The sequence below is a fragment of the Athene noctua genome, chromosome 2 (genome assembly GCF_965140245.1).
Source record: "Athene noctua chromosome 2, bAthNoc1.hap1.1, whole genome shotgun sequence".
NCBI classification, from domain to species: Eukaryota; Metazoa; Chordata; class Aves; order Strigiformes; family Strigidae; genus Athene; species Athene noctua.
In genome coordinates this window covers 107,202,905-107,263,852 of record NC_134038.1, presented here as the reverse complement: position 1 = coordinate 107,263,852, position 60,948 = coordinate 107,202,905, and the positions used below count along the sequence as shown (strand labels likewise).

At 39.9% G+C, this 60,948-nt stretch overlaps 1 protein-coding gene across 1 annotated transcript; it reads left to right on the top strand.

Moving 5' to 3' along the window:
- Nucleotides 1-1,123: 1,123 nt before the first annotated feature.
- GHRHR (growth hormone releasing hormone receptor) lies at nucleotides 1,124-24,337 on the top strand. The gene is given in 13 exon segments (XM_074897933.1): nucleotides 1,124-1,180; nucleotides 7,802-7,907; nucleotides 8,526-8,633; nucleotides 9,872-9,972; nucleotides 13,004-13,101; nucleotides 14,836-14,968; nucleotides 15,872-16,025; nucleotides 17,309-17,369; nucleotides 17,459-17,528; nucleotides 18,903-18,994; nucleotides 19,741-19,870; nucleotides 21,388-21,429; nucleotides 24,158-24,337. Coding segments are annotated over 13 exon segments (1,332 nt in total).
- The last annotated feature ends 36,611 nt before the right edge of the window (nucleotides 24,338-60,948 follow it).

Sequence of the window (60,948 nt, the reverse complement as noted above, 5' to 3'; positions counted from 1 at the left end):
GAGTTGGGAGGCTCCTTTCCAAGGTCTCAGAATTCCCCTACCCAACCCATGTAGAGATCATTTGATATAATTGCAGAAATCTGAGTGGGTAAGATGGACAAAAAGCAGTGTCAGAGCCAAAACCAGGGTTGTAAGATGGACCATTGTGGGAAGATGTGACCTGGGGTTAAGAATAGATTTTGAGGAATGACATGATATGAGTGGAGAACAATATTTGAAAGGTATTTCGTATCTTGTGTCTCTGATTTTACAATGGTAACATCAGCTTAATGCTGATATGAAATTTGAAGTTCTTCAAGATAGTATAAATTGATGGACAAGTTTCATATACACACAGCATATCTGGAGTACAGCTGACCTTACAACATCTAGATATTAGGCATTTAGCTCTGAGTAAGACTGGCTATTTCCAGAGTGAGATTCTTTTGGCCTGTTAGAGCTTAGGATGAGATGCATGAGTTGAGAGTACATATTTCTGTACTTTGACTAGAGAAGTTGACTAGTTCAGATTTAGACACTGAACTTTCAAAAGTCTGAAGCAAAATGAGAAAAATCCCTTGTGAATAGTGCCTTCAAATCAATGTCCAACAGGTATCCAACAGAATTTGTGTTTACATGCCTGTGATTATTTATTGATCCTGTATTTTAAAATATAGTACCATGGTCATTATACTCCATACAAACACATCAATGCACACCTAGACAGAAGCCACACTATGAAATATGTTTTATTAGAATAAACTGATATTAACATTAACTGTTAGGAGGGGCTTTCTCTTATGCCAGCCATACTTAGCAACATTTAGAGCTGTCCATCCTCCTAAAATAATTTTGTGTTACAAAGAAAGAAACAGGGGTCTTGACAGGAGGTACAGGATTCCTATAATCTTGGGATCAATCACTCAATCCAACCATCCCAGTCTTTATAAAGGTGGAAGGCAGGTTAAACACAGCTTAGAGAGTAGTTAATATTTATTTACCATTTCACTGTACTGTTGCGTCACTTCTGTGCAAAAAGATAAATGCTTCAAATCAGCAACTGACAGGAGAAAGGGAAGTCAAAAAGCAGGTGAAAGAGGCTAGGAAAGGCTAAAGAAGTGAAGTCTGAATCTTGCTTTGGAACATGAACTCTAGTGTTTTACACCATAGTGCTCTGCACATCCTGAGTCTGACAGTGCTTGTAAGTAATTGAATGAAAAAAATCTTTTACTTCATTGTTTTTCAATAATTGTTAATTTTCTTCTTGGAGCAGATGGTCAGATACAGCTTTATATTTTTTATGAGTCTCTTTTCTCTTTATTTGCTTTGGATTCCAGTTAAACAAGGCAAGATGCTATGAAAAGTGTGAACAGTGGCAGAAGGGACACACGTTGTAGGATTTATACATCCATGCATTTCACTTCTTTCTTACCACACACTTACTAAAGAGAAAAAAATATAATTGGCAGAAGCCCCCTTTTTTATGCATGTAGGCTTTAAAAGACTGTGACAAAGAAGAAACTGGAGGAGAGGTGTTACATCAGAGCAGCTGAGTTTTGATAGAATTTTCTTAAATTTTAGATTACACAGTCTTATTAAGTTACAATTCCATCTGCCTTGTTGGTAGCATTAACCTTATTTAATATGTGAGCATCTGAAATGCTACAGGTAACAAGATGAACCAGCAAGAATGCTTATGTTAGAATTAGAAATATCCAAATGCATTAAAAAGTCCAGAGGTCTTGCTGATATTTTGCTTTGGACAATGATAAGTAAACTAGCACTCAGGATTACACAGATATCAAGAAAAGTCTGTGAAAAGTGAGGGAAGGATTTTTTTTTTTTGCTTTTGAGAGTGATTACATTTTCAGCATCTTCTTTTTGATCCTTCTGCTATATTCTTTCCTCTTCCCTGGGAATTTCATCTCTGAAGGAGCATTTCGTGAGGGGTGGCAGAACAGCTTGATTTTATGGCTCAAGAGAAATAAAACACTGTGAAATGACTGCAAAAACTTTTTATTGATGTGAAGCTATGGTTTCCTTGGTACCATCTGTGTGACAACTCTGCTTCCCTGTAGTGGGAGCAAATAGGTATGATTGCTCATAAGTAGAGTATCAGGAACTAGTACTAATTAGTTAAAATAGAGGATAGTTATAATAGAGGATAAGTAAACAACCCTTATTTGAGTAGAAAATAGTGGAAAAGCAACCGTCTGTTTTCATTGTTGGTGTAACTTGATAGTATGCTTTCCCTGGAAGTGTTGTACTCAACTTTTGGAGATGTTTTAAATGTTTAAGTGGTTGAGTCTCAGCTTCCATCAACTGAGATTCTTTGCTGTCATTGTTTGTGTGGTGCATACTGTAATGTGAAAAGAATGCAAATATTGATTCGTTCTGATGTATATGAAACAAAGCAGAGGAAAAGCATAAATCAAGCAGCAAATTTAACATGATGTTATGAAAACGTCGACAATAACTACAAAAAGAGAAGTTTACTTTCTTATGTGTGTATTTCATTTCCCTCTTTAGAGCCTCGTCTGGAAGAGGGTTTTCTTTTGTTGGTGGGTTTGGTTTTTTGTTTTTGTTTTGTTGTTGTTGTTGTTGTTGTTGTTTAGTTTTGGTTTTTTTTCTTACCAAATTAACAAGGATGGTCCCTGTAACAAGAGTAAAAATTTGCTTGATTTTCAGTGGTTATGCTAACCCACAGTTTTACTTAATACATTAACTGATGGATATGGCAACTGCAAATTCATACTCTATTTGGAACATATCAGTGTTTATTTAATCTGTAGTTTAGTTTTCCTCATCAGCAGGAAAATTTTTGTATAAAGTTATTCAGGAAGAGAACCTGAAATACTAGCTGTACTACTCTCAAAAAGATTTTTTAATAATTTTTACCCTTCCAAAAAGAATATTGGGGAAATACTTGTTTCTTTATCTTAACTCCAAATTGGGTGCAAATATGACCACAAGAAAAGCATTAATACTTTTTCTAATCTGTATTTATTTTATAAGTGATAATCTGACCGGCAGGGCAAGACCTTGCCAGTCAGAGTCCATCCCACCATCTCCAGTGAAAGACTGGGGGTCATATCAGCCTGTCAGAATCAGAAGCAAAATCAGGCCTGGTGAGGGACCCAGGTTCAGACATAGCCCAGATTAATCTGACAGGAACATGGGGACAAGGATGGGCTGAGGGCAGGCTGAGGCATCAGCAAGGCCCATGACTTGACAGGGCAGCACTGTGTTGGAACTTGCAACCATCATCCTGCAGCATTTTAAGGCAGACATTGAGCTGAAAAGTGGTCCTGGGCCCATAGGGAGAGTAAGGGGAGGCCCAAGGGCAGGCTGATCAGAGCCACTAATGCCCTCAGGACTCTGACAGCTGATCAGTTTGGAGTTAAGCCATTATTCATTTATTTTTCTCATGATAGTGGAAGCATCACAAAGGCGTAGCTGTCTTCCACATGTCAAAGTCCTTTAAAGGTATCTAGTGAGTTTGCTGTCCAATTTACTCTGCCTTAGTGAATTATTATGGATGTTCTGTGAGTGCAAAACTATTAGAAAATCTGGATCCACTAAGAGGCCCTGTGTTTCCCCATCAGTAACAACAAAGAGTAGTTATCATGGGATCAGTTAAAAGGCTGATCCAAAAATGGTACCTTCAGTTTGGCATAGACTTGGGAAGATGCTTTGTGAAATTGCCATCCATCTGTTCTTTTCTCCCTCGATTTTCTCTTCTTTCAAGTTCTGCTAACAGTTACAAAAATTCATCAGGCATCTCTCATTTTTTACCTGAAAGATACACGTGCAGATTCAGAAAGGTTTCACTCTGCATGATTAGGAACCTTCTCCCTAAACAAGCCGTATTGTGACACCAGTTCCCTTGAAAAATGAGAAACAAAAACTTGAAACTTCTCAGGTTTGGCAGTGACTTGAATATAGGTTTGCTGCACTCCATATGAACATTTTAATCAATAGACTCTTAAAAATGTAAGCAATTCAATCGTTGAGAGCACAGTTTTAAAAGGAGACAAGTATGTTCTGCTCAGCTTTGTGAAATAGTTGTAGCAAGGTCTATGGAACAGGCATGTCTACAGATCTCACCTGCTATTATGTTAAGTTGTTCTCAGGGAAGTGGTACTCTATATCTGTCCATCTTCATGGATATAAATGACCATGAAAAGTCCTAGAAACTCTGCTTCATGTTTCCTCTACTACTTACCAGAATTCAGAAAAAGAAACAAGCCGAGTTTGGATTCCTCTTTTGCCTCATCTACCCAGCTCAAGAGGATGCCTGTGGTGGAGGACCCACGTTGACCTACTATAATATTAAATATTTTGTTGAAGACCCTAAAGTAAGATAGCAGTTATCTTGGACTTTCCCTCTAGTCCATTGAGAGGTATCTCTCCTGAGAACAGCTCAACTCCCAGGCAATCTGAATGGTTCTTTAGCAGTGGTATGCAATGAAAAGACGAGAGGCAATGGGTACAACTTGAAATACAGAAAATTACATTTAAACACAAGAAACCACTTTTTACTGTGAGGGTAGCCCAACACTGTAAGAAGCTGCCCAGAGAGCTTTTCCCCATCCTTGTTGATATCCAAAACCCAACTGAATGCAGCCCTGAGCAACCTGCTCTACTTGACCTTGTGTTGAGCAAGGAAGTTGCATTAGATGATCCAAAGATATTCCTGCTAGACTCAACCATTCTGTGATTCTGTGATCTGTGAGCTACAGAGGGAGTTTCTGTAGGGAGGATACTAAAACAAGTGAATTACCAAAGTAGCAAACTAAAATATTTTATGGACCTTCATTTCTTTAAGGATCCTACAAACCAAACACTTATTATCAGCAAGCAAAAGACCTTTGCTGTAATGATCAGTCCACAAGCCTGCATAATGTCAGTGGCTGTAGTAAGTGGTGTTCATGTAACCCGTGCTGAAGCTCAAATTTAGAAAGTCACCATGGATTTAACATTCAGGGGAATCCTAGTGAATTGAGTCGAAACCATAGCTCATTCCATCCAAGAGTAAATGTATAAAATAATTAAATTAATCTATGCACAAAGATGCTAACTTCTCTGTGTTATCCTCATTAAAGGAACCTAAGATGACTAGATCAGATACGGATGTCTCCATAGATGTAGTCACAAAAGGGAGCTGAATCATGTACACAGAAATATATTCTTGTCTTAAAGAATGGCTCATACTTTTATCCCATTATCTGATGTTTCCAGAAGTGAGAAGAAGGGAAGGAGATAGGAAATGAGATTAAACAAGTTTATAGATGTTTTCAGAGTAGTTTGGAACCTGATTCTACACCTTGTTTAGGAATGGTTTTCAAAGCTGTTTGGAAAATATAAAGGTCTGCTAGATGAAGTCAAATTCTCTAGGGGGATGAATATATCTAGAACACAGCCTAGGAGTGGAATCAATCTTTTTTGATTATTTTATCTGAGTTTCTGTCATAACAGATCTTGCTCTCAGTGTTTATCAAACAGTGGTTAGTGCTGACGAATATAAACTGTGAGAGCATCTCTTAAGGTCGGGTCTTCTTGAAGAATAAGGTAATAATTTAAATATCTGGCACTTGATCAACCTCACTTTTTTATTTCAGATGCATGCGGTGTTCTCATGAGTCTGGAGACTTAGAAAGAAAAAAGAAAATAAAGGTTTCCTGGACTGATGAATAAGGCAAACAAGCTTTGTTCTTGCCATGAACGTTTCAATGAGCAAAGAGAGTTTTCACAGGCAAAATCTAGTCATTTTTTTGCCAGGAGAAATAATTTAGGACTGTGCAAATGGGTACATTTCCTGCCTACTGAGGTTTTTCTGGGCACAGTCCACTCAACCAAGAGAATGTTGTAAAATAGTTTTTCAGTAAATGGGTTGACTGTTTTTTCTACTGACTAATAAAGCTACTTTCTACAACAGCTGTCATACATGATGGCTAGTGAGCTTTTCAGCATAGATGACTTTCATTGTCCATGGTGAGTATAAGGGGGAAGAATATATGTAGGCATGAGAAGAGATATCAAGTGAGAAAAGATGTTCAAGACAGATGCCAATTTTCTGTCATCCTGACTAGTATTTCATATCTTCGTGAAGTGAAAGTGAGGGGCTCCCTAGACTACCTGTTTTTACTGATTGAGGCTGACATCACTGAGGCATCCTACCCACCAGATCTTCACCTTCTGGGGCTAAGGCAATGTCTGGCTTCTGCTTCACCCATTCATAGTTACCTTCCTCTCACATACACCAAACTTCATCCAGCCTTGCATATGGGGCCATCCTTTACATTGCTGCCCTAAACTGATCCATGGCACTGCTGTCTGTCAGTTTGGCAGGAAAACCACATCCTTCTAAAAGTGCAATAAATAGGAAGCAGACTACCTTCTTGAAGGACACACATGTGGATACGTGCCATTTTCAACTGTCAAGGTCCAAACCCTAGAAGAGCAAAGGCTGTGCAATTAATCCAGTATTCTCCAGCAACCCAAGAGCCTCAAGTCATTAGCTGATACACAGTTCAAATGTTCTGCAGACCAACATGAGATATGGACATTAACATGGAAGGGAACACCAGTTTATTGGAATGGATATGATCTGTCCTCTGAATGAACTGAAAACCAGCTATTTATTTTTCAAATTCCCTGAATATTAATATTCCCTGGGTGGAACAAAACTGAGCCATATGCCAGCCACCTGTTCATCATGCAAGTCTCATCCTGAGTTTATTTTCTGTTGTGTGTGTCTGTGTCTTTATATGTATATTCACACATACAGAACACTCTTGCATTAGCGGCCAGGGTGTAGAGCTAAGATGAGAGTGTTTCTGATGACAGCTAGCCTTCTGGGACTGGGGACAATGGCTGTGGTTGGACAAGTCTCATATTGTCTTCTTCGTGAAAAATAGATGTGTGTGCTTCTGCACAGTGGGTACAGCCACAGCAGGTGTGTGTAACAGCCTGATGAAGATTTTGTCCTTTGGTGGCCAAGGAATTCTGGATTCTAATTCTTTTGTGGTGTCCATGTAAGTACAAGTCTAAATAAGGAATAAAATAAATAAAATGTTCCTGCCGTTAAAACAGTGGGTGCCAATTTTTTCTTTATACCAGCATACCAAACCAACAAATACTTTGGTGTAGTTTTTTTTCCCAGAGAAAGGATTTTTGCCTCCCACCCTGTGTAAAGAAAGGCAGATGGCAGAAAGGAGAGAACAGATTCATTCCTGTTGGAGTGAAGTGCTCATTCAAAAGACCATTTTGCAGTAATTACATGTGGCTTCAAGATGTTGTTTTTTCAGAGGTTGGCAGGGGCATGTCCATGCTGAGGAGTTGGTGGGTTCTGCAACAATTGTCTGCAGTGCTGGGCCCTTCACTGTTAAGAAAAGGAGCCTGTCCAAGTGCACTCTGTCTCCCTGGTCCCAGATTTAGCAGGGGCTAAAGTTAGGATACAAATGAGTCCTGCACTCAAACCCAGGCCTTAGCAAAGAGGTCATTCATTATGAACATAGCCAGAGAAAACTTACAAACTTTCAAGTACAGAGCTGTAGCTACCATTTTCCAAGCCTAATGATTTGTTCTGATGTAAAGTAGCACAGCTCAACTGCCTTTGACTGAGCTCAGCTGGGGTCATTTGTCAAAAGCATTGTAATTTGTGCAGGGACAATGGCACCCTTTGACCCCTAAACCCTAGGCTAGTGTTCTGTGTCCTTACCACAGCTCTGACAGTTGCAAAAGTGGATCTGGACTTAATGTCTCATGAAATCCTACCCAACCTCTTCTTGGTAATCAGATGAAACTCCTCTCCTTGTAGGTTACTGGGAATGTCCACCCAGAATGTGATTTTATGACAGAGCTGAAGAAAAAGGAGACTGAATGTCTAGAAGACCCAGAAGAGAGTGGAAATGCAACACCAGCAGGTATCCTTGTGTGAGGGATGAAAAAAGTGGGAGAGAAGCAACATCCTACCAGAGTCAGGACACAGCCATGCTGCCGATGTGCATGTTTGAGTGTTTTACTGATTGTCCCATATCCCTATTATCTTGTCAGTTCTTCTTATATCTACTTCTATTCCTTTCAATTCTTTCTTTCAATATTTTTTTTTCACATGCAAATATGAACAGTCAATCGATCTGAGTGAATCCTTGTGTCCTTGTCCTATTCTTTCCACAACTGGATGCTATCATGGCATCATGCTTGCTGTGTGAGAGTGTGTTCCTCTTTAAAAATAGGGTAACCCCTCAACAAATACTGTAATCTGGTCTTAATTCCAGCATCACTCTCCCTCCTGTTTCCACAGTACATTTTCATTTACTTATTATGTCTGAAAACCCACCCCAGTCTAACACAGGGGTCTAACTAAAGCAGATTAAATAGTCCTCTGGAGGTGTTTATTTCTCACTGTAGAATAAAAAATGTGGCCAAACTATTTTTTATAAGATACATATGGGGTGGAGTGTTAAAGTTTAAAAAGGTTTGAGTTTTTACTTTCCTCAAATGTAAGTATACTTAATAATATATTTCACTTTCTGTTTGAGATTGCAAGAGAACTTGGGACAAAATACTGTGCTGGCCAGAGGCAGATGCTGGAGACACTCTTGCCTTACCATGCCCCCAAATCCTCTTTCACTTCATGAAGGAGCCAGGTGATGTACTGTCATGGTTGTACTCCTATTGTTGTGTTGCATGTCTGGCAAAAACATTTCTAAAAATGGGAGGTGAAGACGGAACATTGCAAGGTCCTGCTCTCTAGTTGGGTCAGAGCATTAATGCAAAGATTTCAGTAGAATCTGAAGGAGTTTAGCAGTTCTTCTCATATTTTAAGCATTATCCAGAACTGGAAATAATCCCATTGTCTGTGATGAGGGTCTGAGACAAAGAACACTGAAATCAATAGAGTGATTTCCATTGGTTTCCATAGGCTTTGGGATCAGCTTGTTGTGTGAGTTTTCTACAGAGCTCCTATGGGGGTTATCTAGATCAGAATTTAAGCATGGGTCTTTACGAGATTTATGCTCTGATTAGTATGGAATGAAATGAAAGGCAAAGGAATTAATAATGTGATTGTTATTTAAGACCAAGGCTGAAGATACAAATCAGAATTTGTATCTGCTAACAAAGTAGCATATGTGTTGGGTCAAAAGCAAGCCTGTGCAAATTAATGCCTTTGTGACTGCCTACTCTCTGGGTGAATATGGCTAGGAAAAAAGTGCAAGCCCATAAAGAGAAAGCCATCTTCCAGGAAAGACCTAGATTTGGCAATTCCACAGGAAAAAAAAAAAAAAAAATAATCCAAAACCTGCAAAGCCCAACCTTTGCTTCACCCAACACATGCTAGTTATAAATTAGGAATAAGGAAAATCCCTTTCATCTGTGCATATTCATTTCCTGCCCTGGGATTCTCTTATCCTTCATCTGACTCGTACAACTTTTAATGGAAACATGCTACCCTCATAGAATAAACTGCTTATTCCAGCCTATGATCTGTAAAGAAAGAGTAAACCCCAAGGAAGGAGGGACTGAGAAGGGATACATTAGAGGTGTGAGTGCTGAACGAGGCAGAAGTCTGATGGAGCAGTGCTTCCCAATCTTCTTCAGTGGACTTCCTTGTTCCTCATGTGATTACCTACTTACTCCTTTCTGCTTCTAACTGCCACTTCAGTTCTCTCACTTCTTCCATCATTTGTCTCCAGATAAAGCAAAAAATTTTGTATCTGACTACTTGTATGTACACACACAGTATGTTTTATTAACTCTGTGAGATGCTAATGGAGATAATCCTCTCCTCTTGGTATATCTTTTTTATCAGAAAGAGGTCTTCTCCTGGTTTTTGTTTTCTGTGTGTTTGGCTCTTCATTAGAAAAAGTAAGTGCTTCTGTTTCAGCTGGGATAGTGAGAAGAAACTGCACAAAGAAAGGCTGGTCTGTCCCATTCCCTCCTTACCATATTGCCTGTCCAGTAGAAGATGAGGTTCCACTTGAAGAAGTAAGTTTAATTAAATAAATATATGTGAGTGGTTTGCTGACATTATAGGATTACTTTCTATTCCTGAAAACCTCTGAGAAGGGAAACCCAGCTGAAGCTGAAATTTCTTGCCAAATATGGAATGCAATTCACATTTTACTCTCGTCACTTAGTTTTGAGAATTACTAAGGATATTTTATTATTAAGGTGTAAGAGTGTAATAAAAATAAAGCCAACTGCAAATTCCATAGTCATGCAGTTCTGTTGAACTTGCTCACAGACATAACAGCTAGAGATATACTGCAAGAAGTTCATAAAATATGAATTAAGGCATTTCGATAATAACAGTCAGCAAGATGATTTTGTGGCATCACAGCATCAGTACAGCAAACATGCTCTTATAACACCTATTCCACACTCAGCAATATCTAAGAACAAGAAAGTTTTCTAGTTTCTCATCTTCCCAGCATAAAATACCTAATTCATCAAGGGGGAAAAAAAAAAAAAAAAAGTTACAAAATCTCTGTAACGTTGATCAGAATTTCACATATTTCTTCAGCTAGACTTGCACAGTTGGTGCTATTTAGAGGTTATATGTACAGGGAAAACATAGTGTTTGATCTATAACTATTAAGGATACAAACTTATTCTATAGATGTGCTTAGTTTCCTGTAAACCCTCTTCCAGAGAAAAGAAGCAAGCCAAAATACTACATCATATTTTAATGGAAAATATCACAATCCTGAAAATTATTATGGTTACATAAAGCCTCTTTTGTGATCAAGTTTTGCTGTCTTATTATCTACTGTGGAGAAAATGAGGACTAATTCAGTGGAAAGAATATGAAGAAATCTCCACTAAGTTAAAACTGAGAGAAAGAAGGTAGAAATCACTTTAAGTGATTTAAAAAAAATTTATCTAGTCTAATTGTAGATCTCTGCCCTTCCCCTGTTCAGGCTAAACACTGGACTTTTTTGTTTATTTGTATAAGTCTGGTGAATACTGTCATTTTTTGTCCACTGTAGCAAGAATGAAAATAACATTTGTACTGTAGTGATGAAGCCCATTCAGCTTGCTGTAAAGAATTTATTTTACAGCATCATGGGGAGATTTCTCTTGTCTTCCCATTACTGTTTATACTGACTACTATCATGCTGTTTAACTCAAACTTCCTTTCCAGCATCTAAGCTACAGTACTTGCTGCTCTGCATTAAATACTTACACTGAAATGTAACTCTTTTATTTCTTTCCCTCTTTTATTGATTCCTTACATTTCTGGTGAAAAAAACAATTGAGTCTATGGATTTTTTTAGTAGTGACCTACATTTTGCCTCAAGATAAACTCCTCAGTTGTAGGTTTCTCCACTTAAGATTTTGCTTATTTTCTGTTTTTCATCGCTGATTTGTAAGTGGAGGTTGTCAGCTAAGGTCATCCTAACACAGGTTTTTTTTGTTTCTTATGGAGGGGTGCCTTCCAGACTCACTGGCTTACTGGCTAGCTTTGTAGCTCTACGGGACTTCTCTGAGCTCTGGCTGGAACTGTTCATAGTCAGTTACATGGATAATTGTATACAATTCACAGTTCATCCACCAGACATAAAAGGCCACTATGCATGGTTTCCACATCATTTATCGGTCTCAAAAAATTATTGTACAAGTCTAAACTAACTACTACACAGTAGTGCTTCGGTCAGGATCAGGTGTGAGCTTGTCAAGGAAATCTCTTGGTTATCCCAACTTACAGCATTTACACTGAGGGATGCTCTCAGAAAGCATAATCTGGCTTCCTATGGATGAAACTAACTTGGAAGATAAATGTAGGGTGCACTTAGTGTGCTCTGACCAATAATAAAAGTTAGCCCACAGGGTTAGACTATGGCTAGTCAGAAATGCACACAACATGTTACTTGTTAAGGCAGGTGTAGTGATAGATCCTTTTTCTTGCTAACAGAAGGTGATAAGGTCTCATCTTACAAAGACTTGAATTGTCTTCTGGGGGTGCTTGTTTCCCTTCATTAACTAGAAAAGAATCAACATAAGAAACAGGATTGTGTTAAAAATTAAACAGTACAGTCCTGCAGCCATGCTCTCACACTGCTTGTTTTACTATAGACTCAGCTGCTCATACGTAGGCAGCTAATTTCTAAGCACCTAAAATAAATGAAATAACATCCTACCCAATGTCATGCTTATGATGCCTTAAGTTATATTTAAGGTTCAAAACAAGTGTCTGGCCTTCCCCACAGTGAACTGTAGCAATGTGCTGTATAGCTACGTAGGTTTTAGGATATAAAAACATTTAAATAAATACCCGAGAGACAGACCATGTTAGACTGAAGGGAAAGATTTGCAGCCTAGAGCTTGTTCATTCTATTTTCTGCTTCCATGTGTCTTAGTTGAAGTCAGTTTACCCTCACTCAAAGATCATGTCTGATAGAGATGTCATTTAAATTGAAATGGATTTTGATTGACTTTCTGATTGAGCAATAATTTATTTTGGCAGCAAGAAAAAAAAAAGGGGAAAAAATAACGGAAAAAACTCTACCTACAACAAAATAAAAATGGGAAGGAAGAATAAGTGGCAAATTTGTAAGTAAGAAAGCAGAGCAAAGGAAAGTGGAGAAACATAAGAAAAGGCTGACAGAATTCTGTATTCATCATGCAGCCAGCTGCTAGCAGGACTGTCCTGTTACTGCTGTGGAGAAAACACAGTGTAAAATGCAGTGCTTATAAAAATGCATAAGAGATTTTACGATGCCTTTGTGGAAAACTGGCTTGGCTTTTTATGGTTTTATGAATGAGCTTGAAACTGATCAGTACCTGTTTCTTTATCAGACTGGGCTGTATCCACATAGCTATGGAATGGGTTTTCACAAAAGAAACATGATGAGTGATTTCATATGATTTTTTTCTGTGGGATTAAAAGGGGAAAAAAAGACAGTCAGGGATGTGAACAGATTGGAAACACAAAACAAAGCAAAACTGGCAGAATACATAAACCAGCTGTCATTTGGCTGCAAGTTATGTGACAAATAATTCTTTTCTTTTATAGCAATCCTACTTTTCGACTATAAAGATAATCTACACTGTAGGATACAGTATATCAATCATCTCACTCATTATTGCCATGACAGTTCTTATTGCATTCAGGTATGTAAAGTTATCCTCTAACCTCAGTTCTTTCAACAGTTCTTAGTAGCCTAGACTGTTTAAGGCAATATTAAACATAATAAAGTAGTATCGGTAGAAATATAGAATAATAATAAAAAAAAAAAAAAAATTTTAAAAAAAAAAGGCCATATTGGTATAATAATATTAAGTTTAGGCTAGAAATTAAAAGTGATCAGACCGGGCATAAGAAGAATCAGAACTGGGAAATAAACCCAGTATCTCTATTGGCAAAACTCAGCAATTCATTTTGATCCTAAATAACCAGTAGATAAAATTGCTTGCTTTAAATGGAATGAAGGTAATTTTTTAGAAACTATATGTGTTTGCCTTTTATGGCTTCAGTGAATTTACAAGAAGAATATACACAAAGAACTTGATTCTGAATCAGTGTTCCTATGGCACTGTATATTACTACTGAAATATTTACAATTAAAGACATGTTTTGAAAGTTAGGTGCTGAATTTAGTTATATTTGATGAGATTTCTTTCTTACTAAACTATCCAGCTGTTAGGCATTTTCAGTTATAATTTAGAGTATCTAGAATAAAATGGACTGTCAATTTTCTCATGTAATATAGATTTGATGTTTAGTGCCATGCAGGATTTATTTTATTAATCTTTGTTTATTTCTTGCATTTCTTCAAGACAGAGTTTTATTGTTACGCTGTGAGAATGAGGTTTCTCTGGGGAAAGTTTCCTGACGTCTGTTGGTTCTTAACACATGTCTGGAAGTCAACAGATACGTTTATTGATATCCACTCCGACCTCAGGAAAACAAACCAGTCCAAATAAGGGGAAAGAAAGAAACAATGGAAATAAAGAGACTTAGCAATAGGGAGGAAAAAGTTCTATAACAATGGAGCTGTCATTTGAGTTCAGTAATAAAATTCTGCATGCTCTAAGTGAGCTTTAGGATTAGGTGACACTGAGATTACTGGATCTGGGTGGAATACAGCTTTTACTCTTTGCTTATTAGCTAAAATTTTCATCTCCAAAGGAAAAAATAAAGTTGCAGCTGTATAACTCCTCCAAAACCCTGTATTTAATAACAGTCACAAATTAATCTGAATTAACTGAGAATTTAAAGTAGATTTGAAAATTGATTTAAAGCTCTTATCTGCATTAATTTAATTCATAAGAGTAACTCTGGGAAATCAAGAAAGAATTCTTTAATTCTGGATAAAGCTGTCTACACAAGGGTTTAATGCAGTTTACCTGACCCACAGCATAAGATAAAGAAAATCTTGATAAGTAATCATTACTCTGTTCATTGCAAAAACTGTCTAGTTATTCCAGGATATCTCTGCACGTTTGTTCCTGGGAGCGGTTTAGCCATAGTCAGAACTATATCAGTAAAGATCATTCCTCAAATACAGGTTTCTCTTGGCCCAGAAATAATGGCAACCAATATCACACTTAGATATACTGAACACAAAATATTATAAAACAGAGATTCCTGAATTTTGGCAGACCAGAAACATGACCAAGGCACCACCTAACAATAAAGGAGATTAAGATGTAGACTGTAGGTGAATTGTTTTACATGAGGAAAGTTTCTATCTCTGCCTGAAGAGAGAGCTCAGTGGATTAAAGTGTTCTTTCTATACATGCCTGGAAGTACCTGAGATGAAACAAGGGTTTATTGCATATTTTAATTACTGTCAGCACAAGTCAGTTATTTACCTCAGAAGGACCTCTCTTCTTTCCTTCCAGGAGGCTTCGCTGTCCCAGAAATTATATCCATGTACAGCTCTTTTTTACATTTATCTTAAAAGCTATTGCCATTTTCATTAAGGATGCTGTCCTTTTCCAAGAGGAAGACATTGATCATTGCAACTTCTCTACAGTAAGCACATGAAAAGCAGGATACTGTGGCACTTGATGTTTTTGCATATAAACTATATATGGTTTCAAATTTCATGGCTCATTTTTACTACTTACTTTTTTTTCCTCCTAACCTGGTAATGAAAATTATGTAATTATTTTATTCAGTACGTTTTACCTCCATAAGTGTGTATCTCATGCCCTTCTACATTCTGAATGCATCAATTTGTGATCCTGTAGTACTCTAAATCAGATATGGACTTTGCCATAGAAAAAATAGTATCAGTACACTGTTAATGCTTCTATAATCTGAAGCCTAAAACTGAAGATCTTTGAGTACTCATAACACAACTTTTAAAAGATGTTTCTTCTGGAAATGTTGGATTTAATGTTCTGACTGGAAGTTCTGAATTGTAAACCGCAAGACACTCAAGGTACTAGGCAATCAACTTAGCTTTGATTCAGCTACAGATATTGGTAATATGACAATGGTTTTCAAACACAGGTTTATGGGATGATTCTTCTGCATTCCTCATGGCCACAGAAGAATTTTAAACTGAGCACAAGTAGGAAAGTGGATCCTTGAACATTTGTCCAAGGTCTATGGAGCATTTGACTCTACTTGTATAAAATACACTGAAGGCAAAATATTTGTAGAGAGAAAACACATGCTTGGAGATCAAGCTATATTTCTAACAGAGAGATATAAGAAAAACACAATGGAGATTCCAAGATATTTTGACGGTTAAAGTCTTGCTATTCAGAAAGCTATATTACTTTTGAAACTCTCCTTTTAAACATGTATGTAATTGTGAGATCTTGTTCCTGGTATATCTCAGCCAGAATTACAGGTGCCTACTACATCTGCCAATCAAACACATGTAGTCACAAGTAATGCCTAAACTACGACTTTCCTGTTCCCTAGACTGAATGCAAGATCTCAGTTGTTTTCTGTCACTACTTCATGATGACCAATTTCATGTGGCTGCTAGTAGAGGCTCTTTACCTAAACTGTTTACTGCTCTCATCCCTTTCTCATGGAAGAAGATATTTTTGGTGGCTTGTTCTCTTTGGCTGGGGTAAGTAAAAGTAAAGCTTTTACATAAAATTAATAAAAGGTAAGATTTTAAACAAGGCTTTATCCATCCCGTTAAAAATACTGGATGTGGAATCTAGTCTACCTAACTGAAGTGCCTAACTTGGGCATTGCTTTGATTTTATTTTTAATATGCATACTAGTGAGGAGCAATCAAGTGTTTTAAAAGTACAGCACTAAAGTCCCTACAAATAAGTGTAAAATTCAGTACATTTGGGAACCCACAGAGAGGGAGAATCAGTCCACTTAACCTTCTTCTCCTTATTGAAAACACAGACACCTTTAAGAAGTTATCAAAATCACCAAAGTTAGGTATACCTTGCTCCTGTTTATGCAGAATATAGTCACATAGTCTTCTTCTGAGACTGAGTCCACCTGGAGTCACAGCAGGCATTTTTATAGTCCTGATATTGCTATAGCCCATCTTTTGCATTGGGTGATTGTATGACTAAAGGAGCTCTATCCACTAAATGACAGTGCAGGCATGAGACAGTAATATACTCACTCCTTTTTGTTGTAGTCTTCAACAAATTTAATTGTTCAGACCTTTGAGGTGACTTAGAAATCAGAAATTAAGTGGCCACCCACATAAAGTTTCTTTGCAAAAGAAAAACCAGAGAACTCCTATAGTTGAATGCACTTGCCCAAGGGAAATTTTGGTCAGTTCAGGGAGGCGATCCATGCATAGTACCACTAAAGGTTAAGGTAGGCTGAACAACTGAGCAAACTGAATCACTTTTGGTGTTTTAGGGAGATTTTAAGTGCCTTTTTAGGAAGGTTAGTGTAGACTGTATCATATTCTGTGTTTGTAAAATGCTGATATTACTATTATTTTAAGTTTCGGTAAATGCTATTGCCTGATATTTTGTCATGCAAAAAGCATCCTTATTACATTAACCTAGGTTTAAATGTGTTATCTGCATGCAAATGCCAACTTCAGGTGAGATTGCACAGGTGAATTGTGTTCATGTTGGTAAGAAGTCGCAGGTTTAGGCCTTCGTAACAGAATTACATCATGCACAAAGTAGATTCTGTGCTCATCACGGTGATGCATCATCACCAAACAGTCAATGCCATAACTTGTTTCATTCCATCATGGGTATTAGGTGTTTAAAGCAATTCCTGTTACATAAACAACGGGCCATAAAGAGTAAATCCAGTTCCAAAAATGAGTGATCTGTATCATCATAGCAGAGTTTTAGTGGACACGATTTGGATTAATTGATAAAACTAGACAACCACAGATTTTGTTTAACTGTCTGACAGGTTTTCCAACACTTTTCACCCTTATATGGATATTAGCAAAATTCTACTTTGAAGACACGGCGTAAGTCATTGTTTCCTACTTTATTCTATATTAATTGATTGCAATGATTTCATACATGCCTTTTTCTGAATTTACTGTTATTTTCTCAGATGCTGGGATATTAATCAAGGTTCTCCTTACTGGTGGCTAATTAAAGGACCTATTATAATTTCTGTTGGGGTAGGTACTTATGAATATCCCAACATTTATTAGAAGAAAAAAGACTTTTAAAATCTGGTTATTGTTTGCTGAAATGTTGTTTGAAATAAGGAAAAGGAATGGTATGATTTCTACTGTAAACTTGCCCACATACAATGCAAACTAAAAAGAGTCAGAGAATTGCCACTCCCCTCAAAGCAAACTTTCTTCAAACAAATTAAATCTTTAATAGAATTGTCAGTTTGATTGAAATTAAATGAAGGTGAGTGGCTAAACCTTTCTTATAATATTTGAAAACAAAGCTTTAGCCTAAGAGTCCACAACCAACCATAAATTTTAATACAGACTTTCAAGGGCAGTAGGTTTCCATTCACAGGTGATAACAGCTCTTGAGCTTGACATTTACTGAATAAACTGATGGGCTTTAAATTATCATGTATGATTACTCCCTCATGTAATTAAACCCAAGTGACGTTTGAGAAAGCAGCTAATGGATGACCTTAAGGCCATCTATTAAAAACTTAATTTAATTGGAGGACAGAAGCATACAAATAAGGCATATTTATGCAAACAATGTGAATGAATAATCTCAAGTTGAATTCTGGTCATAGTTTGCCATGTTTCAGTAAAATATTACATTTCCTCTACCTCCATTACTTTTCCCCCTACTAGTGCTCATCTGACATCCACATCTGAAGTCAAGAGATTTAGGGGATTTTAGTGATTACTTTTCCAGTGGAAAGTACTTAAGGCATCCCTGATGGATAAAATGAGATTGGGTTTTCTGGTAAAATGTGGACATTCTTAAGCAAAATTAAACATTCAGTCTCACCTAAAGAAGAGCTGGTGTGTATGGACATAAAAAAGTGCATAGGGAGAAACTCTCTGATTGTGGAAAACTGAGTGGCTTCACAGACTTTGGTAAAGCTGTGCCAAATTGCAATTGTAGAAAATTTGATTTGCAAGTTAGGATTGGCCCTATTTAGCTTTGGAGCTAAGTTAATGTCCCTCACTTCTCTTCAGAGTCAACAAAGAGAAATATGGAATTTTGGTATGTGATTCATCTGACTTATAAGAGATGTCTGCCTTTGGAAGAGATGACTTGTCCCCAGCTCCATCCAGGGCTTTGTTGACTCTACTGGCTGACTCTCTATTGACTACAAAGGGGGAACAGGGTGACCAGCTCAGATGCAGGCATCTCATTGTAGATACCTATATTTAGTCAGAATTCTACTAATAATGTCTAAAGATATTAACCAGAACTTATGCAATAGCCATCTCAAGAGAGATTCAAAATGTTATGAGATACAAAAAAAAAAAAAAAAAAAAAAAGCATTGCAAAGTTTTACATAGAAAGTAACTTTTTTTTTTTTTCCCCCCAAATATTATGAATAGGTCAATTTTGTCCTATTTATCAACATCATCAGAATTTTGCTGAAAAAACTAGACCCTAGACAGATCAACTTCAATAACTCTTCTCAGTACAGGTAATATATGGAATAAAACAAAACAAAACAAAACAATTATTTTCATGATAAAAACTTACAGATTTTTTTCTGAACAGAGAAGCACTTGTCCAGTGCCACAGACAGGCTCAGTTTGGCTGGCATTAAATTTTAGAAATTCTCAACCTTATCCCATTCCCATGGAAACTAGTCAAAGGATGAGACTCACCTCACCTAATACTAGCCATCTAAACATGATGTACTCAGATCAGTTTAGATGTCTACCTTCCAGTTACAATCAGCGGGGAGACTAGGAAACCATTCATAGAATCTACATTAAATGTCTAATTTTGGGCAGGATAAATTACCCTCTACAGATGCCTTTTCCTGTATTTGGACTATAAAGGGAGCCTGCATCTTACTTTCTCTGTATTTTGTTACAAATTAATGTCAAATATTCAGTTACTTTGATGGGACAAAATATGTTCTGCTCCTTTGTGTTTTCTTGAACTGTAATCTCATTCAGGAAAATGGAATGCCAAAACACCATAAGAAAAGCCATGAACATGGTATTGCCAATAAGGCAATAAGCATCAGAAATCTATTTCCAGCTTGTTTCTCATTATGCTTTCTGCCCAGCCCTGTAGTCCCAAGAAATATGAACTTCACATGTAGATATTTAGATTGTCTTTGTAACTTCTGTTCATTACTGTGGCATGTGGCATATGGCATGCATTAGTCTTTACTCAGGGAAATAATATTACCTTACTTCTCATGTCCTGTGCTAGACGTCTCTCAAGGTCAACTCTGCTTCTAATTCCATTATTTGGAACCCATTATATTGTCTTCAACTTTCTTCCGGAATATACCAGCCTGGGGGTTCGGCTTTACTTAGAGCTCTGCATTGGATCTTTTCAGGTAAAATGACTGCAGAAGATTCAGTTCCTTCTGAGTAGATATTCTAATTTAATCTAGTGTGCACATGACAATGAGTATTGCACAAAAATTAATTGGATCCTGAAGCTAGTGTCTCCTCACAGAGTTCATGGTTCTCTGCTGAGTTACAACAGCTGAAGATGTGACCTACGTCCTACCTGGCTGTAGGCTAGACTGTATATTTGAAGATTTTGCAGATACAAGGCCAAGTCTTTCAGATGCATGTGTGAATTGGATGGTGGGTCACAGCCAAGCATGGAAGACCTACTTTGCTACCAGTGGTAATCCATATACCTTCCCTGACTTCACTGGCAAAATCAAGCTGATTTGGGCTGACAAATTATCCAGGGACAATCAAAGCTGTAGGTCCATCCCCCTTGCTAATTCATTGACAAAGAATAAATTGATAGGAAAACATACAGACATTGAATAGTATCTGGTGCACATATCAGCCCCATACTGCCCTGAGGAACACTACATGTGTTTCCCTCCTGGGTAAACAAAATGTTTGGTGTACTTTGGATGCCCCCAAGAGCTCTGAAGTGGCACACAGGGCATGGACATCTTGAGGAGCTTGGTGCTAACCAGAGCAGCTACTGGGGCTGCTCTGACATACCTCCCCAGGTGGCTTTGCTACCTGAGTTATGAGCAACAGACAGCTGCCCTCTGTTTTCCTCCCTTTCCCTGTATCGCACTTCAGTTTACAAGAAGGTTCTGTGGGTAATCCTAACAAACTTCACAAAGGAGCATATTTCCCTCTGAATGATTGCATGGCATCATTTGTCAGGGAGCATCACCAAAAATCCCACAGTTGTGCTGTTTTAGTCCTTATTGAAGATTTAACCCATTATGTCAATCCTGCCCAATAAACCCTGCACATCTTAATTCTGACCCTCTGTACTTGGAGATGGCCTTCATTGAGTTAATTAACAATGTAAGGAACAAGTTAACTGAATAAATGTTTGAGATCTGATCACATAGGTCCATTGATCTCCTAGGATTTTCCTGGGTTTATCTCAGTTCAGAATTTTAACAAAAGTATTCAATACGCCAGAATTTTATTCATCTGACATACTGCAAAGACACAGAAGTTCACTGGAAAGCTGTATGAGCTTCATACATGTATCTCCTTATGAAGTCTGTGTTCCTCTACTGATTTACACTGTGTGAAGAATTAGCTCACAGTGTGTTTGACTATCGAGTGGACCATACTTTTGCAAGTGTAACTTGGCAGAACTTCAATTGCCATAGCTGTTCTTGTGAATTCATGTCACGTTACTGACTTTGGTAAAATGCCACTAACTAGTTGATTATCTGCCTGATCAGCTTTATTGGAGATTCATAAAAAATTTTCCAATTTATAACAGTTCCTCAACCTATAGTGATACTCATTAATTCACATACACAGAACCATCAAGAAGTCGGATAGTGGAAGTGGGTTTTTCAAACTGTGTTAACACAGAACACTTTTTTTGTGTGTGTATGTGTGTGTTTTTCAGGGGTTTATTGTAGCAGTTCTTTACTGTTTCCTGAACCAAGAGGTAAGGAAACTGTATCCTTTACAATATTGCTTTCACTGGCAAATATACAGAGTTAATAATCAGTTTCATATAACAAAGCTTTTAGTTTCATAGGATTGTCTGTTAACATGGGAATCAATGAAGATGAATTTCATGGAAATGAAGCCATCTAGTGGAGAAATTAACTTTTACTCCTTTACTCTTCCATCAACCATTTTTTTATGTTTTCTGAACATTTTTGTACTGCAGAGGGCTTGAAAAACCCATGCTAGGTCCAGACATGAAAGTACAAGTTGCTGCAGTGATGCAAAGAGATTTCCATTTACTGAATGTCTACGATTAAATTAGAAAGAATTTAAATTTATGCTGATTGCTCGACACTGAAATGGTATTTTTTAGTATTTTTACTATACTCATGAAGCTTCACAATATTTTTTCATGTTGATAAATCCATTTTTCCTTTTAGAATATATAAATCAGTATTTTCAGTTGATGGGACAAGAATCATTCCATTTAGTTTAGTAACCAGGTCCATTTATGTAGTCTAGATGATGTGATAAGAATGCATCTTAAATTAATTATACCGGAAACATAAGAGTTTATCCTCCATCTTTCAGAGTGGGTTGAAACCCTGGAATTTCCACCTCTTTTCTGACTACAGGGTAGCTGAGATAGCTATTTTAGAGTATGACTTGTAAGTAAGGATGTCAGTGGGTCTTAACCTCAATGTTGTCTTACACAAAAATAGACATATTCTTTACAGAATCATCTAGGTTGGAAATGACCCTGGAGATCATCTAGTCCAACTGTTCACCTAGAACAGTTCCCACCTACAGCATATCCTTAAGCTCTAAATAGACCCTACTCTTGAACACCTCCAGGGATGGGGACTCCACCACCTCCCTGGGCAGCCCATTTCGACGCTTAACAACCCCTTCTGTAAAGAAATGTTTCCTAATATCCAGTCTAAACCTTCCCTGGCGCAACTTGAGGCCATTCCCTCTTGTCTTATCGCTTGTTACTTGGTCAAAGAGACTCATCCCCAGCTCTCTGCACACTTCTTTCAGGCAGCTGTAGAGGGCGATGAGGTCTCCCCTCAGCCTCCTCTTCTCCAGACTAAACACCCCCAGTTCCCTCAGCAGCTCCTCATAGGACATGTGTTCCAGACCCTGCACCAGCTTTGTAGCCCTTTTCTGGACATGTTCGAGTAACTCTATGTCCTTTTTGTAGTGAGGGGCCCAAAATAGAACACAGTAATCAAGGTGCGGCCTCACCAGCGCCAAGTACAGGGGCAAGATCACTTCCTTGTCCCTGCTGGCCACACTAATCCTGATACAAGCCAGGATGCCATTGGCCTTCTTGGCCACCTGAGCACACTGCTGGCTCATATTCAGCCGGCTGTCAATCAATACCCCCAGGAGTCTGATGGCTTCTACCAGCAGCTTCTAAAAAGGGAGACTCCTGATTCATGTATACCATCCCACAGGGCATACCCTACAGCATCAAAGGTGTGTTTAGGCCATGAGTCCTGTCCCTAATCATCACAGTCATTGAAAGATTCAAATGGCAAAGTACAGTTGTCTGTGCTAGAGATAGCTGACCCACTCTAGACTCCCTGGGCTGCATTGACTAAATCTCCACTTACCAAGTTTAAAGTGTAGGGCTGATTAAGCTTTCAAATGGTATTTAATTGTCTACATGTGCCACAGTCCACACTTTCTTAATTTTGCCAGAAATTTCTGAAATAGTGAAACAAATATCTTCGACTATATTTATGATTCTTAGCCTTTTGGTTGAGTTTATGACTACTCTAATGATGCTTGTGTTCAGTTAACACTTCTGTTCACTAGTTTATTAATCCTAATCTCTTCCAATGGTAGACTATATCTTCACATTCATCTTGACATCCCAGACATACAGACACTTCAATTTAGAAATTTCCTTCTTATTAAACTTCTGGGAATGCACTTTTCTAATAATAATCAGACGTGAAATCTGACTTTACTGGCTGGTCTGGACCCACTGTATGTTTCTGTGAACATGTCAATGCACGGTATACATAGTTATCAACAACAGAAAGCAAATCTCTTCTAATTGCTGATGGCTTTCCCCTCATAATTTTAAAAGCTAAGAAGTATTATTTCTCATACACAAATTAGTGAGTGTTAATTAAGAAGCTTGCTGCAGTTTATACTTTTCTAGAAGCAGATGGAAACAAGTCAACATCTCTTAGCAACTGAAGAAGAGCAAGCAATGTGGAGTGAACGTGTTTAATTGTGTAGACAGTATTGGTGAGACCATAACTGGAATAAATTTTCAAAAGGATACTTAACAAAAAATGGGAGAATATGTTAAAAAAAAGCTTCCATTTTTAACTTACCTTGAAACCAGATAAATTGAAAATGGAAGTGGGACTTTTTTTGTTTAACTGTGTGGCAGCTCTAATAATAATAAACTTTGATTGTTGGGCCCATAGTCATCAAGTAAGAACACAGAACTGGGTGGACTTATATAAAGAATGTCCTTACTTCTTGAAAGGAAGAGTGGGGTTCATTTACTCTTTTCAATATGGGAGGACAGCTCTAAGCTAGTCACACTGGGTTTTTTTATCAATGCAGTGGGGTGGGCATGCTGTGACAGGCCAGATGAAACATTCCTTGGAGGATCCTACTTTTCTCTGTCAGGTAGAAAGGGAGCCCAGGGGAACTAACTTGGGCTGAGGTGTCTAAATTTTACACTTTTCTAGCAGTTATTTCTGTCTTTCCTCTTTCCCCGGGCTACTCCCAAGCAATATTTGACCACAAAATAACATTCTCCTCTCCTTTTGAGGTGCAAACTGAAATTGGCCGGAGGTGGCACGGTAACAGATATGGACTCATGCGAATGTGGAGGAGGACAAGGTGGACTGTGCCTTCTAGTTCCGGAGTAAAAATAACCACATCTGTGTGCTAAAGATGGCTTCAGGATCTGCAATAATCACATATAAAAGCCTGATTAGGAAAAAACAACAACAACAAACAAACCAAAAAACCCAACAAATGTAATGGTTGCTGTTAATACTGAGCAAACTGGAGGAAGATCCATTTCTACGGCAGTTCTCATTGAACATCTGTTTCAGGACAAGCACTGCAGTGACAGATTAAAAACTGACTGGCCTTCTAAACACAGGAAAACCTTCTCATTGATGTACTGTGCATCACACAAAACACAAAAATCAACTTTTCTTGGTTTACTTCTTGTACACTTTCACTGATGAACTATATAGCATTATGTATCTAGGGAGTGGACACCAGTGTTACCTTTCAATGACACCATAGATGACCAACTCTGGAAACAATCCTCATGCAATGGGAGCTGAAGTCTGTCCAGCTTGTTCAAGCTTTGTGCCTTGTTTCCATTCAGCAGACATGCAAATAAGAAGCCAAAAGTCCCATTAAACTGCAACACAATGACTAAAAGTTCCTCTTATATTGTCTTTTTATACTGTCTCTTTAGAAGCAAAAAGATTCAAAGTTCACAATGAAACCCAATATGCTCTCATGTTCTGATGTTATTTCAGTAGCTACAGATTAGAAAATTTCTGATAGCCAAGTAGCAGAAAGCAGAGGTGTGGGCAAGGACAAGGCACCATAAGATAATCATTAAGGAATAACTGCTCTTTACAAGTAAATTAAAAAGAAAAGAAAACTTTTGCACAGAGAGAGAATGAGATCCATGGAAGATGGACTAAGATACTGCTAGGAATACTTCTTAAGTATTTTCTTATTTGTGACTGTTTTTACTCTCCAGTGTTTTAAAAAATTCAAGAGCTTGAAAATAAATTTGCATTCCCAGTGTTTGCACTTGAGGGATTTTGTTTGTTCGGTTGGTGGGTGCCTTGCCTTGACTTGCCTTGCCTTGCCTTGCCTTTGCCTTGCCTTTGCCTTGCCTTGCCTTGCCTTGCCTTGCCTTGCCTTGCCTTGCCTTGCCTTGCCTTGCCTTGCCTTCCCTTCCCTTCCCTTCCCTTCCCTTCCTTTGCCTTCCCTTTCCCTTTCCCTTTCCTTTCCCTTTCCTTTCCTTTCTTTTCTTTCCTTTTCTTTTTCACCAAAGGTTGTTGTAACCTGTAGATGAATGGTTGGATTAATGGGAACATCAGGGCTTGGAAAGGAGTGAAGAAAGCTAAATTGTACCAAACATTGAGGGCTGTTACATTGATATACTTTCTCCCTGCTCTTCTGGAGGTTTCAGTGAGCTACCAAGAAATTATAATAGAGAAAAGTGGACTTGACTGCCTTTTTCCTTTGCTGTATCCAGGTAATTACAGCTAACTTGAAGTGGAATGTCATAGTTTTTATGTAAAAGCTGATTGCCAAGAAGATATCTTCCTCTTTCAATTAAAAAAGAAAAAAAGAAAAGAAATTTTCTCCTTTTTTTTTCTGTCTGTGAAAAATGCATCAATAGCTGAATTCAGATCTGAGGGTTAGAAAAGAGTCTGAGGGAGCAGTGGAAGGAAGGTGTTTATTTCCATTTCTGCAGTGACTCCTTGGAACACATATTACAATGTGGGGCCCAAGATGTTGTTTACATTGATTTCCTTCCTTTATCTAGAAGGATTCAGGGTGAGCTGGATAGAAGCGTGTGTTGAATGGCTGGTGAAAGTAAGAGACTAAGAGAGATGAGTTTACATGGTTTTCAGTGTCATATAATGTCCAGCTAATGTGAAAAAGTGAGCTAATGTGAAAATGTAAGCATGAGTGCTGAGGCAGCTGAATGAGTCTTCTTTCCTGGAGATGGATGTTTTTCAGCCTCCAAAAGATCATGATCTCTATCAGCTAGAACGAAGCCCAGAGTAATAGCTCAACCAAGATGTCTGTTTTCCTATTTCTACCCATACATGCTCAGATAGAAAATTTCCTACAGCTGCTGCATTTCTGTTGTATAAGTAACTGTGAAGTGGCAAATTTACTCTGAAGACCACCATGCTCTGTAACTGGAAGATAAAAGAAGAGACAGTAAAAAAAATAAATAAAATTCTTTCTTCTGCTGAACAGATTAGCCATTGTCTGGCTCAGCTGATTTCTGAGTGGTCAGTGATGTTGTCTTATCTCCATATCTCAAGCAGTGATATAAAGTGTCATACTAAGACTCTTATAAGTCTTGACTGTATCAGCTGGATTTTCTGGCTTGTAATTAAGGCCTACAATTCTGAAATGGTGTTACCATGATGACTCTGACATTAAATGGACATGTTAGTGTGGCAGGTGCACCCACCCAATGAAAATAGGGCTTCGCAGTAGTTGGGGCCTTTAGACAATTAGCCATTATTGATTACAGAACAGATTCAGTCTGGGTATATATGGAGCCCCCTTGGGGGAGCCATTTTGAGCTAGTTCTCCCTGGAGCAGTAGGAGTGGTTGAGGATTCTGCCCTTGGGTTGGGATGTTGCCCAAGGAAGCACCTTGAGGTCACTTCGGATAGGATGCTGCCCTGAACAAGTCCTTGAAGTTGAGAGCCATCACTTATTAGATGAGTGATAGTGTTTTGAATTGTTGTTAAACCTGAGGAAGTTGTTCTGTTCTCCTCTCACAGACATTTGAACCTGTAACTGAATAGTCATGGAGGGGTAGTTAATTGCGTTGACAATAAGTTTTTAATTTTTGGTGGTTGGTTGTTTATTTGAGAGCCTCTGTAACAGTTAGTAACAGATATGAAAGCACATGATTACATGGTCTTCTCAGGACTCTGGTTCTCTGTTTTATAGAAGCCTGCATTAAAGTCTTGGCCCCAAATCCCTCTAAATCAAGAATACTGTCAGACAGTCGAAATAATTTTCACTGGCTTTGTATCATATATAATAGGGACAATTATTTGGCTGTATTAAACTATCTATGACGTCCCTTTTCACCTAATTAGGGCTATCAAATGCTAAGTCTTTCTCCTTTTCTAGTGATCTTAGCTCTTTCTAACATGAACAAAGGCAGGAATCTTCAGAGAACACTTCATTCCTTCCTGAAATAAATGATTACTATAGGGGGAATACTTTCCTGTGTAATAGCTGAAGCTGGAAACAGAAGTGGCTAAAATCAGAAGACATGATTCTAACTATTTAATTAGAATATTAATATCAGTTATAACTAGGCATGGGATGGATATTAAGATTATATTACATTTTTAGCAAATTCAATCTTGAATATAAAGTGTTAAGCAGAATTTTTAATCTTAAGCAATTCAGTTTTTCAGGAAAGGAATTGCATTGAATTTAGATAATTTTGACTAAGCTTAACACTTTTTTAGGAGCATGTGCATAAGATTATGTTTCTGCAAGTTCTTGTCTGTCATATGCAAATCTTGATAAAACAAGTGTGAAAACTGTGAGTAGCAGAAAGTCCTTAACCTTTGAAGAATAAATTTTGCTACGTATGATTTACTTTCACTTGGAGTAGGGCCATAGCAATGGAAAATGGACCTGAAGACAGACAATCATTCCTAGTGTGTGCAAATTGCTACAGGGTTTACACTGCAATGCATAAAGACAGAAGTAAAACAAAGCTTCCAGGAATGAAAGTTGAGCTGATCTCACTGTGAGCTGCAGAAGAAAAAAAAAATCATCTGTTTTGGGTGCAACTGTCAAGTTTCTGCCAGCTTAAGAGCAATTTAAGTCACTTGGATTTGACTTTTATTTTGTATCACAACTAATTGTATGACACTGATTAACTTTTCTCCTTCTAACCTCAAAGACATCTATCAGATTCCTAAAAAAAGGTAGTATTTTTGACAGCATGGCATCACTGAAGACCTCATCTTCCATTTATTTTTTTGAATGGAAATATCTCACTGTAGTTTATTATATTAGACATTCATTACATATTCATTGCACATTCAGGTAGCTTTTTTCTGTTAGGCTCTTGTCATCGGTTTTGTCCACATCTTTTAAACTTTTGTCAGTCAGGCAATCACCCTTTTGTACTGTTTTTTCTGTCCAGTTTAGTTCTTTACATTGCTTACCCACACATTATAACTATTAATAACTTCAATGTCAGTCAATAACAATGTCAGTGTCTCTTCTATTAACAGTATACATTTTATTATATTAACAGTTTCAAATGGTACATCACATAATGACTGTCGGTGAACAATTGTGTTTCTGTCTTTAACATCAAGACAAGATTACTATTATTGTTTTTACATCATGAAATGATTTCAGATTTGAGTAAATCAAGGGCAGCTTTGCAATGTCTTGCTTTATTTGAATTATGATTCAAGATGTAACACAGTAAACACTTGGTACCTCTACCACAGGTTGTCCTACAGTGATAATTGATCTTATTGTAGGACACTGTAGAGAAAATATAAAAATATTAAAAGTGGCCCTCAGTGTTTAGTGAGATTTAGATTGATTATTCTAATAAAATCTCTACTGGTTAAATTTGTTATCTAAATAAATTGGTACCTGAAATCCTTCCATGTATTAAGATCCCAGATCTTCTGTGTTGCCTGTATATCTAGGAAAAGGAAGATGTTCCTGTCTATCTATAATAGATTGGGAACAAGCATGAAACATCTTTTATTTATAATGGTACTGCTCCCTGATGATCAGGGAGGGGTCTGGAGATTGAAACTGAGATCAAGCCCTCATAATCCACATCAGCTTTGATTGCAAGAGAGACAATTACATGTACACAATCACACTCTAGCTTGAACTGTGCTCTTATATTATCAAATTAAGATATTAGTATGGTATCCTTAATGTGAATATCTTGCAATTATCCATAAAGAGCAAAGCTTTTAATCAGATCTTGCAAACTGCAAAATATGTCAGAATGATGGTGAGGTTTTTGGATAGTGAAAATGATTTTATAACATACTTTGAAAATCTTATAGCTAAGGAGTTTAAAAAGACAATTACAGTTTATATTAATATTTCAAAATTTTTATGCCTGCAGAATATCAGTGTTGTTTAGTCACAAATAAAAATACATCATCTTCATATTTCATGACATAATATTAAATGACTGGAAATGTTTATTTCTATTATATTTTGGTTCAAATACTATCAATTTTTAATATATATGAATATTTTACAATATGAGAAAAGAAAGCAGAAAGATTAGTTGTAATTTTATGTATCAATAGGATTTTCTTGTCATTTTGTATGTGATTGAACAAAACTGCTGTAGTAAAGTGGAAAATAAATGCCTCTCTTGAAGCAACAGAAGCACATACAATAAATCCTCAATATTGCAGTGTACACACAAATATCTGCAATAAATCTGCGTTTCTTTATTTCTCCTGTTACTCTCACTTAACTTGATAGACCATTTCATCTGTACCATAGTCAGTCATGTGCAGAGCTGTGTAGATGATGATGACATACCTTGCTCTGACCTTAGTTTATATATTCCTTTCTTCTGGTCAATCCTCTTCCAGATTGGAGGGCTACAGATATCCATTTCCTTTTCCCAAACTCGACTTGAGCTAGCTTGATTTCTCACTATGTTTTACATGTTTAAGTTATTAGAAACATTATTTCTTTCCTATAACAGCTACCTCTTAATTTACATATGGAAAATATTCACGGAGCCAAATTTCACCTTGAAATTTGATAGAGCAGTGTTAGGGAGGTGAGAAGAAGCACCCTGAAGTGAACCTTTTCCCTTTCTCCAATAACAATGGATGAAGCAGAAATGACTAAGCTTTATTCCCCATAATCAGGACAAACAGCTAGAACCACACCATTAAATTAGGAATGGCATTTGCCTCCAGCTGTTGTAGCTAAACCAAGATTAGGAAATACTGAGAGGATGAGGTAGTGCCTCCCCTGCTTCTGCCCAAGCACAAGCCTCATTTTAATAACTCAGATTGATTTCCAGCCATATAAAGTTCCTTGATCCAATGGACTATGTCTGCATTAGTGATGATACCAGCACACAGGAAATTGTAGAAACACCTTTTTTGGTAATAGCATTAATTTCTGATGATTTGAAGTGATTTTAGAAACTAGAGAAGTATCTACACCAAATGCATTAACAGGTTAAGGCTTTTTTCTGTTTCCTTACTGAACAGGTAATAACAATGTGTAAAACAGAACATTGAGTCCAAAATAGCTTGATGGGAAAAAACACACGATATTCTGTTTAAATTGTGTTAAGTGTGATTTTTGTATCCAGTGGGGTCTACAGAAACAAGGTAAAATGTCATAATTTTGCATATTAAAGGAAAACAAACAGTGTCAGTGTGGAGGTGAGAGGTTTTTCCCTTGAAAGGTTCCCTCACACCCTGCACAACACTGAAAGCCTTGCTACACATGCAAAGTGTGTGTGGTTTCAAGACAAAGTTGGAGAAATTAATGGAAAATTTGGAAAATGCCAGAGCCATAAGAAGGTTGGAGTCTAGGAGGTTCTCAGGGAAGTAGAGTATATGCCTACTCTATGCCCGTACTCTTCCCTAGGTGTGAGTTTTGGCCACCACCAGTGATGAGATACAGGCCAGACCTGATGTATGTTCTGATCAGGTAGGAGGATGAACAGACAGTGCTGGTCAGAAAGTTGTAAAGTGGACTTTCAATGAAAACATCTACCACCTTTTCTAGCAGAAAAAGTACAGTTGTGTTACAAAGCACACATGCTAGAAAACAAGCTGGGATGGGAGGAATTAACATACCCTATGATTACTCCACAAACAGCCCAGCTTTTCTTTAGTTGGGAATGAAAACCCTTGTGTGGTTTTCCACTGAGGTGAGAGTGGGGACAAAAACTGTTTCAGAAATAGTGGGGAGGACAATCTCAGTGTTCCTTTGTCCCCTATTTTCTGTGATTATGATGTGGGTCTGTCCTCAGTTTCGTTGGTGTCTGGGCTACTCTATTTTTTTATGACTCTTTCTCAAGTAATGAGGCTATTTAACCTGCAAATTACGGGTTATTTAACCTACAGATTACAGGTTAGCTCTTGTTATTCCCAAATGTATTTTAGTCTAAAGACAGATCACGACTCCACTAGATGGCAGTCGGGACCTTCATAGGTCTCATCCCACTGAAACCAGATTATACTTTTGACAGATGCCCTTGACACATAGTGGTTAAAATGTTCTATTAAATGGATGAATTATTTCACCATCTTTCCAGTGAGGTTCTCAGCATTCAGTACAGCACCAATGGACTCCACTATGTATTCTGCAGCCAGGGTATTGCATCTTTCTTTCCCTTTCTGATGGTTGAGGTTGCTAAAATGAACATATGCACCTGGAGGCCTTTCTGCAGGGTGGTGCCATGTGTTTACACTGGACGTCCCTTAGTAGAACAAGCTCAAGGCACCCTTGAATCCAGCCTGTCAAGCCTTGTATAGGTTGTGAGACTGTAAGTGTGGATTCAGGCATGGACAAAGCTCATTCTCATCCCCAAGATCCTGGACTATCAGGCACGACTGGAGAGCAGTCTGTGAGCTGTTTGCAAGGCCACTGTTGACTGACAGCTAAGTGGAATATGTATCACTTCACTTTTACAGTCACACTGGAGACCACTCGGTGTCATAATGACTTTCCATGGCAGCCTATAGACATCTCCAAGCATGAAGGGAATACATTGCAATCCCTCTGGGGACAGCCAAGACTCCTTGCATTGCTGGTGGGAGCGTCTGGGAGGAGATGGACTTCTGTGGGGCTATCCCCTCCCATTTGGACAGATGACAGAGATGGCAAAGTTGACAATGCAAAGGCTGAATCATTTGGATAAAGTAGTCAGTGCCTTGGAACTAGTATTTGAGTGAAAACAACCCCTGCCAGAAGCAGGGCTCTCTTAGGCTATACCCCATAAACCCACACACATGGATTTGGTGCAAAAGCCTGCACCTCAGGTACAGGCAGCACTATTGCTGTGGTTGTACAGAGCTCAATACAAGCTTTAAAATCCACCTGACATGCCAAGAAAAACAAATGAATTAACAGCTGACATGCGCTTAGTGTCACAGCTGTTTATCTTTTCACAGTTGTAGGAAACTTGTTCACGGGGGTTCACATGGGGGCTCAGTTACTTGGTTGTGACAGCAGTGGATGCATTTGTGAAGCCAACTCTTAAAATCACATAGGACCCCTTTTTCTACCATTATGAAAAAAAAACTTCAATAGTTCCCTATCTTTATTTTGTTTTACTAGTGCATTTATGGTGTTTTAATACTTTTAAATGGATTTTAGAGAGAAAACCTTATAGACTTGTAGTGACCTCTGTGGAGATCAGTTTTGGTAAAAGGGCTGGATCTAAAATGTAGATGTATTCAGATTCTGGTAGGTGGTTGTACAGCTGTAGGGTTCATTAAAAAAAAAAAAAAAAAAGTTTTTGCATGTTTGTGGATAGGTAAAAGAGAAAGAATGAATAAAAAAAAAAATTATGTCTAGGTGAATGTTAATAGAATTATTTTGCACATGCCACCATCACAGATTACAGAGCTGTCACATTTTATGCAAGGGATTAAAAAATAACATTCTAGTTCTGACTGAAAATAGCTTCTACACTTTCCTTCTGATAAAGAAAAGTCTGCAACAATGGTGGTGTTGGAAACATTAATTTATTATTCATTTCATAAACAGGGCTAGATGGAATATTTTGGAAATGTACATGTTTTATTGAAAAATGAACATTTTTATACCGATTTTCCAGTATCTGTAATGTTTCTGAAGAGTTGATGCATTCTTGGGTAAAAGTTCACACCAGCTGTGGAAACCAGCTTGACCCACTCACATGGTTAATGCTGTACACATACTTTAGTATCTTCCTGGAGGAGGGACTATATTAACCCAAAGCATGGGGATTTTGTATTTGTGTTAATGTAAAATTTGCTCTAATATCTTTGAGCAGGAAATGCAGACAACTTCCACCGTTAAAAATCAAAAAACTACTTATGAACCTAAGAAATGTATCATAGGGTTTTCTTTTGGTGACTAGCCTTTTTTTTTTTTTTTTTTTTTTTTTTTCTTTTCTTCCTTCTGAGGATGTGTCTGCCACAGGAACTGCATGTCTTATGGTATTCATAACGGGAGACTGTTATGAAGAAAGCAAGCTTTTACCATTAGAGATACAGTCCCAGTGGGATCATCTGGTCAGGTGCAAAGAGATGGGATTTATCTGACATTATTTTGTCATCTAAAAGGTAGGTGCCTAAATTCATTCCAGTCAACCCAGGCTTTCTCTATAGTCAGAGGAGAGGACTAGATCATTTGGATAACTTTTGGGGGGGCATCCACAGGGTACCTCATGCATTCACAAGCCTTTTTGCTGTCCTGTGTTAGGATGTGTCAAGACCTCGCAGGATGTTTCAGGGTTCACATCCAGGAGACTCCCAGAGACCTGCATGGATATGCAGAGCTGTGGACACATGCTCATGAAGCTGTCCTGGTTCAATTTCTCTGGCTTTTCCAACAGATATGCCTGTGTGTGATGGATCCATTGCTGTTCAAGAGTCATCCCCTGTGGCAGCCATTTGTCATGGATCAGCAAAGTGATAGCCCAGCTCTCTCTGTAGTCTCCTCCTGGTGTTGGAGAAGGTTTCCTAGACATGTTAAAAAAGAAGTTGTAGCCCAGCCTTTATCCCCAGTGCAATTGTAGGCTTATTAGCAGAGCAAATACACCCAATGCCTTTTCATATCTTGATTTCTTTCACTGAACTACCCAGAAAAATCCGAAAGTTTTTTTCAGTATTGAAGTTAAGCAGGTGCTTACCTAACTTGCTGTCATGTAGCATTTGCTTTGCTGTTTCTGGCATTCACATGGGCATAGGACAAAATACACTGAAGCAACCAGGTGCAAGTGCATCTATTCTCATCCCTCAGCTTTTAATGCATCTGTTTTCCTGAGTGCCCTTTCAAAAGCTCAGTAACAAAAGGAAAGTAGCTTTTAACTACTGGTTAGATTTTAATCTCAGTCTGTCTCTGCTTTAAAAGCTTTGGAAAAAAAAAAATAGAGTGGCTTTTAATAAAGTAGCGACTATTGGAACACCAGTAATTTTCTCTCCTCCCAGAGATACAATGGAAAATATAATTTAATTTGATTAATTCCCAGATCACATTTAAAATGTTGGATTCTTTTTGTTTCTTTCTTTTGATTTTTTTCCTTTTTTTTTTTTTTTTTTTTTTTTTTTGTCCCCTACTTTCCTTTTGGCACTTGCATTATCAGCTATTTGAAAACAGTTCAGGTGCTTTTAGCAAGAGGTGGTTACCTCTGTATCCAGCAAAGAAACTGCCAGAACATTGGTAGCTCGACTTCTGATATGGGATGGAGAGGAACATTTGGTGAGTCACATAATGACATACTGAGACAAAAGGAAGTTAAAATCCTTTAATTTTTCTGCTCTTACACTTCACAGGTGACTGTTCAGCACTTGGTCATGTACTACATTTATATTAGTACTCCATCTATCTTTTTAGCCACATAGCAATGAAATAAGAAGTGACGAGGAGAAGGCTGAGGTGCTTGATGCATTCTTTGCCTCTGTCTTTCATAACAAGGTTAATTGTATTGATGAAATCCAGCTTCCACAGCTGGAATACAGAGACTGGGAGAACGACCCCCCTGCAATCCAGGAGACAGTCAGTGACCTACTGCATGACATAGACATTCACAAGTCTATGGGACCAGATGGGATACACCCGAGGGTGCTGAAGGAGCTGGCTGGGGTGCTCGCCAGGCCACTTTCTATCATTTACCAGGTGTCCTGGCTGATTGGGGAGGTCCCAGAAGATTGGGAATTGGCCAATGTGACACCCATCTATAAGAAGGGTCTGAAGGATGATCTGGGAAACTATAGGCCTGTCATGACTTTGGTGTCCGGGAAGCTGATGGATCAGCTCATCCTGAGTACCATCACACAACACATGAGGGACAACCAGATGATCAGGCCCAGTCAGCATGGGTTTATGAAAGGCAGGTCCTGCCTGACAAACCTGATCTCCTTCCATGACAGAGTGACCTGCTTATTGGGTGAGGGAAAGGCTGTGGATGTAATTTACCTTGACTTTAACAAGGCTTTTGACACCATTTCCCACAGCATTCTCCTGGCAAAAATGACTGCTCGGGGTTTGGACAATCACACACTTCGCTGGGTAAAAAACTGGCTGGACGACCGGGCCCAGAGAGTTGTGGTGAACGGAGTTAAATCAAGCTGGCGGCCGGTCACGAGTGGTGTCCCCCAGGGCTCGGTTTTGGGGCCTCTCCTGTTTAACATCTGTATTGATGATCTAGACGAGGGGATCGAGTGCACCCTCAGTGAGTTTGCAGGTGACACCCAGTTGGGTGGGAGTGTTGATGTGCTCGAGGGTAGGGAGGCTCTGCAGAGAGACCTGGACAGGCTGGAGCCATGGGCTGAGCCCAACTGGAGGAGTTTCCATAAGGCCAAATGCCGGGGGCTGCACGTGGGCCACAACAACCCCCAGCAGTGCTACAGGCTTGGGGAGGAGTGGCTGGAGAGCTGCCAGTCAGAGAGGGACCTGGAGGTGCTGATAGACAGACAGCTGTACAGGAGCCAGCAGTGTGCCCAGGGGGCCAAGAAGGCCAATGGCATCCTGGCTTGTGTCAGCAATAGCGTGGCCAGCAGGGACAGGGAAGGGATCTCACCCCTGTACTCGGCACTGGTGAGGCCACACCTCGATTCCTGTGTTCAGTTTTGGGCCCCTCACTACAAAAAGGACATTGAATGACTCGAGCGTGTCCAGAGAAGGGCAACGAAGCTGGTGCAGGGTCTGGAGCACAGGTCGTATGGGGAGCGGCTGAGGGAACTGGGGGTGTTTAGTCTGGAGAAGAGGAGGCTGAGGGGAGACCTCATCACCCTCTACAGCTACCTGAAAGGAGGTTGCAGAGAGCTGGGGATGAGTCTCTTGAACCAAGTAACAAGTGATAGGACAAGAGGGAATGGCCTCAAGCTGCACCAGGAGAGGTTTAGACTGGATATTAGGAAGCATTTCTTTCCAGAAGGGGTTGTTAGGCGTTGGAATGGGCTGCCCAGGGAGGTGGTGGAGTTCCCATCCCTGGAGGTGTTTAAGAGTCGGGTTGACATAGCGCGGAGGGATGTGGTGTAGTTGGGAACTGTCAGTGTTAGGTTAATGGTTGGACTGGATGATCATAGAGTTACTCGAACATGTCCAGAAAAGGGCTACAAAGCTGGTCAAGTGTCTGGAACACATGTCCTATGAGGAGCGACTGAGGGAACTGGGGGTGTTTAGTCTAGAGAAGAGGAGGCTGAGGGGAGACCTCATCGCCCTCTACAGCTACCTGAAAGGAGGTTGCAGAGAGCTGGGGATGAGTCTCTTTAGCCTAGGAGAAAGCAACAGGACAAGAGGGAATGGCCTCAAGTTGTGCCAGGGGGGGTTTAGACTGGATATTAGGATATTAGGAAGCAGTTCTTTCCAGAAGGTGTTGTTAGGTGTTGGAACGGGCTGCCCAGGGAGGTGGTGGAGTCCCCATCCCTGGAGGTGTTCAAGAGCAGGGTCGATTTAGAGCTTAAGGATATGCTGTAGGTGGGAACTGTGCTAGGCGAACAGTTGGACTAGATGATCTCCAGGGTCCTTTCCAACCTAGATGATTCTGTGATTCTGTCATAAAATTTGTGACAGGTACATCCACCCAGTGAAAGCAGGGCTTCTTGGCTGCTGAAGTGTAGCAGCTCCAGGCTGCTTTTGTTCTCAGGGCCTCGTGGCAATTGGGGCTTTTGGCCAATGGGAGCCGCTGTTGACTACAGGTCAGATTTGGCCTGGGTATAAATGGAGTCCATTGGGGGAGACATTTGGAGCCCATCCCCTGCAGCAGCACTCTGCAGCCAGGGACTCTCCCCTTGGGTCAGGACGCTGCCCAAGGAAACACTTTGAGGTGCCTTGGGTCAGGACGCTGCCCTGAGCAGGTCCTGAAGGTTGAGAGCCCTCACTTGTCAGGTGAGTGATAAAGCGTTTTGGGTTGTCGTTAAATCCCAGGGATTGGGACTTTGTCTGCGTTTTGGGTTGCCGTTAGACCCCATAGAGTTCTTTGTTATGCGTTCTGGGTTGCCGTTAAACCCTAGAAAGCTGTTTTGTTCTCCTCTCACAGACATTCGAACTTATAATTTACAGAGAGCTAGTTACCTGTGTTAATAATATTTTTTTATTATTTTTGGTGGGTGGCTGTTTAACTGAGAGCATCCAGAACAAAGTTACAGGAAGAAAAATGAAGAATGCTTCTATTACAATTTGTGACAAAATTTTTTCTCAATGAAAACCAGATGTTTTGCATAGATTATTGATTTTGAAGAAAGATTATCAAGTTCATACTGAAATTTTTGATCTATCTGAAGAAGGACAAGGCAGACTCAAATATCAAACCTGATCCTTTCAATCAAATTTTCTTGCATTTTTTTAGGGCTCTCATGAGCTATTGAAATAGGCATTTTCTTAATACTTCTTTGTGTATGACATAATGACAATTCACAAAGACAGGGTATTCTTTAACTATTGAAACTATTTGAAACTATTGATCTACAACATAATTTCAGGGAGAGGAATTTTGAAGAAAGTCCCTTTTCCTCAAGGGAAAAATGGGGCTTTTTTTTTAGCAGTATGTAAAAATATTCCAGAACTGTGGTGGTTTAAGCCCTGCCGGGACCAGAGACCACGTTGCCGTTGTCCCTCCCCCACCCTCAGCCGGTCGGGCTGGAAGTGAGGCACAAACCCGGGTTAAAATAAGAAGAAATGTAATACAACAGTGTGATAAACAATCTGAACAACAACAGTAGCAATGATAACAACAATAAACAGCAATAACAGTGAACAAAACAAAAGATATACAGAGAAATACCGCAATGGTCACGTAACAAACCCAACGTGTGCTCCCGCCACCAAAAGCCACCAAGGAAAAAGTTCCCTCCCGGACCTGACATCAGCATGGTATGAATAACCCGGCTGGAGATCCCTTCCCCCTCTCTCTCTGCTGGGGAAACTTAACCCTATCCTAGGTTAACCAGGACAAGAACTCACACAGACATACAACGCAAACACACACACACTTTTTCCAAGCTTGCCTTGATCAGTACCTATGCTGTTTTTCCCTATATAGTGATATTATTTTTCCTGTATATTCAAACAGATCCACCTCTTCCAAATTACTGTTCCCCTGCATGTCTGTTTACCTAAACACTTATGAAATAGCTCCAGGAAGTGTAACCACTGGAAATATCTTGACAAAGAATATAACTGGAGTCTGTGCTAGTGTGTGGTATCAGCAAGAGGGGATACAAACAACACTGGAATATAGCCTGGTAAAAGATTCTCATAAAAAAACATGTCTCCTATAACAGGGTTTTGAGATTTGGAATGCTGCAAAGCTTTTTTTATGAGAAAAACAAGACTTTTATCAGCAAAATTGGCCAAATACCAAGTAGTTGATTTCACATTGGGTAAATGTGCAGAGAAAAAGGCGGCAGGGGAGTACATGGCCTTTGTGTCTGGTCTGTGTTTGCCCTGTAAGTGAAGGAGTTGCAGGGGTGCCATGTGGAAACAACATGTGCCAGGTGGAAACAACATGCAAGAGCCTATTACTAGGGGTGTGTGCAATAGGGCAGCCCAAACAACCAAACACTGTGAGTAGTCACGAACTGCTTTGCTGTAAATACTCAGCTGGAGATCAGATATAGGGCTCCTGCAGTGGTAGAGCAAGAGGGATTTTGGCAGGGAAGGCACATGGGCTAGGCTCAGCCAAAAATAAATGGTTAGTGCTGGTGAGGCACTCCTTTCCACAGGGGGTGCTTATATCAAGTTAAATTCTGTCTTAGAAATAACTCACCAAAACCTCTAGGAAAAAATCCAAATCTGAAGAAAACTGCCTTCACATTTTCAGTACAGGTTCATTAGAAATCACACAAATTAAGCTCTAAGGTTCAGGTTTGAGCTTCGAGCTGATGTATGGAATATAAATGAGATCAGGCCTAAGAAGCAGAGTACAACTTGACCTCTTCCTGGTAAAAGTCAGTGTGACAAGGTAGCTGAAAAATTCATGATATTCTTCCTTTTGTAGGCATGTAAAATTTAAAATTTATCATCTAAGATTTTCTGACTGATGCATTTCCTTTTCTGATTCTCCTGTCAATATTTTAACAAAGCTAAATTAAAATGGCTAAACTTCGTTAAACTTTAAAAATAACTGTTTTTTAAAAAATTGTCTTAGATCACAGATACTGTTGCATTTGGATGAGTTTCTTCTAATCCAAACCAAGACTTGCGCCACAGGCTTCCTATGCAGTCACAGAATCACAGAATCATCTATGTTGGAAAAGACCTTGAAAATCTAGTCCAATCATTAACCAAACATTGGCCATTCTCAAATACACCATATCCCTCGGCGCTATGTCAACCCGACTCTTAAACACCTCCAGGGATGGGGACTCCACCACCTCCCTGGGCAGCCCATTCCAACGCCTAACAACCCCTTCTGGAAAGAAATGCTTCCTAACATCCAGTGTAAACCTTCCCTGGTGAAACTTGAGGCCATTCCCTCTTGTTCTATCACTTGTTACCTGGTTAAAGAGACTCATCCCCAGCTCTCTGCACCCTCCTTTCAGGTAGCTGTAGAGGGCGATGAGGTCTCCCCTCAGCCTCCTCTTCTCCAGACTAAACAATCCCAGTTCCCTCAGCCTCTCCTCATAGGACATGTGTTCCAGACCCTGCACCAGCTTCGTTGCCCTTCTCTGGACACGCTCGAGTCATTCAATGTCCTTTTTGTAGTGAGGGGCCCAAAACTGAACACAAGAATCGAGGTGCGGCCTCACCAGTGCCAAGTACAGGGGTAAGATCCCTTCCCTGTCCCTGCTGGCCACGCTATTGCTGACACAAGCCAGGATGCCATTGGCCTTCTTGGCCACCTGGGCACACTGCTGGCTCCTGTACAGCTGTCTGTCTATCAGCACCTCCAGGTCCCTCTCTGACTGGCAGCTCTCCAGCCACTCCTCCCCAAGCCTGTAGCTCTGCTGGGGGTTGTTGTGGCCCAAGGGCAGCCCCCGGCATTTGGTCTTATGGAAACTCCTGCAGTTGGCCTCAGCCCATGGCTCCAGCCTGTCCAGGTCTCTCTGCAGAGCCTCCCTACTCTCGAGCAGATCAACACTCCCACCCAACTTGGTGTCACCTGCAAACTCACTGAGAGTGCACTCGATGACCTCATCTAGATCCTCAATAAAGATGTTAAACAGGAGTGGCCCCAACACCGAGCCCTGGGGGACACCACTCGTGACCGGCTGCCAACTGGATTTAACTCCCTTCACCAAAACTCTTTGGGCCCAGCCATCCAGCCAGGTTTTACCCAGCGAAGTGTGTGCCCATCCAAGCCACGAGCAGCCACTTTTTCCAGGAGAATGCTGTGGGAAACGGTGTCAAAGACCTTTCTAAAGTCAAGGTAAACAACATCCACAGCCTTTCCCTCATCCAATAATCAGGTCGCCCTGTCATAGAAGGAGATCAGGTTTGTCAGGCAGGACCTGCCTTTCATAAACCCACGCTGACTGGGCCTGATCATCTGGTTGTCCCTCATGTGTTGCGTGATGGTACTCAGGATGAGCTGCTTCATCAGCTTCCCGGGTACCAAAGTCAAGCTGACAGGCCTGTATTTTCCTGGATCATCCTTCTGACCCTTCTTATATATGTGTGGCATGTGCAGCCACCCAGTGAAAATAAGGCTTCTTGGCTGCTGAATTGTAGCAGCTCCTGACTGCCTTTGTTCTCAGGGCTTCACGGTAATTGTGGCCTTTGGCCAGTGGGAGCTGCTATTGACTACATATCAGATTCATCCTGGCTGTAAATGTAGTCCCTCAGGGAAGCCATTTTGAGCTTGTCCCCTGGCGCAGCACACAGCAGTCTGAGGACTCTCCCCTTGGGTCAGGACGCTGGCCAAGGCAACTCCTCAAGGTTAATTGGGTTGGGTTTGTGCCCTGAGCAGATCTTCAAGTTTGAGAGCCCTCACTTTTTAGGTGAGTGATAGTGCATTTTGGGTTGCTGTTAAACCCTAGGAAGTTGTGTTTTGCTCTGCATTTTCGGTTGTTGTTAAACCCTAGGAAGTTGCTCTGTTCTCCTCTCACAGACATTAGAACCTGTAATTTACAGAGAGTTAGTTAATTCTGTTAATAATAAATTTTTAATCTTTGGTGGTTTGTTGTTTCTTTGAGAGCCTCTGTAACAATATGGACATCACATTGGCCAATTTCCAATCTGTTGTGACCTCCTCGGTCAGCCAGGACTGCTGGTAAATGATGGAAAGTGGCCTGGTGAGCACCTCAACCAGATCCTCTAGCACACTCAGGTGTATCCTATCTGGTCCTATAGACTTGTGTATGTCTATGTGAGCAGTAGATCATTGACTGTCCCCTACTGCATTGTGGGGGGGTCATGTCCAGGATGTCACTTCTGCTGCCCCCTCTCTGGCCTCCCTAGGAAGAGAGAACTATAATTTCATGATCACTGTGCCCTAGCTGGCCTCCGACTGCCACATCATCCACCAGACCTTCTCTGTTCACAAAGAGGAGATCCAGCAGGGCACCTTCTCTGGTTGGTTCACTCACCAGCTGCGTCAGGAAGTTATCTGCCACACATTCCAGGACTCTCCAGGACTGGTCCCGCTCTGCTGTGTTGTATTTCCAGAAGATGTCTGGGAAGTTAAAGTCTCCCACAACAACAAAGGCAAGTGATCATGGGATTTCTCCTAAGTACCTATAGATTATTTCATCCACCCCTCTGTCCTGGTTCGGTGGCCTATAGTAGACTCCCACTACAACATCTGCCCTTTTGGCCTTCCCCCTGATTCTAACGCAAAGACACTCCATCCTGTCTTCACTATCTTGTGCTCAAAGAAATCATAACGGTCCCTAACATACAGTGTCACCCCACCAACTCTTCTTCCTTGTCTATCCCTCCTAAGGAGCTTGTAGCCATCAGCTGGTGCACTCCAGTCACAGGAGACATTCCACCGTGTTTCTGTGATAGCCACTCCATCATGATTTTCCTGTTACATCATGGCTTTGAGCTCCTCCTGTTTGTCAATCATGCTGTGGGCGTTGGTATGGATGCACTTCAGATGAGCTGATGTGCCCAGCACTTTTTTGCATTTAGAGGTCCTAAATCCAGTCTGAGATTTCACAGGTGTTACCACAGTTACTGACCCATCAATATCCCTTGCATTTTTGCTGTGCCGCATGTCTCCATCGCTTGCCTCCACTGAGATGGCAGAGTGAGAGTCATTGCTGGCACAACAGATCACAAACTCCAGTAAACTACTCTGGGGCTTATGCCTGGGAGTTCCAGTTTTGTCCCCTTCCCATGTCAAAACTAGTTTAAAGCTCTCTCAATGAGGCCAGCTAACTTGCCCCAAGATCCTTTTCCCTCTCTGGGACAGGTGCATCCAAGCAGATGCCAAAATATCTGGCCTCCTGTATACTAACCCATGATTGGAAAATCCAAAGCCTTGCCAGTAACGCCAGTAACACCAGTCTTGGAGCCACAAGTTCATCTGTTGACTTCTCCTGTAAGCTTCCTCATCCATTCCTGCATCTGAAGGGATGGAGGAGAACACCATTTGTGCCCCCAACCCCTTAACCGTTTTCCCCAGGGACCTGAAATCTCTCTTGACTGATTTTGGACTATTCCTGGTAATATCGTCGCTACCTACCTGAAAAACCAAGAGAGGGTAGTAGCCCTTAGGTCTCTAGAGCGGGGAGTTTCGCCATGAGGTCCTTTACGTGGGCCCCAGGGAGGCAGCAGACTTCCCTATGAAGCGGGTCTGGTCTGCATATGGGGCCTTCGACACCCCCCAAAATGGAGTCACCCACTACAATGACCCTTCTGGGGTTATTTATAGAGTTGGTTTTAATACCTGGTCTAGAGCAACCCGGCCTTGGTGGACCTGCATCTTCCCCTTGATTTAGCTCATTTTCTTCATCCTTCTCTGCTTCATTCACAAGTTCCAGGGCCCCGTATCTGTTGTGAAGGGGCACCATGAAAGGTGACTGAGGTCAGGAGGGGATTTTCCTGCCTCCCTGAGCAGGGACCTGTTTCCAGCCTCCCCCATCTCTTAGGTTTCCTCCTTCTGCCTGGTAGCAAGAGGGTGAGGGATCACCTGTCTCTTTTGGAGCCTCCATTTGCTCCTTTTGCTTCAGGGGTGCTAAGGTGCGATTCCACCAATTGATTTCCCTTCCATACTCCCTAATACTTCTTAACCTTTCAACCTCTTCTTTGAACTCAGTCACAGGTGCTGTCACTGCTGCCCTCCGACAGGATTGACAGGCTCAGGCATTCCCTGCAGCCTGGGACACCTGGATTGCTGCATGTTTGCGTGTCAGCTCCATCTGGGTCACCACGTTCTTTCTGGGGATGGTTTTGACATGAGTGGAGACCATAGCTCAGTCTACTCGTGGAGAATGATGAATGACAACTAGCTAAAATAAGCTCTAGAGCCAGGAGAGGGACTATGTTCTGTGTGCATGCCATATCTTCAGGAACTGCCACACAAACTGACCCACCACATCTTTCTGACACACCACACCGTGTTTACCCATCATGTTCTGTACACTTCTGGTCCCTTGTGCTCCCTGGGGGATGCTCTTATATGTGAATGGAGGGGCGTTGGTCATCATCACTTCAGTCTCCATCCATTCTGAGTCCCTGCTGCCCTCGTTAGCAGCTCATTTTCCCTCTCAGGGGGAAGGTGGCTTTAAGCACTCACTCTTGACTGGGCTTCTGCCTTCTAGGCTTGTGGTTGTGTCGCAGGTTTTTTGATGCTTTGGGAAGGGTCCCCTGCCACTATTGTCCACTTTGGAGCCCCTCTCCTCAGCAACTGTGCTAAAAAGGTGGAGGAAATGAGTCAAAAGTCTATACAGACACCTTCAAGGGGTGATTATTTTTTCCTAAGAAAAACTTTTAAGACAGTGAGATGAACCACACTACAGATGTAATATCATTGACCAGTGGCTTTAAAAGGGTTCTGTGTCTAATTTAGAGGTTTAATTTTTAAGTATCTAAGTAATTAACAGTATATGAATACCAATTCAAGAATCAGAATTGAATTCTGTCTCTACTGCATGTATCTGTAAACATGTTTTTTTCAAACTGAATTTCAGCTGAATGTGGGCTGATCATATTGCTTTCTAAAGAAATAAGACATGTGTGATATCGAGAGTGAGAAGGAAAGTTAGAGGAGAAACAGGTGCTCTGTGAGACATTGCAGATACAGAAGGTGAAAAAAGATGATAAGTGGAGCTGCCCACAAAAGAAAAGCAGAAGGGACAGATCATACACATTAGACAGAAAGTCAGAGCAATCACTCTATAGCAGGTGAAACAAAGTGAACTTGATGAAAAGTGTCAAAGCCTGTTCAATTGCCACTCTTGTTTGCTATGCTGCTTACTTCACAGTCCTCTGCAGGAGACTCAGGAGACATCCCTGGACACTTTCAAGAGGTAAAATGTTTAATTTATTCCTCTCACTTCTCAGATGTTAGGGCTTTGAAGAGGAGAACCCTGCTGTTGCATGTTCTTATTTTTTTTCAGAGAGCAAACTAAAAATATCAAATAGATCTGCCGTATGGTCCTTAAAATGGATTTTACCTGTCTGCTTTTCTATACAACTTTGCTTGGTCAGTGTTCATGAAATTAAGTTTTACATAAAAAGCAAACAAACAGTCAAACAAACAAAACCTTATAATATGCTTTATTATTTCTTCAGGAGTTCAGTTTCAAAATAAGAAAAAGTGTCAGTTTTGCAGCTTTATGGTTTCTGTTATGCTCTGCACTGAACTTGCCTTAGGGCAAGCTTTTTTCATACTAGCTCTCCTATATATTTCAATACTGTCTATATTGACCCATAGTCAAGTAATTTCCATCTGTAATTGTATTGGGTTTGCGTGTCAAGGTTTTGGTAGAGGGGAGTGCTACGGACATGGCTTCTGTGAGAAACTGCTAGAAGCTTCTCCTATGTTTGATAAAGTCAATGCCAGCCAGCTCCAAAACAGACCTGTCACTGGCCAAGGCTGCCCCCATCAGCAATGGTCATAGTGCATCTGGGATAACATATTTAAGGGAGACAAAACCCTGTGCAATTGCAGCCAGAGAGAGAAGTGAGAATATGTGAGAGAAATAACTCTGCAGACACCAAAATCAGTGAAGATGGAGAAGAGGAGGTGCTTTAGGAGCCAGGGCAGACATTCCCCTGCAGCTTGTGATGAAGACCCAAATGAGGCAAGCTGTCCCCCTGCAGCCCATGGAGGTTAACAGCGGAGCAGATCTCCACCTGCAGCCTATGGAGGACCCCACACTGCAGCATGTGGCTGTGGCCAAAGGAGGCTGTGACCCCGTGGGAATCCCATGCTGGAGCAGGCTCCTGGCATGACCTGTGAACCCATGGAGAGAGGAACCCACCCTGGAGCAGGTTTGATGGCAGGACTTTGTGGAGCCATCTATTCCTGAAGGATTGTCCCCCATGGAAAGGACCCATGCTGGAGCCATTCATGAAGAGCTGCAGCCAGTGGGAAGGACTGACATGAGAGAAGTTCCTGGAGGACTGTCTCCCATGGGAGGGACCCAATGTTGGAGCAAGGGAAGATTGTGAAGAGTCCTTCCCATGAGGAGGAAGGAGTGGCAGATGATGACGTGTGATGAACTGACTGCAATCCTCATTCCTTGTCCCCCTGTGCTACTTGGGGAAAGGAGGTAGAGAAAATTGGTAGCAAAGTTAAGCCCAGGAAGAAGGGAGTGGTGAAGGGAAGTTGTTTTAAGATTCAGTTTTAATTTCTCATTATCCTGCTCTGATTCGATTAGTAATAAATTAAACTAATTTCCCCAAGTTGAGTATTTTTTGCCTGTGATAGTAATTTGTATGTTATCTCCCTGTCCTCATCCACAAACCTTTAATTATATTTTCTCTCTCCTGTCCAGCTGAGGAGGGGAGTGATAGAGCAGCTTTGGTGGGAAACCTGGCATCCAACCAGGGTAAACCCAGCACAGCAATTCAGATACTTTGGGTAGGAATTAATTAGTTTAACACAAGAATTCTAAATCTCCACTAGTAAAACAAGGCACCTTGGATATATCGTGGAGAGAAGTAGGCGTGTTTCAGAGAGTGGTATTTGTGACCTTAGGTGCAGTATTTTGAAATGCCTTTCTCTCTCTAAATCTGTGAAGGCAGGCAAGAAGACACCTTTGTCAGACTGAGACAGCAGTCTTTCAGTGTTATGTCAAATGAGACAAATTCTGCCTTGTATTATAGATCTGCATAAAATGTTCTTCTTAATAATTATTTAATAATAATATGTTGTTATTAGCACATATCTAGCTTCACGGAAGAGTTTAGGTGTTAGATATTATCAAGAGATGGGACTGAATTAGTTAAACCTAACCTTGTAAAAATCATCCAAATTTAATTTTTCATAAATGCCTATCACTGTTTGAGATGTCCTGAAATGTTTTATACATGATGCTGACAGATACAATGTATGAGCTGCATGAGACCTATGTCCTTCTGACAAGAAGGGCAAATAGAGGTATATCTCATAGGGGGAGCTAATTAGGTTATATCTTAATATGTTATTCCGTTGCCCGTAGTCATCTCTTGTGATGAACATTATATGAGATGCTCATTATATGAATTACTTCAGGGTTTCCAGGACAGTTATATGGGACTGAGAGATGGGATCCAGGTCAGACAACTGACATCTTAAAACAGATCTAAAAAATTCTTTGCTTGTATAGACAGCTGACTCAAGCATCACAACTAACATATATCATAGACACTTAAATATAAGTGCCTGTATTTAAAGCTAAATCCCATAAATACAAGTGGGAATATTAAGGACTTGATCCAGTTGTCCATACACAGGACTCTTGTACAGTTTGAGATGCCTCAAATTACTCAAGGTGATAGATATGGTTGAGGTCCTACAGGAGACCTGTGTCTTTCTGAACCATCTCCTAGAGTCCTAGCTGGGTAAGAATTTGGTGGAAGATGAAGGACCAATGCATATGTTTCCTGAGCTGGAAAACTGTGTGATAAATTAATCTGTGGATCATATTGCCTTCAGCTTGGAGCTTAGGTATTATTATCATTATTGATCACTAATTTAGGTGTTATGTTTTACTTGGTGTCCTGTTTATTTTTTAAAACAGTACCTTAAGAGAGACTGACATTACTGACTGGGACTACTGACCATTACTGTATGACAAAATAAATGTTTTTTAACCTCCAACCATGTTATATAAAGCAAGGCTCTCACATCCAAGTTGAATGTGATCCATGAAGACTGATCATAGCATTTATCCAGTGACATTGTTGTTACCATGGCAACATGTTTTTGGTGTTGCCATTGAGGAAAAAATTATTTTATTTTTAATGCCTTTCTGGAGGCTAGAAGGCACAGGCAAGACTTCGTTCTAGTCTCTCACTGTAGTGTTTTCTCCTGAGAATGGGAATGAAAGCATGAAGACTTCAAGCATTTCAGAGCCTCAGAAAAAACAAAGACTGAAACAATTATAATAGCAGAAGTTGAAGAAGCAGCATCTTCTTCTATGAAATATTTCTTTTAAAATTTATACAAAGAAAATTCAGCTTTGTAAAGGGAACTGAACATAGTCCCAAACAATGATAGCAGTGCTCAGACAATGGAGGCAATTTGTTTAATTAGGTATGCAAATTGCAGAGTATTTAATCAAAATTCATGGCCCCATAGAGCATCACTGTAGTGTTTAGTTCTCTTAGATTATAAAAGGCCTGAAAGCAGAAGATAGTGTTTGTGTATATTACTGCATAGGTAGAGGGAGGATTTTTCAAAGGTTCGTAACAGATTTTGATACATGAACCTATAGATTAAACCTACATGGCTAATTGCTGTGGACAAGCTTAAAATCCGCAATTTAGATTGCATTGTAACTTCTAGACATTGCCTCAGGGAGGCTTTGGGAGATGGGGGCAGCAGCAGTATGTTCAGGAAGCCTTCACAGAGACAAAAGAAATCTTAATAAGTGATGAAAATAAATTGGTCCCAAACAAAACAAGTATGCAGGTAAAGTTATTTTACCTTCTATTATCTATTCAGAAATTAGACATCAAATCTAAGATGTTTGTGTAGACCATCTTTGTAGTCAATAAAATGAAATTCAGTGAAACAAAAACGAGAATTTCCCAACTCTAAATATCTAACCTCTGTTAGTCACACCTTAAGGGAGACTGGAATGACATTTGAAAGTGTCTGTGTGTCTCCATTGACCACCTACAAGTTTAGCTTGAAACTAGACTAGACTAGATTAGAATATTTTCCATTGGAAGGGACCTACAATGATCATCTAATCCAACTGTCTGACCACTTCAGGGCAAAAGACATTTTGCTTTTACATAAGATGAATCCAGCTTCATCTGTCTGCCCAAAACAAGAAGATGTTTTTTTCAAAAGTTGTTGTTCATCCTCATGTGCACTTTGTAGTGCATGAGAGTGAAACAGACAGAGAATCTGATTCCTTCTAGGTACCAGAGAGTGTGAATGCAGAGATGAACAGATGACTTCAAGTTTATGAATTGCTTTCACCTTCAGTTGATTGACATTTTACTCCTGAGTTTTCACAGACCTTAAATTTCTATTTCTCTTAATAAAGAAACCTTCTTGTCATGGTTTGAGCCCAGTCACCAACTGAGCACCATGCAGCAGTTTAATTAAAATGCAAGAAAATCACTGTAATCACTGTAATTCACACACTAACAAAACTGACACTTAACAGAGTGGGACACTGAGAAGCATTACCACATCTTGAAAACACCTTCCCCCCACTCATCTCTTCTTCCTGGGCTCAGTTTTGTTCCTATATCTCTACCTCCTTCCCCAGTTGTGGGGGGGTGGCAGGGGTAGGGGGTGCAGTAAGTCTGCTGCTTTCCTTCCTCCTGAGATGGGGGGAGCACTTCTCTGCATTTTCTTCCCCCTGTTCCATGTGGCTTTCCTCTCACAGGATACAGTCCTCCATGAACTTTGTCATGAGTTCTTCCCACAGGTCACAGCTATTCCCATGCTGCTTCGGCGTACATCCCTCTTGCATGTTGGAGTCCTCCCAGCACTGAACTACAACAGCAGGGGCTTCTCTTTCCCTCAGAGTCCTGGCCGCCTTTGGTCATGGACACCTACTCCTGTGTGGGGATCACCACAGGCTGCAGGAGGATCTATGCTCCACCATGGACCTCCATGGGTGGCAGGGGCTGGCCCTACAGTCTTACTATGGGATACAGGGGGGCTCTCTCTACTCTGCGCGCACCCCCCCCCCCCCCCCCCCCCCCCCGCCTTTCTCCTCCTTCCTTCCATTGACCTTGGTGATTGCACAGGTGTCCTTCTCAGAACTCCTCCTCACAAGTCCCAACCTCCTCTCAGATCCCCCTTCTTAAATATGTCAGTGCAGAGGCATGGCCACCATCACTAACTGGCCTGGCCTTGGCACAGAGGTGTGTCCGACTTGTTGCTGGGGGAGCTTCGAGAAACTTCTCACAGCGGCCTCTGCTGTAGCCCCCTCCCCTGTTACCAAAAACCCTGCCACACAAACCCAGCACAACACTGAATGCTTTAAAAGACAGGAAAATCTGCTGCAAAGGACAACCAAAGGAAGATATATACATAATTTATTTTCTCCTGGGTAAGGGTATGAACTGGATTAATTACTTCTCATGAGCAACTGCTGGCAGATTGACCCCCAGCTATTATTATAACCATTAAGTATCTAGGAGGAAGATAATCAATCAGTCCGTCTGTTAGACTTACAATCTTGGCATCTGAAAAAATCAAGGAGCAGCAGATCTATTAATCTGCCTACCAGTCTGTGTATTTTTCTATTTATTCATACCTTCTAGATAGCAGTATCTATCTATCATACAATAGTGACTACTTTGTAAGGCACATTCTCAACTGGTGGCAATGTAGAACTGTTTAAACCAGTTGAGCATCAGCAGTTTCCTTTCTCTGATGGGTCATCCCAGTATTATTTCCTCTCTGTAGAGTGGAAGTTGGATGAAAATGAAAGCAATTAGCATTCAGATGAGCTGAATCAGAGACAGCTGAATAAAAGAAACACAACAGAAACCCAGATTAAGAGAGGTGCTCTCTCTCTTTCGATATCCAGAAGATTTTGTAGATTAAAGATAAGTACTTTATTTTTCATTGTGATCAGGACTTAATCACAGATGCAGTCACGAATAAATATAATTGTCAACAGCTGTTTCTGTTAATATATTGCATAAATGATCTCTCTACCCATTAATCAAGTGGATGGAGTTTTGCTGCTGCTCCGGTTAGACCTGTTGTCTTCAAGAACGCCTTTTGTGCAATAGGACAATCCCCAGTGTAAGGGTGGCCAAAAAGCAGAAAGAAAAACTCAATGATTGTTCACATTCTGGAATGCCAGCAAAACTTTTCCCTATGCTATTAATTCATGAAAGGAGCCATTCACATGAGTGTTTGTCTATAGCACATACTGCTCCTGTAACTCAAGCATTTCTCTGTCAAGCATCTTCCAAGTAGCCTAGAAAAGGGCCAATTTATTTGTTCTGTGCTGTTAAGTAATTGAAGAGATAACAGAGGAATAATAACATGAGTTTGGTAGCTCATATAAACATAAAATTTCAATCTGTAATGATCCTCCAAAATTATTATTGTGCATTTTGAGTCATGTATCAATAACAAGTAATTCAGCTGGCTTTGTTTTGAAGCTATCTGTGCAGCCTGCATCCCGATTGTCTTCAATTTTCTCTCAATGAAATCCATGTCCTGATACACATGCTCTGTAGTTTTTCATTGCAGCTAAGCACAAAACCAAAAGATCATTGAAAATGCAGCTGGAAAGGCCTCAAGAGGTTACGTAGCCTATATTCTTTCTCAGAGGGTATCCCTGCTTACCTAAAGAATTATTTATTTTAGGTATTTGTACAGTCTACACCTAATGAAATCCAGAAGTGAGAATATTGCAATCTATCTGGAGATACTTCTTGCTAGAATGACTTATAACTAATGTCTTTATAATAACATAACCTGAAAGACCTCTTGCTGAGATTTAAGTCTCTTTTTTTGGTTTGTTTTAGCCACAGTAGATGCAAACATGAATGTACAACTTTCCCTTTGACAGACACATTTTGTATCTTTAAAATACTGTTATGCAGGGACCGTAATTGCAATTTCTTTCATTTTATACAGGCTTCCCACTCAGAATATAACAGATAGATTCAGAAAATCCTACAGATTAAGATACCAACTGCCAACAAGAGAAACACAACTGAGACACACACAGACACAAACCCCAAATAAAAATACTTCTGTGTTATGCTGTTCTTTTTTAATTGATCACATAGATGGAAAATAAAGTTGACAAAACCCATCAGTTTCACGTATGTATTTTTTTTCTGTTTCTTCTCAGTTTTGCTGCTAAATACAATCACAATTTATTATGCTTCAAGATTTACAGTATTGTTATAAGTGTGGGAAAAGAAAAACAGTGAAAAATCTGCAAAACACACATTTCCTTAACACAGGGTGCCCAGAACAAACACAGGACGGGATGGAGATCCAGTGATCTGTGTTGCCATGGCACCATGGAAGAATGCGAAGCAAGGTGGAGGTGGCACGGTCCTGTTCTTCCACTTTTCTCAAGGAACATTTGACATGACTATGTGGTTGTATCTCCTGCTCTTCCCTTTCTCTCAAGGACTGTTTGCAGTACTTTGCAGACCTTATCTCTCATTCTTCCTCTTCTCCCACCAAAACAGCGCACACCTGGCATCACAGAATGTGCTGTGTGGTTACTTAAAAAACAATGGCTTGACCACAGTCCTATCCACTCACATGTACATACTTGCATAAATACTACACCGAGTTTGTAGCTAACTCGGAGGGACAATAATCTGATATCAAATCTGAGGGACAGATTGACAGATTTGTGCTCCTCGCTCCCCGCCCAGAAGGGACTTCTTTTGGTAAAATTTGGGCCCTTAGCTACGCCAGGTGATTACCCGGGAATTAAGTGTGTGATTGGAGTCAGGCTTTTTGTCTGTAGTGCTATGTAGCCAACCTTCAGTTTGTGCATTTATCATAGGCAATCTTAAAGAATCTGTAAATGTTGCATAAGAATAAATGATACTATTCGTGAACCTGACTAATTCTTTTGAATGCAACCAGATCTACAGCATACAGGCCGTGCATAGTGGTGTCAGGCCTATAGTTATGGCCATAATTGGCATACCTATTAAAAGATAAGTTCAGCTACCCCTAGCCCCTCTCGTCTCTGAGGACCAGCTAGAACGAAAGGGGATTAATCTCTTACCAAATTAATGCATTATCTTAAATGCAACAAAAATTATTTAGGCTGATACGTTAATTGATCACAATTACTTTTACCATGACAGCTCTTTATTTAGGCCACTTAAATAAACTATGCACTTCAAGTATTTTTGCTTGAGGTCCTACTTATAAAACATGCAATTCACCTCATCTAATTATAAATATTTAAAAGTTACATCTCACAGTTTATGCTAGTCTCCCAATTTTTTGCAGTCACTGGAGAGAAACAGGCACCTAAGGAGGTAATTTTTATCTTAGACAAATCATCCTATTGCAGTTTTCATTTCTCTCCAGTGAATATAAAGATGACTAGTTCAGGCTTTGACAGGTAACCTGCCTACCTTTCATAAATAAATCTCACCTAAGAGTAGAAAAAGAAATATGGGTGCAAAGTAAATTAAATTTAATGAGACTTTTCAACCAATCAACATGGAACAAAAAAGGATTTACCCCAAAACATGCCACAGTTCAATGTCAGAGGCAAGAATCAAACCCAGTTCTCCAGAGAGTCTTCCTCTTGTAATACAGAGACATAATGAATTGTAAATCCCTGACAGTATGATTAGTTATTTCTCCAGAGTAAAAAAGTGAGGCAGGAGAAATTGAGATGAGAATTATTTGCTAGTGCTAAGTGTAAGATTTCAGGAGTGGTTGCCAAAAAGAAAACCACCAAAACCAGAAAGTGAAAAACAGAAAGTGACTGGGAGAGCAGAACAAAGGTTCTCTAAACATCTTATTTGTCTCAAATATTTTTTCATCTATTACATTGCCTTCCTCCCTTCACTACTTATTAGAAAAAATAAACCTTATAATCCTCACTGTAATAGGTCCTCAGAATAATTTGCCATCTGAAAGTTATGGTCTGGAATACATAAAGCAAGACCTTCACTATCCCTCTTGTAGATAACAGAAGCCATTATCTCAAAATCAGTGACCTTTTCTTTGTGTTCTGTTGTAGAAGGAAATGTTCATTTCAACTCTAAAGAGGCTAACAGTCTGCAAATATTTTCCCAGCTGAAAGCAGACAGGCTGTATTTCTGGACTCTCTCTATATAAATAGCACCTTGTCTACATGTGTATGATGTGTCCAGACCCCCATTACGTCAGTGGAAAGCTTGATTCAATTGTAGTTAACAAAGGTGTCAAGTGATATTGGAGATGCCCTAGAATGTCTGAGTCATCCATGCTGTGACTCACTGGTAGCCCCAAGGAACCAACAAGAAACCAAAACTAACCTGCTGTGTAGGTGCTGGAAGGTACATCCTAATGTACTCTCCCTTCATCTCATGAGTGCAACAGCTCTTTAGGCTCCACAGTATTGATCAGACCTTCACTGACCATAATGAACACTCAGATACTCTGCATACATGTAAGCATTTATATTTAGACAATTAAATTGGTGTTATTAATCTGCAAAACAAGGTCCATCTCTAAGGAGGAATAACTCAACTCTTAAGTATACAGAAAGTGCCTAGGATGCCTAACATGCAGAGGATGAACAAACATATATGTTCTTAACAAGAATGTTCCCAGTTGCTTGAAAGAAATAGACATATCTCTACTTGCCCAAGAAAAGATTTTTAAAACAAGACTCACTGTGACTGACGTTCACAGAATCACATAATCTCTTGGCAACTGGGTTGCAGTCAGTCACTGACCATATTACTTAACCGCCACCCAGACTCAGATCTTTCCTCTGTGAAGCAATTTATCAAACATCAAAGAGGCTGCTGAGATAATCCACACTAATTTTCCATGAGCAATTGCCCACTTCAGTAGAAAAAGGGATATAAGGAAAAGCACACATAAATTTTACTTCTTAAAATTTCTTTACTTCTCCTTCTGGAAATGAATCCCTTTGCTTCTTGTCTGTTTCTAAGTGAGCATGACAGGATCTAATATTTAAATCTCTAAAAGAACAGGGTATTTCTTGAAGTTATTTGGGGATATAATTCTGTAGATAGAATTCTGACAAGTTTCCTCCCACTACTTAATGACTCTTTGAGAGCTGGAATTCTTAAGGTAAATATGCATAACCATAAGTAACTTAGACTTCCATTACAGGCGTCTTGTACTATAAATTAGTCAGGGCTCACTCTCATTTCAATTAGCATTTTTTAATTTCTGCATACACCCCAAATAAAGGGAAATATGACCAGGAAGTTACTTAAGATGATTTAGTGATGATGTCACTCACTGTATCATTTAATATATAATTTGATGAATGGTGTCCATAGGCACAAACCTAGAATCCAGAAAGAGTTTCAGATTTGTAACTGGAATGACTATACCACAGTCCTGGAGGAGCGAGGGGAACAAGGAATTTTCTCATGCGGGGTATCTCATTAGGATGGGTCACTGTACCAGATGACATGACTGCAAGTGTATTTCTGCCTTATCAGACCCTAAATAGTTGACTTTTTCTTTTTTTTTTCTTTTATATATATATATATATATATATATATATATTCACATTGGCAAATTTCTTTCTGCCTTTCTACAGGTAAAGTTCTATAATTATTATTAGTGTGAGGTCTACATAAAGGAAAATGAGAGCCTGCCTGCTGTTGTTCTTAAAATAGATACCAAATCACTGTTGTTGGCATCCCTTTTGTTTGCACAGTAGCTACAGGGCTGTAATATTCTCCTTGTGTTGGCAGTTCTTGAGCAGTACATAAAACAGCATAAGATCTCAGCTTACACAGACAATGGCATAAACATCTGATGACAATCTGATGGGAGACAAGGAAGGATTTAGATTGCTCTAAGAACGACAAAGTCTAATTTCATTTTCTGAAGAATTAGGGCACATTAGGCATTCAACTACTGCTTTTTGTATCTTGAGTAAGGAAGAGAGGGCAGCTCAATTAAACAACTACTTCAAATTTATACTGAGGCTGTCTTTTATTCTAAAATAAATGTTTTCACTTTCTTGCAGATATTTCTGTTGAGTCAGGTTTGCACTGGTGTTTGGATTTGTTGAGATGGAAATTTAATCTATCAGGATTTATGGAAGTGACTATGTGTGGTCCTAGAGAAGTATTCGGGCAGGAAATCCTAGTATTGGCCAACAATAGGAAGACACAGATAAATCTAAATAAAATAAACTTTTAATAACAAGGGGAAATAATCTGTGAGTTAACTATTCTCTTCCTTCACCCCAGCTTCCCTCTGAACATGGCATCAGTTTCTCCAGGTTTTGAAAAGAGAGTCTTGAAAACAGAGCCCATTGCAAGACACAAAGAACTCTTTGACCTCTTGGAAAAGTGATTGAATGAAATTATGGGGCTACGTGGAATTGGACACATGAGACCAATTTATGACCATTCCTCAGGGGTCAGTGTTGGGCCCAGAGCTGTTTAACATCTTTGTTGGTGACAAGGACAGTGGGATTGAGTGCACCCTCAGCAAGTTTGCTGATGACACCAAGCTGTGTGGTGCGGTGAACAAACTGGAAGGAAGGGATGAGACATCCAGAGGGACCTGGACCGGCTTGAGAGGTGGGTCCATGCAAACATGAAGTTCAGCAAGACCAAGTTCAAGGTCCTGCACATGGGTTGAGGGAATCCCAAGCACAAATACATGTTGGGCATAGAGTGTATTGATAACAGACCTGCAGAGAAAAACTTGGGAGTATTAGTGGATGGGAAGCTGACTATGAGTCAGCAATGCACTCACTGCTCAGACAGCCTAGTGAGCAATAGTGAATCAAGGTGTGCTGACTTTCAAAATGACTGATAAGGGGCTTCACTTCTGAGTAAGTTAACAGTAGGGATTTGTTACTTAAAGGTGATTTCAAGAGGAGTAGATGTATGAAGAGAACTTTGTGTGGTTTTCATGTTGGTTTTAATGCATTCAAATGCAAAAAAAATCCCCCCCTTAATGGAGATAAAACTGTTTTAAAATAGGACGGAGGAAAACTTCTGTCTTCAGCAAACCAAAATTGTTGTAATTTTATTTTTCTCTTCCACATAGTAAGTAAGGCTAGGAGGACAATAAGAACTTCATGAGGACCTCTACTCCACTCATGTGAGATCCAACCTGAAGTACTGTGTTCATCTTTGGAGCCCTCAAAATAAGAAGGACGTTGACCTGCTCAAGCAGGTCTAGAGGAGGCCATGAAGATGATCAGGGGGCTGGAGCAACACATCTATGAGGACAGGCTGAGATTGTTGGGGTTGTTCAGCTTAGAGAAGAGAAGGCTCTGTTGAGAGATTCTAGTAGCCTTCCAGTACTTAAAGGGGGTCTACAGGAAAGATGTCAAGGGACTTTTACAAGGGCTTGTAGTGATAGGACAAGGGTTGATGGCTTTAAACTGAAAGAGGGAATATTTAGATTAGATATAAAGAAGAAATTTTTCCTGTGAGGGTGGTGAGACACTGGAAGAGGTTGCCCAGAGAAGTTGTGGCTGCCCCCTCCCTGGCAGTGTTCAAGGCCAGGTTGGACAGGGCTTTCAGCAACATGGCCTAGTAGAAGGTGTCCCTGCCCATGGCAGGGGGGTTGGGACTAGATGATCTTTAAGGTCCTTTCCAAACCAAACCATTCTGAGATTCTATGATTCTGTGATTTTTCCTATTCTTAAGCTTTTGTAAAGCATGGTTTTAGATTTAGGTGCAAACAGACTCTCCTGTAAGTCCTTCATTTTTCGTTGGCAGCAGCATGACTTAATTAATTTTCCAGGGGCTTTCTGTAAATACTAGCTTGAGACCCTTCCCAGAAATCTGGAAGCTAAATTCACCTCCCTGAGTATTTAAAGAGATCCACTCTCAAATTATCAATCAACCATCCTGACAAAACAACATTTCTTTGAGGGAGATGAGAGAAAAGAGAAAATACAAGTAGGAACTACCACTTTGCCAGAATACAGCAGTAAAAATTTTAAAGTCTTTAATTTTCTGATAAGGTGGAACTGACTAATCTCCACCTCCTTTGTAACACCTTTTACAGGTTGTTGTTTTGCCTAATTCTGGAGGTCTCTCACTGGTCTGCAGATGAGCAGGACCTTATTGAGCTGCATCTGACCGTGTAGGTAGGGCTGCCTGCTAACCCAGCATAGCTAGCCATACCTGTTTGTAAGCTTTCTCAGTAGCTACCTATTGCCATCATCTTCCTATCATCTTTGCTGCTTAGCAGGAATACTACAGACTATGTATCTTAGAAAAGTGTCTCCCTTTACCCTGGCTCTGATTTAGGGTTTTGGTACTTTAAGGTTAGAAACTATGTAATTCAGTTAATTTGACTAGATCCATGCAGGGATGGTTGGTTTGTTCAGGCTTACAATGATAATCACACTATTTTGTTAAGTGTAGGGTGTCCTCAAGTTTTGAGGGCTAAATTCTCCCACATATAACAAAATACAAAATGCAAATAAACAATTTTTTTAGGCATTCCAAATAGTCCTGTTCAGCTACCTTTATTTCCGTTGAGGACCAGTAAGCACTACTGCTATTCAAACTTACTTTTTCTCAAGCTTTGTAGGAGGTACTGCTCTTCTCTTTCAAGCATCAGTAACCATTATGACACCTCCCTTGTATGTTATGTTTAAAAAACAAGAAAAAGATTGGAAAATAGAAATAAAGAATTCCATTTTATTGCATATGAAAAATGTTTTTGGAAAATAATAATCTTTTCAAGACAAAATAGGAAAGAAACCATCATTACATCAAACAAGGCAGTTAAGTTACATTTCACATTACAAAATACCTATCCATGAAGCGTAAAATGAAAAATAATTGTCTTTGATCCCACAAATAAGAATTTGATCTGGGCAATATGTGCATGACTGAATACTGAGACATGAAAACATAACTGAAGAGCATCTGGTTGTCAAGATTTTCAGTAGTTAAACCTTCAGAGAAAGGATAATCCAGTAGATAAGATATTACATTAAAATTCAGGAGACAAGTTCAACCCTGTCATCTGCTGCACACTTCTTGTGTGAGCCTTTTAATAAATCATTTTGGGTCATATCTGTGGAGGTGGATAATGTGTCACAGTTGCTCCTTGTACAGTGCCTTCAGGTGCCAATCTGCTGAGCAAAATTCATAGACATCCAAGCCGGAGTTGCAGAAGGAGGAGCGATGAAACAGCCAGTTTGCTCCATAGGGAACTGTGCAGGCTGGGCAATAAGTAATGTAAAAGACAATCTTGTGTCTTGAATTCTGCAACTTTGGAACATTTCAGTATTTTATTCTGAACTGTGAGGAGCTGCCTTTTATTCATAGGGAATTTACAGCTTTATGTATGCTCCTGGAATTAAATAACTTAGTCTCTTGTTTACATTTAAAAAAAAACCAAACAAAAAAACCCAAAATACACAGTAATCTTTTCTTCCGTGGAGGAAGTGCTGCTACCTGGGAGGATGCTCAGAAGAACCTCCTCCTCAGCGGTGGGAAACCTTGGTGTACTTCCAGAGATTAAACCTACATGTGTGCACAGGATACTCCAACCAAAAGGCTATAAACTGCCATGGAGTTTTTTAGTATAGGGGAAGCAGATGTTTTCACTCTCTCCTTAAATTACTCCACTTTGTATGAAATAATTCGGTACGAAATGGCCCACTGAGAGAGAGAGAGAGAGATTAGTAAATGTAATTTTGAACCCCAGAGGCTAGTCACTTACTGGAGGGAACTAAACTTCAGTACCACTTCCAATTAATATAAATAATGTATGCATTCATCAGAACATGGTGTAAATGCAGGTTCCTCTCTCCTGTGTGCGTCAGCTAACCACAAATCCTATTCCTTTCTTGAGCTCAGGTAACGGATAATTAACATGCATAGCAGAAATAGAAAATGGCAGGAGGATTTTAGAACCCCACCAGACTTCAGCCTCATGGTTAGGACAGGTTTATGTGAGCTTAGCTCTTCTTGGCTGAGAAATGGACTTAAAATCTCTGATCATGAGTTACCGCATAAAAAGGGAAAACCAAAATGCTTCAATTTGCTGAGTGTGCAAAATTGGTGCAAAAGCTTTCTGTATCTGTCTTAACTGGGTTCAGAGAAATGGTGGTTTTTTAAATCCTGACAGCTCATAAATATGAATTACACACTTAGTTGCTCAGTGCCATCAAAATGTACATGGTTCTGGGCATGCCCCAAAGGAAACATTTGTCTGCTCATGGAAGTTAACCGCTGAAAGTCCATTCACTTAAAGAACCATTTCTGTTAATGTGAAGGCTGCTGCTGATCGCTGCCTGCTGCTTTGTCCTGCTGTAAAGCCTGATTGTTTGGGAATCAGATGAATGTCTGATTTTTGATTGTGAAGTGTGGGGTTTATATGATAAAGTGTAGATGTTTATAGCATAGGTATCTATATATGACCCAGTATCTTTGAATCCCTCTACAGACAGTGAAGATGTAGTCAATGCAGACAGTGAATTTTATGACCAACTCACTCCTTGCCAAATAAACATCTAAAATAGATTAAATAAAACATGTATTATAATAACTATATCTCTCTCTTAATTATTAAGAAAGTGAAATAGATCTTTTAAAAAAGAAAACACAACTTTCACATGAGTTTTGGCCACCAGTTCCCAGCAAGTCCTGCTTCATATTTTGGTGTATGGTGCTGTCATTCACATCTCAGCACAGAAGTTTCATAACATTGTGGTTTGAACTTGTCAGTATATTATAGAATCAGCAGGTAGCTGCCACTAACAAGTTTGGATGTTATAAAGAGTTACTACTGATTGGTAGGGATCTGCTGTTTCTCAGGGGAAAACTGCAAGGGACTCTGAAATTTGCTTAACTATCACTTCACACCACAACTGATAAGCAGCTTATGCATGGTCAACCACCACTTCTTATCTAAAGGGCAATATTGCACAGTTACTCATTTTCATGTTGCAGTCAGGAAAATAAAAAGCTTCATGAAGGATCAGGGGAACAGAATCTACACTTCTGTCATGGAAATTAGGGACATTAATTTAGCTAAGTATTTCTTCTATGTTATACAGTTCTATAGCATATAAAAGGTGCGTTAGAAGAGGGTCTAATAAATATTAAGTCATTATGTGGTGGTCCAATGCTTTCAGGTGTCAGGAAAATTAATATGGTCTTGTAGTTACTGTCAGTCAGCTCTTTAAAATAGCCCAGCTACTACTGCCAAAAAGCTAATACATGTTATTCATTTTAAGAGTGATGGAGCTCAATTAAAGACCTTGATATATTTCTGCTCCTTTTCACAGTCTGTCACCAGCATGTTCCTCCACATCCATTTGCTTAATTTTTTG